Source organism: Ranitomeya imitator, chromosome 2 (genome assembly GCF_032444005.1).
Source record: "Ranitomeya imitator isolate aRanImi1 chromosome 2, aRanImi1.pri, whole genome shotgun sequence".
In the NCBI taxonomy this organism is placed as follows: Eukaryota; Metazoa; Chordata; class Amphibia; order Anura; family Dendrobatidae; genus Ranitomeya; species Ranitomeya imitator.
Genome location: NC_091283.1, coordinates 22,019,659 through 22,091,747, shown reverse-complemented (window position 1 = coordinate 22,091,747; position 72,089 = coordinate 22,019,659). Strand labels below are relative to the sequence as shown.

Sequence of the window (72,089 nt, the reverse complement as noted above, 5' to 3'; positions counted from 1 at the left end):
AACTTTGCAGCCAGGGCGCACTCATTCCACTGAGTAAGCACTGACCATTTCCGAAATTTTTGACAATATATTTCTGCTTCATCTTGCCCCTGAGAGAGAGTTAATAAAGCTTTTTCAGCCTGAATCTCCTGGTTAGGTTCCTCATAGAGCAAACCCAATGCCAGAAAAAACGCATCCACATTAAGCAACGCAGGATCCCCTGGTGCCAATGCAAATGCCCAATTTTGAGGGTCACCCCGCAGGAAAGATATAATAATCTTAACCTGCTGAGCAGGGTCTCCAGAAGAGCGAAAGTTCAAAGAAAGGAACAGCTTGCAATTGTTCCTAAAATTCAGAAAACGAGATCTATCTCCAGCAAAGAACTCTGGAATAGGAATTCTAGGTTCAGACATAGGAGCATGTACAACAAAATCTTGTATATTTTGAACCTTAGCAGCAAGATTATTCAAGCTGGAAGCTAAACTCTGGACGTCCATGATAAACAGCTAAGCCATTCAAAGATTAAGAGGAGGAAAAAAAAAAATCAGCCAGGCTGCAATTAAGGCTAGGCAGCAACCTCAGAGGAGAGAAAAAAAAAAAAAAAAAACTTCCTCAGACTACTTTTCCTCCTACTTCAGCCCAAACATTTTGGGCCGGCTATACTGTCATGATTCCAATGGCAGGGAATCACAAAAGGACAAGCACCAACGAGCTCTAGGGTGATGGAACCTGAGCTGACCGCGACCCTAAACCTGAACACACAAATAACAATAGCCGGGGAACGTGCCTACGTTGATCCTAGACGTCTCGCACCAGCCGAAGATCTAACTTCCCCTATAAGAAGAAACACAGACCTCTCTTGCCTCCAGAGAAATACCCCACAGAAATAGCAGCCCCCCACATATAATGACGGTGAAATGAGAGGAAGGCACATACACAGTATGAAAACAGATTCAGCAAAATGAGGCCCGCTAAAACTAGATAGCAGAGGATACAAAAGTAAACTGCGCGGTCAGCAAAAAACCCTTCAAAAAACCATCCTGTAATTACTTGAACTCATGTTCCAACTCATGGAACATGAGGAGCAATTACAGCCCACTAGAGCAACCAGCAGCAAAGAAACAATTACATGCAAGCTGGAAAAGACAAAAATAAAGCAAAACGTGAAACAAGAAAATCAAAAACTTAGCTTGTCCTGAAGATTACTGAAGCCAGAAGCTGAGGTAACAAAACACTCTGATAACCTTGATAGCCGGCGGGGAAATGACAAGAAAGCCCGGTTAAATAGGAAACTCCCAAATCCTAATAGAACAGGTGGACACCAGAGACAGCAGAACACAAATCACCCAGTACCATCAGTAACCACCAGAGGGAGCCCAAAAACAGAACTCACAACAGGCCCCACACAGTGCTCTACACAATATAATGGCCCCACATAGTCCTCCATAGAGTATGATGGCCCCTCAGTGCTCAATACACTATTAGTGATGAGCGAGTGTACTCGTTGCTCAGGTTTTCCCGAACACGCTCGGGTGGTCTCCAAGTATTTGTGACTGCTCGGAGATTAAGTTTTTATCGCCTCAGCAGCATGATTTGCGGCTACTAGACAGCTTGAACACATGTAGGGATTCCCTAGCAACCCCCACATGTACTCAGGCTGGGTAGTAGCTGTAAATCATTCAGCTGCTGCAATGAAAACTAAATCTCTGAACACTAACAAATACTCGGAGACCACACGCTTACCCGCTCATCACTATACACTATAATGCTCCCCACATAGTGCTATATACAGTATAATTTGCACCAAATAGTGCTTCATACAGTATAATGGCCCACATAGTGCTCCATACAGTATAATGGGCCCACATAGTGCTCCATACAGAATAATGGATACACATAGTCCTCCACAGAGCATAAGTGCCCGACATAGTGCTCCATACAGTAAAATGGACCCAAATAGTGCTCCATACAGAATAATGGCCTCACACAGTGCTCTATACAGTATAATGGCCCCACATAGTCCACCATACAGTATAATGGCCTCACATAGTCCTCCATACAGTATAATGACCCCACAGAGTGCTTCATGAAGTATAATGCCCCCACATAGTGCCCCATACAATATAATGGACCCACATAGTCCCCCATAATGTATAATGGCCCGATATAGTGCTCCATACAGTAAAATGGACCCAAATAATGCTCCATACAGAATAATGGCCTCACACAGTGCTCTATACAGTATAATGGCCCCACATAGTCCACCATACAGTATAATGGCCTCACATAGTCCTCCATACAGTATAATGGCCCCACATAGTGCTTCATACAGTATAATGCCCCCACATAGTGCTTCATACAATATAATGGACCCACATAGTTCCCCATAAAATATAATGGCCCCATGTAGTACTTCATACAGTATAATGCACCCCACATAGTCCTTCATACAACATTATGGCCCCCCATAGTGCTCCATACAGTATAATTGGCCCAAATAGTGCTCCATACAGTATAATGGCCCCACATAGTGCTCCATACGGTATAATGGGCCCAAATAGTGCTTCACACAGAATAATGGCCCCACATAGTGCTTTATACAGTATAATGACCCAATATAGTGCTCCATACAGTATATTGAGCCCCACATTAAAGAAAAAAAAACTACTTACCTCTTCCGGTTCCTGCGCTGCTCCAGTCTCTATATGGTGTTTTCAGATCCTCTGCACATCTCGGTTCAGAAAGCGCATTGTAATACCGTCATTGTACCGGCTGCACTGAGACAACAGGCGCAGAGGGGAATGATGGGAGAGGAGCTCCCTTCTCCATCATTGCTTTCAACTGTATTGGCATTCAGAATGCAGATGTAGTTGAAATGTAGGATCAAAGTGTGATGCCAGGCAGAGGACCTGCCCATCGTCGAGGTCTAAATATTCTCAGGGGACCCAAATGGCTCAGTGAGCCAAACATACTTACCCTGTGGGCCAGATTTTGACATATGAACATTAGAGTGTAGTTCACTTCTGGAAATAATTTTTTTTAACTATTTTTTTTCCCCCCAAAGATGGGGATTGGAGAACCCTTAAATAGTTGTTTCACCTGGAAAAACCCACAGCCAGTCGTGATGGCTCTGCAGCTTTTCCAGGTTAAATAGTTATTTTTCGTCTAGAGAGTCTTAATTACCGTACAAAAGGTCCGATAATTGAACGAGCTCAGTTACCATCTGCAGCCTGAATGTGCCCATGCCTCTTGATGAATCCCTGATGACATTTCCTGACTGTCCATTCATGACTAGAGTTGAGCGACCTTGACCTTTTTAGAGTCGAGCCGGGTTTCGCGAAACCCGACTATCTCAAAAGTCGGGTCGAGTGAAATCGGCCGATTATGGCGAAAAGTCGGGATCGACCGAAACATGAAACCCAATGCAAGTCAATGGGGCAGCATAGTCGGCAGTGAGTGGGGGCCAGGAAAACACCTAGAGTGCCCATTTTAATGTCAAAACCATCCATTCTTCTTAATGAAGCTTGTCAAGCGTAATTTACCTTATAATAATTGGAAGGCATTTGAAATTGGGGGTCATTTGGCTAAAGTTGTGTGGGGTAGGGCTGGTTCAAGTAATTAGTGGGCCCAGGAAATCTGGACCACGTCACGGCAGTGGAGCAGGGAGAGGTAAGTATTTCAACTTTGCAAGTGCTGTGATCCTGAGCAAGCAGGGGGGGCCCACTTGTTGGCATTGGCACTGGCACAGGGCCCCTCAAAGTACAGCGGTGTGTTTGCACGGCGGGGGCGCCTCCCACCGGCAGCAACACTTTTGCGTACTATGAGAGGCCCTGTGCCAGTGACGTCGCCAACTAGTATTCCTCCCCCCACCTGATGAAGGAACCTGCACTTTCATCTGCACCTTCCTCTTTGTCCCCGTGTAAGGTGGTATGGTATGCGGGAAGAGCAACCTGACTTTCAGCAGGGTCACAATGTTGCTGTGTAGCGTGCACGGGGAATGTTGCGTTATGGGTCAATGTACCAGCAGACTCATCTATCACTGGCTGGGCAATGGGCAGGATGAGGAGGAAACACAGATATAGGCCCAAAGAATAAAGTGGGCTAAATGCAGTTCAAAATTGGTAACACAGGAATAACCAGGGGGCATTGCAGTGGAGGACAACTGGAATGAGAGGCTGACACAGAGAGTAGGGCCAAATCAGTAAGTAGTCGAAATGCAGTTCAAAATTGGCAACCGTAGTAAACAGGCGGCACAGCTTTGTTCAGTGGAGGAGAACAGCAAGGAGTGGCAGACACCGATAGTAGGCCCCAACCCAACTAGTAGGCCAAATGCAGTCTAACATTAACAACTACTTAACGAGAGCCTGAAAATGGAATTTCAGGACAGGAAACCAGGAGAACAGCAAGGAGTGGCAGACACCGATAGTAGGCCCCAAACCAACTAGTACGCCAAATGCAGTTGTTCCATTTAACCACAATTTAATGAGAGCCTGAAGATAGAAGCTCAGGAAAGGCAACCTGGGGAACACCTTGGAGTGTAACACACCATCTCTCTCCACCCCATACCCATTTTGTAGGCCTAATGCAGTGTACTTTTCTACAACTACTAAACGAGAGTCGGAAGACCGAAGCAATGGCAAGGAAACCTGGGGAACACCTTGGAGTGTAACACACCATCTCTCTCCACCCCATACCCAATTTGTAGGCCTAATGCAGTGTAGTTTCCAAGAACTACTAAACGAGAGCCGGAAGATCGAATCTCAGGAAAGGCAACCTGGGGAACACCTTGGAGTGTAACACACCCTCTCTCTACACCCCATACCCAATTTGAAGGCCTAATGCAGTGTAGTTTCCAAGAACTACTAAACGAGAGCCGGAAGATCGAAGCTCAGGAAAGGCATGACATAGGGTATACGTGAGTTCCGTGACCTGGAAAAAAATTACCCCAACCCCCTTAAACAGATCTCTTAACAATCTAAAGAATAAACTACTAACGTACTCAAAACAGCAGACGGAGACATATGTTGGATTTAATTGGCCACAGCAGCCATTTTATTAAATAAAAGATAACAGAACTTTTATGACAACCCAGAATAGGAGGGGCGGTCCTCGAAGCCCCAAAGTTATTAAAAACTCAGTATCCCAAAAACTCCACAATGTTCAGCCCAGGATGAGTCTTACCCCCAGCCGTAAAGCACCAGCTCAGGGATAGATAACAACCAATCCTGGTCCACCGAACCCACCCCCATGCCAGGGGTCCATAAATCCACCTCACGCGGAATAACCGTACCGCGCCTTGTTAAATTCTCTCATGGGGTGTCCAGGACCTCTCAAGATCCCCACCCCATTGAACCACGATTTACCATTTCCACCGACTTCGAGGACCTCCACCCCCGCCAACTGCCGTGACAATACCCTGACAGCATTCACATAACAAAATAAATACATTTAGACGCCTCTTAAAACAATACTCCAAAAGCCCACATATGCCGACTTCACCCCCCCCATTACCCTAACCAAAAAAGGGAGGGTGGGCGGGAGATTCCTCACTTGTCACGCAGGCACCTAAAATGGATGCCTGCGTGAGGAGCGTGCCCCTTTTTATGTGCCCCCTCCCCACAGTCCCCTAGTTCCACCCCTTATTTTCAAAAAATGCCCCTAAAGCCACCCCTCAAGTTCCCAGTTAACCCCTTACCACCGTATCCCTTCTAACTGCTCCAGCTCCCCAGGTCCCACGTAACCCCGTCATGGCGGCCTCCCTTTACGTGCCGTGGGCCCCCAGTACGGCCTTTCTACCTGGGGAACACCTTGGAGTGTAAAACACCCTCTCTCTACACCCCATACCCAATTTGAAGGCCTAATGCAGCGTAGTTTCCAACAACTACTAAACGAGAGCCGGAAGATCGAAGCTCAGGAAAGGCAACCTGGGGAACACCTTGGAGTGTAACAAACCCTCTCTCTACACCCCATACCCAATTTGTAGGCCTAATGCAGCGTAGTTTCCGACAACTACTAAACGAGAGCATGAAGATCGAAGCTCAGGAAAGGCAACCTGGGGAACACCTTGGAGTGTAACACACCCTCTCTCTACACCCCATACCCAATTTGAAGGCCTAATGCAGTGTAGTTTCCAAGAACTACTAAACGAGAGCCGGAAGATCGAAGCTCAGGAAAGGCAACCTAGGGAACACCTTGGAGTGTAACAAACCCTCTCTCTACACCCCATACCCAATTTGTAGGCCTAATGCAGCGTAGTTTCCGACAACTACTAAACGAGAGCATGAAGATCGAAGCTCAGGAAAGGCAACCTGGGGAACACCTTGGAGTGTAACACACCCTCTCTCTACACCCCATACCCAATTTGAAGGCCTAATGCAGTGTAGTTTCCAAGAACTACTAAACGAGAGCCGGAAGATCGAAGCTCAGGAAAGGCAACCTGGGGAACACCTTGGAGTGGAACACACCATCTCTCTACACCCCATACCCAATTTGAAGGCCTAATGCAGCGTAGTTTCCAACAACTACTAAACGAGAGCCGGAAGATCGAAGCTCAGGAAAGGCAACCTGTGGAACACCTTGAAGTGTAACACAACGTCTCTCTACACCACGGAAGGGCTGATTCTTAGGAAGGAAGGCTGTTGGAAATAAGCATTGCGCGTCCGAGGGTGATTATATTCTTATTAGGTATATACTCACCCTCGGACGCGCCCTGCTTCTTTATTTGGAATGAATGTTTATTTGCAATGTGGTGTTGACTTTCTCTATTATTTTGGTAATTAATGATTTTATTATTTTCATTGTTTTGCATCTTCTCGGCAATAATATAAAGAAGACGTGACAGGACAACACTCGGTGGATGCCATATCTGTGTTTTCAATTTAAAAAACCTTTCAGTTAAATACTTGCAGGATAAAGTAATTGTAGCTGGTGGCCATTTTTAGTACTGTACCAGATTTTAGTTGTGTGTTTGTTTTTAATGTTAAAATGTCTGCATTTGATATCTCACCAGTATTTTCTTTTTTATAAGCAAAATACTTTTTTTTTTATTTTATGATGTTGGTTCAAGGGGTACACGGGCAGCAGTAGACAGGTCAGTGGAGGCCTAGTGGAAGGAGGGACCGCAGACAGGCTTCGAAGCCCTAACATAATAAATTGGGCTGCCTGTAGGCAGATTAAAATTGGTTCCAGGGGAACACGGGCAGCAGTAGACAGGTCAGTGGAGGCCTAGTGGAAGGAGGGACCGCAGACAGGCTTCGAAGCCCTAACATAATAAATTGGGCTGCCTGTAGGCAATTTAAAATTGGTTCCAGGGGAACACGGGCAGCAGTAGACAGGTAAGTGGAGGCCTAGTGGAAGGAGGGACCGCAGACAGGCTTCGAAGGCCTAACATAATAAAATGGGCTGGCTGTAGGCAATTTAAAATTGGTTCCAGGGGAACACGGGCAGCAGTAGACAGGTCAGTGGAGGCCTAGTGGAAGGAGGGACCGCAGACAGGCTTCGAAGGCCTAACATAATAAAATGGGCTGGCTGTAGGCAATTTAAAATTGGTTCCAGGGGAACACGGGCAGCAGTAGACAGGTAAGTGGAGGCCTAGTGGAAGGAGGGACCGCAGACAGGCTTCGAAGGCCTAACATAATAAATTGGGCTGCCTGTAGGCAATTTAAAATTGGTTCCAGGGGAACACGGGCAGCAGTAGACAGGTAAGTGGAGGCCTAGTGGAAGGAGGGACCGCAGACAGGCTTCGAAGGCCTAACGTAATAAAATGGGCTGGCTGTAGGCAATTTACAATTGGTTCCATGGGAACACGGGCAGCAGTAGACAGGTCAGTGGAGGCCTAGTGGAAGGAGTGACGGCAGACAGGCATCAAAGGCCTAACATCATAACATTGGGCTGTTGGCAATTTAAAATTGGTTCCAGGGGTACACGGGCAACAGTGGTCTGGTCAGTGGAAGTCTAGTGGAAGGAGTGACGGCAGACAGGCATCAAAGGCCTAACATAATAACATTTGGCTGTTGGCAATTTAAAATTGGTTCCAGGGGTACACGGGCAACAGTGGTCTGGTCATTGGAAGTCTAGTGGAAGGAGTGACGGCAGACAGGCTAAGAAGGCCTAACATAACAAAATTGGGCTGGCTGTAGGCAAGTTTAAATTGGTTCCAGGGGAACACGGCCAGCAGTGGCCTGGTCAGTGTAGTAGTTGTAGAAAGAACGGACCGCAGACAGGCTTCGAAGGCCTAACATAACAAAAATGTCAAAACAATGGTATTGTCAGTGCCAGGCATTGAAGGATGTCAGCGCATAGACTAAACATTGGTGAAGCTGTGAGAGATAATTTTGCTAGTGGTAGAGCAGTGTTTGAGCTGGGGGGGGAACTGTCTTGTGGCCGGCGGTACAGGCCCAGGGCCCCTCATATTACAATGGTGTGTCTGACGTTGGGTGCGCACCACCACCGCCAGAGACACTTTATTGTACTATGAGGGACCCAGTGGCAGTGCCGTCGACCAAAAGCGGGCACACCCACCTCTTCAGACAAACAGCACTCTCACGGGTGCTGGCGCAAAGTGGCGATACCACGGCCCCGTGTGGGGAGTTTGGCCATTTTGTTAGGAGTAAACATGTCGTATGCTGGACAATCAGGTGCAGAAAATTACGAGATTGGAAAAGTCATTCAGAAGAGTCCACAGGCAAGACCTTTTCATAGGAAAGTTAGGTGTCAGCCGGGCAAGGTGGGGCAAAAGATTTCGAAATCCAGTTGTGGTTCATTTTAATGAAGGTTAGATCATCTACATTTTGGGTAGCCAGACGAGTCCTTTTTTCAGTTAGTATTGAACCTGCAGCACTGAATACTCTTTCTGATAGGACACTAGCTGCCGGGCAAGCAAGCTTCTGCAATGCATATTCTGCCAATTCTGGCCAGGTGTCTAATTTGGATGCCCAGTAATCAAATGGGAATGACGGTTGAGGGAGAACGTCGATAAGGGATGAAAAATAGTTTGTAACCATACTGGACAAATGTTGTCTCCTGTCACTTTGAATTGATGCTGCAGTACCTGTCCTGTCTGCGGTCATAGCAAAATCACTCCACAACCTGGTCAGAAAACCCCTCTGGCCAACGCCACTTCTGATTTCTGCCCCTCTAACACCTCTGGTCTGCTGGTCCCTGGAGCTCGTGTGAGAACGATCACGGGCGCTGTGTGCAGGGAATGCCAGAAGCAAACAGTCAACAAGAGTTGATTGTTTGGTTGCTAATATTAGTTCCAAGTTCTCATGTGGCATAATATTTTGCAATTTGCCTTTATAGCGAGGATCAAGGAGGCAGGCCAACCAGTAATCGTCATCGTTCATCATTTTTGTAATGCGTGTGTCCCTTTTGAGGATACGCAAGGCATAATCCGCCATGTGGGCCAAAGTTCCAGTTGTCAAATCTGCGGTTGTGCTTGGTTGAGGGGCAGTTGCAGGCAAATCTACGTCACTTGTGTCCCTCAAAAAACCAGAACCCGCCCTTGCCACGCCACCAATTTCCAATGACCCCGGGAAAGCTTCCTCGTTAAAAATATACTCATCCCCATCATCCTCCTCATCCTCCACCTCCTCTTCGCCCGCTACCTCGTCCTGTACACTGCCCTGACCAGACAATGGCTGACTGTCATCAAGGCTTTCCTCTTCCTCTGGTGCAGACGCCTGATCCTTTATGTGCGTCAAACTTTGCATCAGCAGACACATTAGGGGGATGCTCATGCTTATTATGGCGTTGTCTGCACTAATCAGCCGTGTGCATTCCTCAAAACACTGAAGGACTTGACACATGTCTTGAATCTTCGACCACTGCACACCTGACAACTCCATGTCTGCCATCCTACTGCCTGCCCGTGTATGTGTATCCTCCCACAAAAACATAACAGCCTGCCTCTGTTCGCACAGTCTCTGAAGCATGTGCAGTGTTGAGTTCCACCTTGTTGCAACGTCTATGATTAGGCGATGCTGGGGAAGGTTCAAAGACCGCTGATAGGTCTGCATACGGCTGGAGTGTACGGGCGAACGGCGGATATGTGAGCAAAGTCCACGCACTTTGAGGAGCAGGTCGGATAACCCCGGATAACTTTTCAGGAAGCACTGCACCACCAGGTTTAAGGTGTGAGCCAGGCAAGGAATGTGTTTCAGTTGGGAAAGGGAGATGGCAGCCATGAAATTCCTTCCGTTATCACTCACTACCTTGCCTGCCTCAAGATCTACAGTGCCCAGCCACGACTGCGTTTCTTGCTGCAAGAACTCGGACAGAACTTCCGCGGTGTGTCTGTTGTCGCCCAAACACTTCATAGCCAATACAGCCTGCTGACGTTTGCCAGTAGCTGCCCCATAATGGGAGACCTGGTGTGCAACAGTGGCAGCTGCGGATGGAGTGGTTGTGCGACTGCGGTCTGTGGACGAGCTCTCGCTTCTGCAGGAGGACGAGGAGGAGGAGGAGGAGGGGGTGCGAACGGCTACAGCCAACTGTTTCCTAGACCGTGGGCTAGGCAGAACTGTCCCAAACTTGCTGTCCCCTGTGGACCCTGAATCCACCACATTTACCCAGTGTGCCGTGATGGACACGTAACGTCCCTGGCCATGCCTACTGGTCCATGCATCTGTTGTCAGGTGCACCTTTGTGCTCACAGATTGCCTGAGTGCATGGACGATGCGCTCTTTAACATGCTGGTGGAGGGCTGGGATGGCTTTTCTGGAAAAAAAGTGTCGACTGGGTAGCTCGTAGCGTGGTACAGCGTAGTCCATCAGGTCTTTGAAAGCTTCGCTTTCAACTAACCGGTAGGGCATCATCTCTAACGAGATTAGTCTAGCTATGTGGGCGTTCAAACCCTGTGTACGCGGATGCGAGGCTAAGTACTTCCTTTTTCTAACCATAGTCTCATGTAGGGTGAGCTGGACTGGAGAGCTGGAGATCGTGGAACTAGCGGGGGTGCCGGTGGACATGGCAGACTGAGAGACGGTGGGAGATGGTATTGTTGCCGCCGGTGCCCTAGATGCAGTGTTTCCTACTACGAAACTGGAGATTCCCTGACCCTGACTGCTTTGGCCTGGCAAAGAAACCTGCACAGATACTGCAGGTGGTGCAGAAAATGGTGGCCCTACACTGCCGGAAGGGATGTTGCGTTGATGAGTAGCTTCATTGGCCGAGGGTGCTACAACCTTAAGGGACGTTTGGTAGTTAGTCCAAGCTTGCAAATGCATGGTGGTTAAATGTCTATGCATGCAACTTGTATTGAGACTTTTCAGATTCTGCCCTCTGCTTAAGGTAGTTGAACATTTTTGACAGATTACTTTGTGCTGATCAATTGGATGTTGTTTAAAAAAATGCCAGACTGCACTCTTTCTAGCATCGGATACCTTTTCAGGCATTGCAGACTGAGCTTTAACCGGATGGCCACGCTGTCCTCCAACAGGTTTTGGCTTTGCCACGCGTTTTGGGCAAGATACGGGCCCGGCAGATGGAACCTGTTGCGATGTTGATGCCTGCTGCGGCCCCTCCTCCTCCGCTTCAGAACTGCTGCCGCCTGCACCCTGTTCCCCCAATGGCTGCCAATCGGGGTCAAGAACTGGGTCATCTATTACCTCTTCTTGTAGCTCGTGTGCAACTTCGTCTGTGTCACCGTGTCGGTCGGTGGTATAGCGTTCATGATGGGGCAACATAGTCTCATCAGGGTCTGATTCTTGATCAGCACCCTGCGAGGGCAATGTTGTGGTCTGAGTCAAAGGACCAGCATAGTAGTCTGGCTGTGGCTGTGCATCAGTGCACTCCATGTCAGATTCAACTTGTAATGGGCATGGACTGTTAACTGCTTCACTTTCTAAGCCAGGGACGGTATGTGTAAAGAGCTCCATGGAGTAACCCGTTGTGTCGCCTGCTGCATTCTTCTCTGTTGTTGTTTTTGCTGAAGAGGACAAGGAAGCGACTTGTCCCTGACCGTGAACATCCACTAACGACGCGCTGCTTTTACTTTTACCAGTTTCACGAGAGGAGGCAAAAGAGCTAGAGGCTGAGTCAGCAAGATAAGCCAAAACTTGCTCTTGATGCTCCGGCTTTAAAAGCGGTTTTCCTACTCCCAGAAAAGGGAGCGTTCGAGGCCTTGTGTAGCCAGACGACGAACCTGGCTCCACAGCTCCAGACTTAGGTGCAATATTTTTTTTCCCACGACCAGCTGATGCTCCACCACTACCACTACCCTCATTACCAGCTGACAATGAACGCCCTCGGCCACGACCTCTTCCACCAGACTTCCTCATTGTTTTAAAAACGTTACCAAACGAACGGTATTTGTTGCTGTCACACAACTTACACGGTGAGCTATAACTTCAGTATGATTTAGCTACCCCTTTACAGGTGGGTGAGACCACAACGAAAATCAGCCACAATGTTACACACTCTGTTGTTGTTGGCAACAAATGAGATGGCACACACGCAGGACTGTCACTGAAGCGCAAATGTAAATATTTATCTCCCACTGATTTGTGTTTGTTTTTTTTAAAAGGGAGACTTCAGAAAAAAAAAATTAAAAAAAAATTATTTTTTACAGAAGAATTTATAAAACAAATAAAATGAAATGATTGTTTCAGGGAGAATTTAGGAAAAAAAAAAAAAAAAAAGGCTTTGTAGGGCCCACTGAGTGAGAGAGGACGCACACAGGAGTCAGGAGTGGCACACAAGCCCAGAGGCCAATATTAATCTCCCACTGATTGATTTAGTGATTTTTTTTGGTAGATTTTGGAACCCAAATCAAGCAAAAAAATTAATAGGCTTTCTATGGCCCACAATTGGGGAGAGAGAGAGAGATGGCACACCCAGGAGTCAAGACTGGCACACAAGCAGAAGGGGCAATATGAATCTCCCACAGATTTTTTTTTTTTTTTTTTTTCAGGGAGATTTGAGAGAAAAAAAAAATACAAAAAAAATGATTTTTTTCAGGAATAATTTAGAAACCAAAGAAAATAAAATGATTGTTTCAGGGAGAATTTAGAAAACAAATAAAACAAAAAATAGGCTTTCTAGGGCCCACTGAGTGACAGATGACGCACACAGGAGTCAGGAGTGGCACACAAGCCCAGAGGCCAATATTAATCTCCCACTGATTGATTTAGTTATTTTTTTTGGTAGATTTTGGAACCCAAATCAAGCAAAAAAATTAATAGGCTTTCTATGGCCCACAATTGGGGAGAGAGAGAGAGATGGCACACCCAGGAGTCAAGACTGGCACACAAGCAGAAGGGGCAATATGAATCTCCCACAGATTTTTTTTTTTTTTTCAGGGAGACTTTAGAGAAAAAAAAATACAAAAAAAATGATTTTTTTCAGGAATAATTTAGAAACCAAAGAAAATAAAATGATTTTTTCAGGGAGAATTTAGAAAACAAATAAAACAAAAAATAGGCTTTCTATGGCCCACTGAGTGACAGATGACGCACACAGGAGTCAGGAGTGGCAGACAAGCCCAGAGGCCAATATTAATCTCCCACTGATTGATTTAGTGATTATTTTTGGTAGATTTTGGAACCCAAATCAAGCAAAAAAATTAATAGGCTTTCTATGGCCCACAATTGGGGAGAGAGAGAGAGAGATGGCACACCCAGGAGTCAAGACTGGCACACAAGCAGAAGGGGCAATATGAATCTCCCACAGATTTTTTTTTTTTTTTTTCAGGGAGACTTTAGAGAAAAAAAAATACAAAAAAAATCATTTTTTTCAGGAATAATTTAGAAACCAAAGAAAATAAAATGATTTTTTCAGGGAGAATTTAGAAAACAAATAAAACAAAAAATAGGCTTTCTAGGGCCCACTGAGTGACAGATGACGCTCACAGGAGTCAGGAGTGGCACACAAGCCCAGAGGCCAATATTAATCTCCCACTGATTGATTTAGTGATTTTTTTTGGTAGATTTTGGAACCCAAATCAAGCAAAAAAATTAATAGGCTTTCTATGGCCCACTATTTGTGAGAGAGATGGCACGCTCAGGACTGGCACACAAGCCCAGAGGCCAATATTAATCTCCCACTTTTTTTTTTTCCAGGGAAAATTTATAAACCCAATAAAATAATAAAAAAATAGGCTTTCTATGGCCCACTATCTGAGAGAGAGAGAGATGGCACGCTTAGGACTGGCACACAAGCCCTAAGGCCAATATTAATCTCCCACTGATTGATTTATTGATTTTTTCAGGTAGAATTTAGAACCCAAATCAAGCAAAAAAATTAATAGGCTTTCTATGGCCCACTGAGTGAGAGATGGCACACACAGGAGTAAGGAGTGGCACACAAGCCCTGAGGCCAATATTTTTCTCCCACTGATTGATGTTGTGATTTTTTTCTGGTAGATTTTGGAACCCAAATCAAGCAAAAAAATAAATAGGCTTTCTATGGCCCACTGAGTGAGAGATGACACAGACAGGGATGGCACTCTAGCAGAAATGTCAATCTTAATCTCCCACAAAAAAAAAAAAAAAAGGAACTGTCCTTCAATTACTATCTCCCTGCAGTAATCTCAGCCAGGTATGGCAGGCAGCAATAAGGAGTGGACTGATGCACAAATTAAATAAAAAGTGTGGACAAACAAATAAGATAGCTGTGCAGAAAGGAAGGAACAAGAGGATTTGTGCTTTGAAAAAAGCAGTTGGTTTGCACAGCGGCGTACACACAGCAATGCAGCTATCAGGGAGCCTTCTAGGGCAGCCCAATGAGCTACAGCGCTGAGGAAAAAAAAAAAAAATGTAGCTTCCACTGTCCCTGCACACCGAAGGTGGTGTTGGACAGTGGAAATCGCTACAGCACAAGCGGTTTGGTGGTTAATGGACCCTGCCTAACGCTATCCCTGCTTCTGACGAAGCGGCAGCAACCTCTCCCTAAGCTCAGATCAGCAGCAGTAACATGGCGGTCGGCGGGAACTCCCCTTTATAGCCCCTGTGACGCCGCAGACAGCAAGCCAATCACTGCAATGCCCTTCTCTAAGATGGTGGGGACCAGGACCTATGTCATCACGCTGCCCACACTCTGCGTTTACCTTCATTGGCTGAGAAATGGCGCTTTTCGCGTCATTGAAACGCGACTTTGGCGCGAAAGTCGCGTACCGCATGGCCGACCACGCACAGGGGTCGGATCGGGTTTCATGAAACTCGACTTCGCCAAAAGTCGGCGACTTTTGAAAATGTTCGACCCGTTTCGCTCAACCCTATTCATGACCCCTCTGCTCTCAAAATGCCGCAAATCACCCCCTGTAGTGCCTTGATCTCTAAAGGTACCGTTACACTAAACGATTTACCAACGATCACGACCTGGCCGTGATCGTTGGTAAGTCGTTGTGTGGTCGCTGGGGAGCTGTCACACAGACAGCTCTCTCCAGCGACCAACTATCAGGGGAACGACTTCGGCATCGTTGAAACTGTCTTCAACGATGCCGAAGTCCCCGGGTAACCAGGGTAAACATCGGGTTACTAAGTGCAGGGCCGCGCTTAGTAACCCGATATTTACCCTGGTTACCATTGTAAAAGTAAAAAAAACAAAACACTACATACTCACATTCCGATGTCTGTCGCGTCCCCCGGCGTCAGCTTCCCTGCACTGTGTAAGCGTTGGTCGTAAAGCAGAGCCGTGACGTCACCTCTGTGCTCTGCTTTACGGCCGGCGCTGACAGTCAGTGCAGGGAAGCTGACGGCGGGGGACGTGACAGACATCAGAATTTGAGTATGTAGTGTTTTTCTTTTTTTACTTTTACAATGGTAACCAGGGTAAATATCGGGTTACTAAGTGCGGCCCTGCGCTTAGTAACCCGATGTTTACCCTGGTTACAGGTGAACACATCGCTAGATCGGCGTCACACACGCCGATCCAGCGATGACAGCAGGTGATCAGCGACCAAAAAAAGGTCCTGATCCTTCCCCAGCGACCAACGATCTCCCAGCAGGGGCCTGATCGTTGGTCGCTGTCACACATAACGAGATCGTTAGCGGGATCGTTGCTACATCATAAAAAATGTGACGTTGCAACGATATCGTTAACGAAATCGTTATGTGTGAAGGTACCTTAAGGCACCGTCCCCAGGTCTGGGGAACCTGAAAACCATCCCACCTGTCTGCCTACCCCTGGGTATAAGGAGGGGGCCTGAGAAGGGCAGAGAGAGGAGTCAAATTGATCCTTTTTGGGATGTTGATGCTAAGGTCAGCACCACAGAGAGACTTGGTGAAACCCTGACTACCCTGGAAGATGCTGCTAGAGGGGCCTATATGGAGAAGTATCTGGAGCCGCACTGCCACATCCATCTCTAAGCAGAGGATTGTGACTCTCATCTCCCGCATTTATCCCGTTACTGGACTGTATCCGTGATCCTGGACTATTTGATCCTCTGTGTGGTGGATTGTTTTATGGACCTTTCAGTTTGCATGTAATAGAGGTTATTGGGACTGTTCACTCATCTCTCGCTCTGTTGATTGTGTAATACAGGAGTAGGATCTCGTGACAACAGGTGTATACAGGACAGGTGTGTATTGGGAAGATTTGTATACAGGTGTGTACTGGGCAGATGTATACGGGGTGAGTTATACAGGGCAGATGTATAGAGATGGTGCACTTTTGCTGTCACTGCTGATCGCCCCCATGATGGATTTCTGTCTGTTTAGCTCTGATTATTGTGCAGCACTGAACGCTCTTCCTGATAATGACCCGTCATTTGATGCAGCTGCTACATTATCAGACCAGCAATGACGCACGAGGGGCCACTGCTCGCTGGGGGCCATCCTAACATGCTGTGCAGCACCCCTCCCCCACCTCGGATATAAAAGCTGGCGCCCCATGTGTGTCCTCGTCTCTAGAATCCTTTCATAGGTGAATTACTTGTATGAATAGTTAATCTCACAAAATTAGAATATCATCAAGTGAATTTATTTCAGTTCTTCAATACAAAAAGTGAGTCTTTACACACAGAGTGATCTATTTCATGTGTTTATTTCTGTTAATGTTGATGATTATGGTCCCAAAAAGAACAAATGTCACCTGTCCAGGGGATTGTTGACTAACCCCTTTCGGACCTCGGACGGGATAGTACGTCCGAGGTCAGATCCCCTGCTTTGATGCAGGGCTCCGGCGGTGAGCCCGCATCAAAGCCGGGACATGTCAGCTGTTTTGAACAGCTGACATGTGCCTGTAATAGGCGCGGGCAGAATCGCGATCTGCCCGCACCTATTAACTAGTTAAATGCCGCTGTCAAACGCAGACAGCGGCATTTAACTACCGCATCCGGCCGGGCGGCCGGAAATGACGTCATCGCCGACCCCCGTCACCATGCTTCTCCATGGTAACCATAGAGGTCCTTGAGACCTCTATGGTTACTGATCGCCGGTGGCTGTGAGCACCACCCTGTGGTCGGCGCTCACAGCACACCTGATTTTCTGCTACATAGCAGCGAACAGCAGATCGCTGCTATGTAGCAGAGCCGATGGTGCTATGCCTGCTTCTAGCCTCCCATGGAGGCTATTGAAGCATGGCAAAAGTAAAAAAAAAAAGTGAAAAAAAAGTGAAAAAAATAAAAAAAAATATAAAAGTTTAAATCACCCCCCTTTCGCCCCAATCAAAATAAATCAATAAAAAAAAAATCAAATCTACAAATATTTGGTATCGCTGCGTTCAGAATCGCCCGATCTATCAATTAAAAAAAACATTAACCTGATCGCTAAACGGCGTAGTGAGAAAAAAATTCAAAACGCCAGAATTACGTTTTTTTTGGTCGCCGCGACATTGCATTAAAATGCAATAACGGGCGATTAAAAGAACGTATCTGCACCAAAATGCTATCATTAAAAACGTAATCTCGGCACGCAAAAAATAAGCCCTCAACCGACACCCAGATCATGAAAAATGGAGACGTTCCTAGTATCGGAAAATGGCGCAATTTTTTATTTTTTTTTTTAGCAAAGTTTGGAATTTTTTTTCACAACTTAGTTAAAAAATAACCTAGTCATGTTAGGTGTCTATGAACTCGTACTGACCTGGAGAATCATAATGTCAGCTCAGTTTTAGCATTTAGTGAACCTAGCAAAAAAGCCAAACAAAAAAACAAGTGTGGGATTGCACTTTTTTTGCAATTTCACCGCACTTGGAATTTTTTCCCCGTTTTCTAGTACACGACATGCTAAAACCAATGATGTCGTTCAAAAGTACAACTCGTCCCGCAAAAAATAAGCCCTCACATGGCCAAATTGACGGAAAACTAAAAAAGTTATGGCTCTGGGAAGGAGGGGAGTGAAAAACGAACACGGAAAAACGGAAAAAAAAACCAAGGTCATGAAGGGGTTAATATATGATCATTGGGGGTCCAGTTGCTGTGACTTCCACTGATATTGGAAATGAGGGTCCACATTTCCCCCTGTGAGAATGTAGCGTGCACTGAGCATGTGCGACCACCACGACTCCTACTATAGACAGGGGCTGGAGCAGTGGTCGCACATGCTCAGTGCACGCTCCAGTCACACACAGGACCATGGGATTCCCATTCTTGTAATAGAAATATATGGGTGATGATGGTTTTTTTATGGCAGCCATGGGCATGATAAATGAGAAAATGGCTGCCACGATAATCCTCCTGTGTAGCTCAGCGTGTGCCAAGGGATTCATAGGTGAATGACATTTTCTCTCTCTATATATTTTGCAATGAGAAAGTAATGCAGTATATCGAACAAGAAATCAGAAAATTGCAAGTTTGAGCCCCATCCAGCTCCATTGATGGAAACATGAAAAGTTACCAGTCTCACAAACCAAATTTATTGTTAAAAATGTAAAAAAACTTTTTTTTCAGCACTTAAATATTAAAAAACTAGATAGAACTGACCTGGTGAATCATATTACTGCAATATTTTTACTGCACAGTTAAATGAACGAAGCTAGAATAATAATGGTGGAATTGCGCTTTTTCTCCTAATTTTATCGCACTTGGATTTTTTTCAAATTTTTCACGACTTTATATGATAATGTCAACGATGTCACAACTACAACTCGCCAAGCAAATACAATGGGCATTGTACGGTTCTGTAGGCGGAAAAATAAAAAAAGTTATGGCTCTTGGAAAATTGGGAGAAAAAATAGAAAAACGCAGGAAGAAAAATGTCTGCGGCTGGAAAGGGTTAAAGGTTGTGAGACTTCTGCCCGCCATCAGGCTGCATGGACTTTCCCTTTAAGAGATGGGACTGAACGGCGGGAGGATAATCCTCAGCATTTAGCGGGAACGTCTCCACTCTGTGTATAACGCGGATCTATATGTTGGTGTGATGTAGAACATGAGAAGTGACACGCTCTCAAGTCGATTTCCGCAAAGTGGAAAATAACAGAGCGATGATTGACACAACAAAGCGCCCATGAATAGAACCCACTTTTAGATCTAAGAAAAAATATTTGCCTAGAGGGAAAATATTAATTAGTTTGTCTACATGCAAAGAGATAAATCTGCACGACCCATCCATCAAACGCCCGGAATAAACAGCCGAATGGAAATGATCTGGAAATTGACAGTAAACTTGGCAATCGGCGGCGGGGTAAACACGTTCCTTGGCACCAGAAGCTCTGAGAAATCACAGCCTCTGTCAGGAGGCATCTGTGCACGCGCTCACTCATCTGACAGCAGCACCGTCCTGCGCAAATCTCCGCTACGTCCTGCTCGACCCTCATTAACTATTGGAATGGTGGATTACGTGGAAATGAATAGCGCCGGTGACGAACGTTCATTAATAATCACATCCGGTCGGTGGAATCAATAAGGTCCGATATGAACCAATCCATAGGATATATTGTCTGTGATGGGACAGCGCCGGCTGTAACGCACAGTGATCGCTGCACGGTGGCTGTAACGAACATTGATCCCTGCACAGCGGCTGTAATGAACAGTGATCTCTGCATGGCGGTTGTAACGCTCAGTGATCCCTGCACGGTGGTTGTAACGCTCAGTGATCCCTGCACGGCGGTTGTAACGCTCAGTGATCCCTGCACGGCGGCTGTAACGAACAGTAATCCCTGCACAGCGGCTGTAACGAACATTGATCACTGCACAGCGGCTGTAATGAACAGTGATCCCTGCACGGTGGTTGTAACGCTCAGTGATCCCTGCATGGCTGCTGTAATGCGAAGTGATCCCTGCATGGCGGCTGTAACGCTTAGTGATCCCTTCACGGCGGCTTTAACAAACATTGATCCCTGCACAGCGGCTGTAACGCTCAGTGATCCCTGCATGGCGGCTGTAATGGAAAGTGATCCCTGCATGGCGGCTGTAACGAACAGTGATCTCTGCACGGCGGCTGTAAAGAACATTGATCCCTGCACAGCGGCTGTAATGAACAATAACCCCTGCACAGCGGCTGTAACGAACATTGATCCCTGCACAGCGGCTGTAATGAACAGTGATCCCTGCACGGCGGTTGTAACGAACAGTAATCCCTGAACAGCGGCTGGAATGAACATTGATCCCTGCACAGCAGCTGTAATGAACAGTGATCCCTGCACGGCGGCTGTAACGCTCAGTGATCCCTGCATGGCGGTTGTAACGCTCAGTGATCCCTGCACAGCGGCTGTAATGAACAGTAATCCCTGCACAGCGGCTGTAACGAACAGTGATCACTGCACGGCAGCTGTAACGCTCAGTGATCCCTGCACAGCGGCTGTAACAAACAGTAATCCCTGCACAGCGGCTGTAACGAACAGTAATCACTGCACAGCGGCTGTAACGAACAGTGATCACTGCACGGCAGCTGTAACGCTCAGTGATCCCTGCACAGCGGCTGTAACAAACAGTAATCCCTGCACAGCGGCTGTAACGAACAGTAATCCCTGCACAGCGGCTGGAATGAACATTGATCCCTGCACAGCAGCTGTAATGAACAGTGATCCCTGCACGGCGGTTGTAACGCTCAGTGATCCCTGCACGGCGGCTGTAACGCTCAGTGATCCCTGCACAGCGGCTGGAATGAACATTGATCCCTGCACAGCAGCTGTAATGAACAGTGATCCCTACACGGCAGTTGTAACGCTCAGTGATCCCTGCACGACGGCTGTAACGCTCAGTGATCCCTGCACAGTGGCTGTAACAAACAGTAATCCCTGCACAGTGGCGGTAACGAACATTGATCCCTGCACAGCGGCTGTAACGAACAGTGATCCCTGCATGGCGGTTGTAACGCTCAGTGATCCCTGCACAGCGGCTGTAACGAACAGTGATCCCTGCACGGCGGTTGTAACGCTCAGTGATCCCTGCACGGCGGCTGTAAAGCTCAGTGATCCCTGCACGGCGGCTGTAACGAACAGTGATCCCTGCACAGCGGCTGTAACAAACAGTAATCCCTGCACAGCGGCTGGAATGAACATTGATCCCTGCACAGCAGCTGTAATGAACAGTGATCCCTGCACGGCGGTTGTAACGCTCAGTGATCCCTGCACGGCGGCTGTAACGCTCAGTGATCCCTGCACAGCGGCTGGAATGAACATTGATCCCTGCACAGCAGCTGTAATGAACAGTGATCCCAACACGGCAGTTGTAACGCTCAGTGATCCCTGCACGACGGCTGTAACGCTCAGTGATCCCTGCACAGTGGCTGTAACAAACAGTAATCCTTGCACAGTGGCGGTAACGAACATTGATCCCTGCACAGCGGCTGTAACGAACAGTGATCCCTGCATGGCGGTTGTAACGCTCAGTGATCCCTGCACAGCGGCTGTAACGAACAGTGATCCCTGCACGGCGGTTGTAACGCTCAGTGATCCCTGCACGGCGGCTGTAAAGCTCAGTGATCCCTGCACGGCGGCTGTAACGAACAGTGATCCCTGCACAGCGGCTGTAACAAACAGTAATCCCTGCACAGCGGCTGGAATGAACATTGATCCCTGCACAGCAGCTGTAATGAACAGTGATCCCTGCACGGCGTTTGTAACGCTCAGTGATCCCTGCATGGCGGCTGTAACGCTCAGTGATCCCTGCACAGTGGCTGTAACAAACAGTAATCCCTGCACAGCGGCTGTAACGAACAATGATCCCTGCACAGCGGCTGTAATGAACAATGATCCCTGCACAGTGGCTGTAATGAACAGTAATCTTTGCACAGCGGCTGTAATGAACAGTAATCTTTGCACAGCGGCTGTAACGCTCAGTGATCCCTGCACAGCGGCTGTAACAAACAGTAATCCCTGCACAGCGGCTGTAACAAACAATAATCCCTGCACAGCGGTTGTAACGCTCAGTGATCCCTGCACAGTGGCTGTAATGAACAGTTATCATTGCACAGTGGCTGTAACGAACAGTGATCCCTGCACGGCGGTTGTAACGCTCAGTGATCCCTGCACGGCAGCTGTAACGAACAGTGATCCCTGCATGGTGGCTGTAACGCTCAGTGATCCCTGCACAGTGGCTGTAACGAACAATGATCCCTGCACAGCGGCTGTAACGCGAAGTGATCCCTACATAGCAAAACCACACCGGTACATTAGTCTGATAGTCACTTTTCTACGGCTGCAACCCCAGTACCCTCCAGGTGTATAATATCCAGTCCCGTTGCCCCTGGTGTATAACATCCGGCCCCTCACCCCCTGTTGTATAACATCCAGCTCTGCTGACCTCGCCATGGTCTAACATCCAGCCCATTGCCCCATTATATAACATCTGGATGGAATGATGTAAAGCCGCCACCACTGCACTTTAAGTTTTATTTGAACAATATATGGCAGTTTTATTTGTACACTGCATGGCTGTATAGTGTGGGATATAAGCTGTATATGAGAGCATTATCTGAATGCTGTATGGCGGTATTATTTTGTACATGCAGCTTTCTAAATTACAAGAACAAACTGAGTAAGTTCGTGTTCACAAGATGCAGTTGTCTGCGTTCCTTTGTCGTGATTCCAGAAAACCACCATGATCTCATCCTGGAAGGGCAGCGAGGGTTGGGGCCATTTTGTCTGCTGCTCGCGGCTGTCATGATCCGTTCCAGGGTTTTATCCTGTCTGCCGTTTTTCCGGGCGGATCATGTCAAGGGTTAACTTTGCTCTGGCTCATTCTGGGCTCAGGTTTGCTATTTAGCTCCGATGCATCCTGCTGGCGGTGTCAGCTATAGTTCTGCCTTCGGCGTGTGAACCTGACTCTAGATTTGTCCTGTTGTGATACCTGTGTCCGTGCTAAGAGCTCCCATAACCGGCCGGCCAGGGAATTGGTGCCATTGCTGATTCCCGATAGACCATGGATTTTATCACTGATCTCCCTCCGTCTAATGTCAAAACTGTGGTCTGGGTGGTGGTTGCCAGAGTCAGTAAACAGGCGCATTTTGTACCTCTAGCGGGACTGCCTAACGCTGAAACACTATCTCAGTTGTTTGTGGAGCACGTGGTACGGCTGCATGGCGTGCCTTTGAATGTGGTTTCTGATAGAGGGGTACAATTTGTGTCCAAATTTTGGAGGGCATTTTGTAAAAGGTTGGGTATTTGCTTGACCTTCTCCTCTGCTTGCTATCCTGAGACCAATGGTAAGACGGAGAGGACCAACCAGTCACTTGAACAGATTTTGCGGTGTCTTGCTACGTCTCGGCAGGACGATTGGTGTTCTTCATTGCCTGTGACTGAGTTTGCATTAAACAATCGGATTAATCAATCCACGGGCACCTCTCCGTTTTTCTGTAACTATGGTTTTGACCCCCATTTTGGTGAATTTTCTAGGCTGGATTCAGGATTTCCAGGGGCTGATACGGCAGTGCAACGATTGGGGGAGGTGTGGAGACAGGTCCAGAAGAACATTGGGAAGGCTCAGGGCAAACATAAACTTTTTGCAGATAAGCGACGGTCTGTAGGACCTATATTACTAATGTGTTTCATAAATCCCTTCTTAAGTCATTTGTACCATCCTCTTCTGGGCCTCCATCCTCTCTGCCTCCTATCTCTGTGGAGGGTCAGGCCGAGTATGAAGTGGAACGGATTGTGGATTTTCGCATTGGTCTGTAGTTCACTTCAGTTTTTGGTCCATTGGAGGGGTTACGGTCCTGAGGATCGATCTTGGAACCCGACGCGATCTGTCCATGTTGATCGATTGGTTTGGGCATTTCACACACGTTATCCTGGGAGGCCCGGGGGTCCAGTGCCCCCCCTTGAGAGGAGGGTACTGTCATGATCCGTTCCACGGTTTTATTCTGTCTACCCTTTTCCCAGGTAGATCATGTCAAGGGTTAACTTTGCCTCATTCTGGATTCAGGATGGCTATTTAGCTCCGATGCATCCTGCTGGAGGTGTCAACTATTGTTCTGCCTTCTGTGAACCTGTCTCTGGTAGCTCTTGATTTGTCCTGCTGTGATCCCTGACTTGCCCCATGTCTGTTGACTCCCTCTATCTGCCATTTTCCCATTTTTTTCCCTGTTTGTTGGTTTGATTCTCTGTTTTTTTACTTGGCTCAAATTCGGACTCGCTTCTGCCTTCTTAGTCTTACCCGCTTTTGACCGTTGCTGAACCCCCTGGCTTGTTCCTGACCACGTATACTGATGCTACTTTTGGTACTTCTGCTTCTGTTTTTTGACTTGGCTTGTCTGACCACTCCTCGCCACTTGGTGGCGTCTGTGCTGCTGCTCTGTATGTGCAGTCTCACTTCCCTCCCAAACTCCCCCTGGTGGAGGTTGTGCTATACTGCACTTCAGCAGCATGACATTGGCCTTTTTTCCTATTATTTCAACTATTGGAGAAAGAAATACTCAAAATCCCCTCAGACATGTTTTTTTTTCTTAATTTCTTTCATTCAAAACAGTTATAAGTAAAGAAACCACAAAATACCAAAATCCCCGATCTCAATAGATGATAAACACAAAATATAACCAAGTCCATTTCATAGAGTAAATCTGACGCCATCCAGGTGTCCATTCCCATGATTGTGCCGTTCTCACAGACAGTATCGCACCATTATTATCACACCGTCAGTATCTCACAGTCAGTATCGTACCATCAGTATCACAGTCAGTATCGTACCGTCAGTATCTCACAGTCAGTATCGTACCATCAGTATCTCACAGTCAGTATCGTACCATCAGTATCTCACAGTCAGTATCGTACCATCAGTATCTCACAGTCAGTATCGTACCATCAGTATCTCACAGTCAGTATCGTACCGTCAGTATCACAGTCAGTATCATACCGTCAGTATCTCACAGTCAGTATCGTACCGTCAGTATCACAGTCAGTATCGTACCGTCAGTATCTCACAGTCAGTATCGTACCGTCAGTATCACAGTCAGTATCATACCGTCAGTATCTCACAGTCAGTATTGTACCGTCAGTATCACAGTCAGTATCGTACCGTCAGTATCTCACAGTCAGTATCGTACCGTCAGTATCACAGTCAGTATCATACCGTCAGTATCACAGTCAGTATCATACCGTCAGTATCTCACAGTCAGTGTCGTACCGTCAGTATCACAGTCAGTATCATACCGTCAGTATCTCACAGTCAGTATCGTACCGTCAGTATCACAGTCAATATCATACCGTCAGTATCTCACAGTCAGTATTGTACCGTCAGTATTTCACAATATTGTACCATCAGTATCTCACAGTCAGTATTGTACTGTCAATATCGCACTGTCAGTATCTGTCAGTATTGTGCCAACAATATCTCACAGTCAGTATCGTACAGTCAGTATTGTACCGTCAGTATCTCACAGTTAATATCGCACCGTCAGTATCTCAGTCAGTATTGTACCATCAGTATCTCACAGTCAGTATCGCACCGTCAGTATCTCACAGTCAGGATTGTACCGTCAGTATCTCACAGTCAGTATTGTACCGTCAGTATCTCACAGTCAGTATTGTACCGTCAGTATCTCACAGTCAGTATTGTACCATCAGTATCTCACAGTCAGTATCGCACCGTCAGTATCTCACAGTCAGCATTGTACCGTCAGTATCTCACAGTCAGTATCGTACCGTCAGTATCACAGTCAGTATCATACCGTCAGTATCACAGTCAGTATCATACCGTCAGTATCTCACAGTCAGTGTCGTACCGTCAGTATCACAGTCAGTATCATACCGTCAGTATCTCACAGTCAGTATCGTACCGTCAGTATCACAGTCAGTATCATACCGTCAGTATCTCACAGTCAGTATTGTACCGTCAGTATTTCACAATATTGTACCATCAGTATCTCACAGTCAGTATTGTACTGTCAATATCGCACTGTCAGTATCTGTCAGTATTGTGCCAACAATATCTCACAGTCAGTATCGTACAGTCAGTATTGTACCGTCAGTATCTCACAGTCAGTATCGCACCGTCAGTATCTCACAGTCAGTATCGTACCGTCAGTATCACAGTCAGTATCATACCGTCAGTATCACAGTCAGTATCATACCGTCAGTATCTCACAGTCAGTGTCGTACCGTCAGTATCACAGTCAGTATCATACCGTCAGTATCTCACAGTCAGTATCGTACCGTCAGTATCACAGTCAGTATCATACCGTCAGTATCTCACAGTCAGTATTGTACCGTCAGTATTTCACAATATTGTACCATCAGTATCTCACAGTCAGTATTGTACTGTCAATATCGCACTGTCAGTATCTGTCAGTATTGTGCCAACAATATCTCACAGTCAGTATCGTACAGTCAGTATTGTACCGTCAGTATCTCACAGTTAATATCGCACCGTCAGTATCTCAGTCAGTATTGTACCATCAGTATCTCACAGTCAGTATCGCACCGTCAGTATCTCACAGTCAGGATTGTACCGTCAGTATCTCACAGTCAGTATTGTACCGTCAGTATCTCACAGTCAGTATTGTACCGTCAGTATCTCACAGTCAGTATTGTACCATCAGTATCTCACAGTCAGTATCGCACCGTCAGTATCTCACAGTCAGCATTGTACCGTCAGTATCTCACAGTCAGTATCGTACCGTCAGTATCACAGTCAGTATCATACCGTCAGTATCACAGTCAGTATCATACCGTCAGTATCTCACAGTCAGTGTCGTACCGTCAGTATCACAGTCAGTATCATACCGTCAGTATCTCACAGTCAGTATCGTACCGTCAGTATCACAGTCAGTATCATACCGTCAGTATCTCACAGTCAGTATTGTACCGTCAGTATTTCACAATATTGTACCATCAGTATCTCACAGTCAGTATTGTACTGTCAATATCGCACTGTCAGTATCTGTCAGTATTGTGCCAACAATATCTCACAGTCAGTATCGTACAGTCAGTATTGTACCGTCAGTATCTCACAGTTAATATCGCACCGTCAGTATCTCAGTCAGTATTGTACCATCAGTATCTCACAGTCAGGATTGTACCGTCAGTATCTTACAGTCAGTATTGTACCGTCAGTATCTCACAGTCAGTATCGCACCGTCAGTATCTCACAGTCAGTATTGTACCGTCAGTATCTCACAGTCAGTATTGTACTGTTAGTATCTCACAGTCAGCATTGTACCATCAGTATCTCACAGTCAGCATTGTACCATCAGTATCTCACAGTCAGCATTGTACTGTCAGTATCTCACAGTCAGTATTGTACCGTCAGTATCTCACAGTCAGTATTGTACCGTCAGTATCTCACAGTCAGTATTGTACCGTCAGTATCTCACAGTCAGTATCGCACCGTCAGTATCTCACAGTCAGTATTGTACCGTCAGTATCTCACAGTCAGTATTGTACCGTCAGTATCTCACAGTCAGTATTGTACTGTTAGTATCTCACAGTCAGCATTGTACCATCAGTATCTCACAGTCAGCATTGTACCATCAGTATCTCACAGTCAGCATTGTACTGTCAGTATCTCACAGTCAGGATTGTACCGTCAGTATCTCACAGTCAGGATTGTACCGTCAGTATCTCACAGTCAGTATTGTACCGTCAGTATCTCACAGTCAGTATCGCACCGTCAGTATCTCACAGTCAGTATTGTACCGTCAGTATCTCACAGTCAGTATTGTACTGTTAGTATCTCACAGTCAGCATTGTACCATCAGTATCTCACAGTCAGCATTGTACTGTCAGTATCTCACAGTCAGTATTGTACTGTCAGTATCTCACAGCCAGCATTGTACCGTCAGTATCTCACAGTCAGTATTGTACCGTCAGTATCTCACAGTCAGTATTGTACCGTCAGTATCTCACAGTCAGGATTGTACCGTCAGTATCTCACAGTCAGGATTGTACCGTCAGTATCTCACAGTCAGGATTGTACCGTCAGTATCTCACAGTCAGGATTGTACTGTCAGTATCTCACAGTCAGGATTCTACTGTCAGTATCTCACAGTCAGGATTGTACCGTCAGTATCTCACAGTCAGGATTGTACCGTCAGTATCTCACAGTCAGGATTGTACCGTCAGTATCTCACAGTCAGTATTGTACCGTCAGTATCTCACAGTCAGGATTGTACCGTCAGTATCTCACAGTCAGGATTGTACCGTCAGTATCTCACAGTCAGGATTGTACCGTCAGTATCTCACAGTCAGGATTGTACCGTCAGTATCTCACAGTCAGGATTATACCGTCAGTATCTCTCAGTCAGGATTGTACCGTCAGTATCTCACAGCCAGCATTGTACCGTCAGTATCTCACAGTCAGCATTGTACCGTCAGTATCTCACAGTCAGCATTGTACAGTCAGTATCTCACAGCCAGCATTGTACCGTCAGTATCTCACAGTCAGCATTGTACCGTCAGTATCTCACAGTCAGCATTGTACCGTCAGTATCTCACAGTCAGGATTGTACCGTCAGTATCTCACAGTCAGGATTGTACCGTCAGTATCTCACAGTCAGGATTGTACCGTCAGTATCTCACAGTCAGGATTGTACCGTCAGTATCTCACAGTCAGTATTGTACCGTCAGTATCTCACAGTCAGGATTGTACCGTCAGTATCTCACAGTCAGGATTGTACCGTCAGTATCTCACAGTCAGGATTGTACCGTCAGTATCTCACAGTCAGGATTCTACTGTCAGTATCTCACAGTCAGGATTGTACCGTCAGTATCTCACAGTCAGGATTGTACCGTCAGTATCTCACAGTCAGGATTGTACCGTCAGTATCTCACAGTCAGGATTGTACCGTCAGTATCTCACAGTCAGTATTGTACCGTCAGTATCTTACAGTCAGGATTGTACCGTCAGTATCTCACAGTCAGGATTGTACCGTCAGTATCTCACAGTCAGGATTGTACCGTCAGTATCTCACAGTCAGGATTGTACCGTCAGTATCTCACAGTCAGGATTGTACCGTCAGTATCTCACAGTCAGGATTATACCGTCAGTATCTCTCAGTCAGGATTGTACCGTCAGTATCTCACAGTCAGCATTGTACCGTCAGTATCTCACAGTCAGCATTGTACCGTCAGTATCTCACAGCCAGCATTGTACCGTCAGTATCTCACAGTCAGCATTGTACCGTCAGTATCTCACAGTCAGCATTGTACCGTCAGTATCTCACAGTCAGCATTGTACCGTCAGTATCTCACAGTCAGGATTGTACCGTCAGTATCTCACAGTCAGGATTGTACCGTCAGTATCTCACAGTCAGGATTGTACCGTCAGTATCTCACAGTCAGTATTGTACCGTCAGTATCTCACAGTCAGGATTGTACCGTCAGTATCTCACAGTCAGGATTGTACCGTCAGTATCTCACAGTCAGGATTGTACCGTCAGTATCTCACAGTCAGGATTGTACCGTCAGTATCTCACAGTCAGGATTGTACCGTCAGTATCTCACAGTCAGGATTGTACCGTCAGTATCTCACAGTCAGGATTGTACCGTCAGTATCTCACAGTCAGGATTGTACCGTCAGTATCTCACAGCCAGCATTGTACCGTCAGTATCTCACAGTCAGTATTGTACCGTCAGTATCTCACAGCCAGCATTGTACCGTCAGTATCTCACAGTCAGCATTGTACCGTCAGTATCTCACAGTCAGCATTGTACCGTCAGTATCTCACAGTCAGGATTGTACCGTCAGTATCTCACAGTCACGATTGTACCGTCAGTATCTCACAGTCACGATTGTACCGTCAGTATCTCACAGTCAGGATTGTACCGTCAGTATCTCACAGTCAGGATTGTACCGTCAGTATCTCACAGTCAGGATTGTACCGTCAGTATCTCACAGTCAGTATTGTACCGTCAGTATCTCACAGTCAGGATTGTACCGTCAGTATCTCACAGCCAGCATTGTACCGTCAGTATCTCACAGCCAGCATTGTACCGTCAGTATCTCACAGTCAGTATTGTACCGTCAGTATCTCACAGTCAGTATCGCACCGTCAGTATCTCACAGTCAGTATCGTACCGTCAGTATCTCACAGTCAGGATTGTACCGTCAGTATCTCACAGTCAGTATTGTACCGTCAGTATCTCACAGTCAGTATCGCACCGTCAGTATCTCACAGTCAGTATTGTACCATCAGTATCTCACAGTCAGTATCTCACAGTCAGTATTGTACCATCAGTATCTCACAGTCAGTATCTCACAGTCAGTATTGTACCATCAGTATCTCACAGTCAGTATCTCACAGTCAGTATTGTACCATCAGTGTCTCACAGTCAGTATCTCACAGTCAGGATTGTACCGTCAGTATCTCACAGTCAGTATCGTACCGTCAGTATCTCACAGTCAGTATCTCACAGTCAGGATTGTACCGTCAGTATCTCACAGTCAGCATTGTACCGTCAGTATCTCACAGTCAGTATCTCACAGTCAGTATCTCACAGTCAGTATTGTAGTGTCAGTATCTCACAGTTAATATTGTACCATCAGTATCGTACCGTCTATCACTGCTTTCACTTTCCAGCTCTCTGACGCTCTCCTCTTGCTGTTACATTGTGTTCATCTTTGTTTTTCACTTTGTTTAGTGTTTTTTTCTTGGCAATTGTTTTCAATAAAATGTATTTTGTGTTTTTCATTTTTTAACAGCAGGGTATTTCAGTTTGTATCCTCAGTTTTCTTAGCTCTAGGTGGTGTTTGCTCCATGTTTCTCAGGTCTCATCCAGGCGCACGTCACTGTAAGAATTCTCCTAAGTATGGCGAGTGGATGACTACACCGGGCACGGACAGGCACCACGTAAAACAGGTATTGATGGGTGCCACATGACGGGCATGGACAGGCACCACGTGATGGCTGACAGCCCTTAAACAATATCACTGCTTAAAAAACATACAGCTCTGGCAAAAATTAAGAGACCACCACATCAAATCCCTGTCATGGGCCGCCCAATCTCCAGACCTGAACCCCATTGAAAACCTCTGGAATGTAATCAAGAGGATGATGGATCATCACAAGCCATCAAACAAAGAAGAACTGCTGACATTATTGTACCAGGAGTGGTAGAAGGTCACCCAGGAGCAGAGTGAGAGACTGGTGGAAAGCTGCCAAGACGCAGGAAAGCTGTGATTAAACATCATGGTTATTCCACACAATATTGATTCCTGAACTCTTCCTGAGTTAATACATTTGTATTGTTGCTTCTAAATGATTATGAACTTGCTTTCTTTGCATTTTTTGAGGTCTGAAAGCAATGTTTGTTTGTTTTTTTTAATTTTGACCATTTTTCCTTTTTAGAAAAAACATACAAAATTTATTGCTTGGAACTTCTGAGACATGTTGTCAGTAGTTTATAGAATAAAAGAACAATTTACATTTTACTCAAAAATATAACTATAAAGAGAAAAAAAAAATCAGACAAACTGAACATTTTGCAGTGGTCTCTTAATTTGTGCCAGAGCTGTGTACTTTTTAAAATGTTTGGATAGTACAGGCGACTATAATAAGCTTTCTAATATTTCTTTCAGCACTTATGAGCCACCTCTTCCCCTCCCCCATCTCCTTAACTTGTCATCCAAACTTGACAAAACTGCTTAAGGCTACTTTCACACTGGCGTTTTTTTCAATACTTCGCAATGTGTCGTTTATGGGAAAAAAATGCATCCTGCAAAGTTGTTTGCAGGATGCGCTTTTGCCCCATAGATTAACATTAGCGACGCATTGCGACGCATTGCCACACGTCGCAACATGTAACTTTTTTGCTGCCGACGGACCGCTTTTTCCGACCACGCATGCGCGGCCGGAACTCCGCCCCCACCTCTTCGCACCTTACAATGGGGCAGCGGATGCGCAGGAAAAATGCATCCGCTGCCTCCGTTGTGCGGCACATTTCACTGCTAGCGTCAGAACCTCGGCCCGACGCACTGCGACGGGCCGAGTCAGACGCTAGTGTGAAAGTAGCCTAACTTCATACTGCTCAGGACAGAATGAACTCCCAGCACAATGAGGTGTTGGGATACAGCTGACAATCATATTCTATGTAGAGGGGTGGAGTAAGGTAGAGTGAGGAAAAAAAAGACAGAGGGAGAGACAGATCGTGCAACATTCACTAATACTAGAAAGCATCAGCATAGAAAATATTATACAACAGTACTGAGCAGTGTAAAAGTTTATCACCCCAGTGCTGGATTCACACCTACGCTGCTCAGTTTTCATGTTTAATGTCCTTCCCATTTCTGAAGATCTATTACATAAAGACAGGAGAACAGGAATCCCTGTTGTGTGTGTGTTGTGTTCGGGAGTCAATATAACAGATTGTCTCCTCCACCAGCTCAGAGACAACTGATATTTAATGATGGAGCTTGCAGAGGGGAAAACGGGTGAAAATGCAGAATACACGTTGCATAATGGCCAGAGATAGTGTTATTCCTCATGCACACACAGAAGAGATTGTTCTGAAATTGTTTCTAAAGTTACTTGAAAGTGTGGCTTTGATGAATGAATATCGTCCGCAACTACTTTATTTTATTCTTTTTTATTCTTATTATTTTGGGAAGACGGAGAACCTGGGATCCACCAACTCATGCCAGGCACTGTGACCCCTCTAGGGCAGGGGTCTATAATGCATCATATAAGCACAGGAGGTCCAGGAAGCCGAAAAATCCAAACCAGACGCAGTCAGGTGGTAACGCCCTATGCGGAGCCTTGTTGAAAAAAAATAAAAGAGCAAAAGTTGCAATATTTAACCCAAATTCCAATTGTGACGAACGTTGCAACTTTTTGACACCGGTTTTCTGATGCATGGGACATAGGATGATACATTAACACTTTGAGCCTTAATTAGTTTCTGCTCGAGACATCAATATAGAAATCGGCGATGGTGGGCTGCCACCTATACATTAAGTCTGGGGCTGGGGAACTAGAGGACCCTCATGCTCTTGTATTTTTTGGGTACTAGGTATCAGATATTGATGGCAACTTGTGGCAAAACCCTGGAAAATCCCTTTGAATACGAACAGTATCTCCGTACATTATATGTATCAATGTAAAAGGAAAATGTATCACTGAGCCGAACAGCGTCACACGTCCGGAGCAGCAGTATATGATCCCATTATCAGTGTGATTATTATTAATCCATCATTTCTCCTTATTATTGGTATTATTATCCTGCTCATTATTTGTGATACTTTTATTATAACCGTTACAGATTTATTATTACAATATTAGGAGAATGTCACTCTTCCTCTTTAATTTGCTCGATGATCCAAGTCGTCATCTAATTTTGCTGCTTTTATCTGTAAAGTAACGTGATTTCAGGCGCCTCCGTTCCCAGCCGGGAAGGTTTTTTTTGTCATTTATATCCTCCCTTTATCTGTATTTGTTTGGAACATTTTACCGAGATATTCACCTAATTTCAAAAGAACAAACAAATCAGAAAGGGCAGGCTATTCTCATGCAAATGGCGCCAGCTGTTTGGATCGGGATGGACGCCGCTGCCGTCCTAATGTGAGGATCTGCATAAAAATGACACAGTGAAGATATGATAAAAATATAAAAGGACAGACAATAGAATGCAAATCGTAATCAGCCACTGGAAAGAAACTGCCATGAAGCGGATCAGGTGAGCGAGCAGAAACAATGGGGGAGCGCGAGATAAAAGTAACGAGGCGCTGATGGGCTGCAGCGCTGATCATTTCACCACCACAACTCAGCACTGGTTGGAAACGGCTAAATGTTTCACTCCTAATGCTATTTACCTATCACATGTGCAGCAGATAATGACCGGATCTAAACACGGTAACAACGCTCCATAATGTGTGAGGCAACATTACTGAGAAGTCTGAGGCTCATCATCCTGCTCCATCTCCTTCCATATCCAGGACCTCAGCCAGCGCCGAATGATGGAATGGGTTCTACAATGCTGGCTCCACTACTGGATTCCAGAGCCAAGGATCTGCCACCTAAGATACCCTACATGGAGAAAAGTATGAGCCCCCTCCACATCCAACCTCCTCTTCAAGCATCCCATTCTACAACACAAATTCCCATCTAGTTCGATTGTTGTAAAATGTTACGAAAACAAAAATGCAACGATCTGGAAATCTCTTATCTCCATATTTTATTCACAGCAGAACATACCGTAAAACAGATCGGAAATTAGACGTTGGACATTTTTTCATTTAATGTAAAACAATGAGCTCACTTGGAAATTAATGGAAGCTACACATCTCAGAACTGTTGTGTCCGGGCCATGTCCACCATTGTGCTCAGGTCTTGTCCTCCATTGTGCTCTAGCTATGTCCACCATTGTGCTCAGGTCTTGTCCACCGTTGTGCTTGTGCCGTTTACAACATTGTGTTCTAGCTGTGTCCACTATTGTGCTCGGGCCGTGTCCACTATTGTGCTCGGGCCATGTCCACTATTGTGCTCGGGCCGTGTACGCCATTGTTCTCTAGTCGTGTCAACCATTGTGCCTGAGCCATGTCCACCATTGTGCTTCGGCCGTGTCCACTATTGTGCTCGGGCCGTGTACACCATTGTTCTCTAGTCGTGTCAACCATTGTGCCTGAGCCATGTCCACCATTGTGCTTGGGCCGTGTCCACTATTGTGCTCGGGCCATGTCCACCATTGTGCTCGGGCCGTGTACACCATTGTGCTCGAGCCATGTCCACTATTGTGCTTGGGCCGTGTCCACCATTGTGCTCAGGCCATTTCCACCATTGTTCTCTAGTCGTGTCAACCATTGTGCTCGAGCCATGTCCACCATTGTGCTTGGGCCATGTCCACTATTGTGCTCGGGCCATGTCCACCATTGTTCTCTAGTCGTGTCAACCATTGTGCCCGAGCCATGTCCACCATTGTGCTTGGGCCATGTCCACCATTGTGCTTGGGCCATGTCCACCATTGTGCTCGAGCCATGTCCACCATTGTGCTTGGGCCGTGTCCACAATTGTGCTCAGGCCATGTCCACCATTGTGCTCGGGCCGTGTCCACTGTTGTGCTATGGACGTGTCAGCCATTGTGATCTGGCCATGTCCACCATTGTGCTTGGGCTGTGTCCACAATTGTGCTTGGGCCATGTCCACTATTGTGCTCGAGCCATGCCCACCATTGTGCTCAGGCTGTGTCCACCATTGTGATCTAACCGTATCCTACCATTGTACCTGGGCCGTGTCCACAATTGTGCTTGGGCCGTGTCCACCATTGTGCCCGCGCTGTGTTCCCCATTGTGCAGCGTCCCCTCTTCTACTTATAACAGTCTCTAAACGTTGGGGAAGTGAGGAGACAATTGCTAGAGTTTTGTGATTTTGAGAGAGGAACGTTGACCCCTTCTTGTCTGATGTCAGATTCTCACTGCTCATCAGTTCGGGGTCTTTGCTGAACTTTTCGCCTCATAATGCACCAAATATTTTCTATTGGTGGAAGGTCCAGACTGCAGGCATCTGGTTCATCTCTTGGACTCTTTGTCTGCATAGGTGTTCTGCTGTGATGGAGGCAGTATTATTATTATTTATTGTTATAGCACCATTTATTCCATGGCGCTTTACATGTGAGGAGGGGTAGATATAATAAAAGCAGGTACAATAATCTTAAACAATACAAGTCATAACTGGTACAGGAGGAGACAGGACCCTGCCCGCGAGGGCTCACAATCTACAAGGGATGGGTGAGGATACAGTAGGTGAGGGTAGAGCTGGTCATGCAGCGGTTTGGTCGATCGGTGGTTACTGCAGGTTGTAGGCTTGTCGGAAGAGGTGGGTCTTCAGGTTCAGTATGGGGTTTTCCATTGTCCTGCGGAAATGTACAAGGTCTCTCCTGAAATAGATGATTTCATAATACTTTGTGCTGTAGATGGACGATATTCAAAGTCTAAGTAAATTTCTATCAAGGACCATTTTTCAGAAATTATTGCAGATTTAGATACAGTTGTTCTCAGATTGGTAAACTCCGACCATCTTTGCTTCTGGGAGACTCTGCCTCTCTCATGTGCTTTTTATGCACAGTCATGTGACTTTCTTGAATATTGGCCCTTCGGCTGGTTTTCGTTAGTACCAATTAATTTTTCAGCTTTTCGTTAAAAATGTCTAAGTTTTACCTTCTGAATTACCGTATGTTCCGCTGTGAATAAAACATGGCAATAAGAAATTTCCAAATCATTGTATTCTTTTTTCTTTACATCTTACACAGCAGCCTAACATTTTTGGAATTGGGGCTGTATATCCATAAATATTAACCTCTTCACCCCGAATCCTGTTTTCACCTTCCTGATCAGGCCAATTTTTTACAATTCTGACCACTGTCAATTTATGAGGTCATAACTCTGGAACGCTTCAATGTCTCCCACTTATTCTGAGAATATTTTCTTGTGACATATTGTACGTCATTATATTGGTAACATTTCTTTGATATGACTTGTGTTTATTTGTGGAAAAAAAAGGAAATTTGGCAAAAAAATTTAAAATTCGCAATTTTAAAACTTTTAATGTTTATGCTCTTAAATCAGAGAGTCATATCGTACAATATAGTTAATATGTAACATTTTTCACATGTCAACTTTACATCAGCATAATTTTGGAAACAGAATTTTTTTGTTAGGAAGTTATAAGGGTTAAACGTTAATCAGCAATTTCTAATTTTTACGACAAAATTTGCAAAACCATTTTTTTAAGGACCATCTTACATTCGAAGTCACTTTGAGGGGCATATATGACAGAAGACACCTAAAAATGACACTGTTCTAAAAACTGCACCCCTCAAGGTGCTCAAAACCACATTCAAGAAGTTTATTAACCCTTCGAGGGGCTTCACAGGAATTTTTGAAATGTGGAAAAAAAATAAACAATTAAATTTCTTTCACAAAAAATTTCCTTTGGACCTGTTTTTTTTTTTAACTTTCGCAAGGGTAACTGGAGAAAATGGACCATACAGTTTGTTGTGCAATTTCTCTTGAGTACACCGATACTCTATATGTGGGGGAAATCTACTGTTTGGGCGCACAGCAGGGCTCAGAAAGGAAGGAGCGCCGTTTCACTTTTTGAATGTAAAATTTGCTTACATAATTAGTGGTTGCCTTGTCACGTTTGGAGAGCCCCTGATGTGCCTAAACAGTGGAAACCCCCCAAAAATGACACCAATTGGAAACTAGATCCCTTACGGAACTTATCTAGATGTGTATTGAGCTCCTTGAACCCCCAGGTGCTTTACAGACAATTATACAGTAAAGCTGTGAAAATAAAAAAAATCTAATTTTTCCCACAAAAATCTTTTTAGCAACAAATTTTGTACTTTCACAAGGGCAAAAAGAGAAAATGGACCTCAAAGTTTGTTGTGCAAATTCTGCTGAGTTCACTGATATTCCATCGAAAACTACTTTTGATGCACAATGCAAAGCTCAGAAGGAAAGTAGCGCCACATTACAGTGCAGATTTTGCTGCACTTGTTTGAGAGTGCCATGTAGCAGCAGAACCCCCCATAAGTGCCCCCATTTTACCAATTAAACCTCTCAATGAATTCATCTAGGGGGGCAGTGATTATATTGACACCACGGATGTGTCACAGACTTTTATACCATTGAGCAGTGAAGAAAATATAATTTACTTTTTTACCATCAAGATTGTGTAGTAGCCCCAAAATTTACATTTTCATACTAGGAAATGGGTAAAAATGGCACCAGAATTTGTCCCACAATTTCTGCTGAATGTAGAAATACCCCATATGCGGCTGTACAGTACTGCTTAGCCACATGGCAAGACTCAGGAGGGGCGGAGCGCTATTTGCCTCCTGGAAAGCAGATTTTCCTAGACTAGTTTGCAGACTCCATATACAGAGCCTCTAAGTTATAGTAAAGCAGAAATTCCCCTCAAGTGACCCCATTTTGAAAATTATAACCCTCTGGGGATTTATCTACAGGTGTAGTGATGATTTTGACTCCATGGATGTTTCCCAGAAATAAGCAGCAGTGGATGTTGCTGAGAAAAAATTGCACTGGTAGTGCCCAGTACGTTGCAGTCACCAGTACGTTGCAGTCACCAGTACCTTATGCCCAGCCTGTGCTTCTGGAAACACGCACATGTTAATTAGATGGGCTCTAATCTACTATATAATTGTCTAAGGGTCACTTCAGTCTGTCTGTCTGTCTGTCACGGATATTCATTGGTCGCGGCCTCTGTCTGTCATGGAAATCCAAGTCGCTGATTGGTCGTGGCAGGACTCCCACGACCAATCAGCGATGGCCATAGTCTGGCAGCGAAATGGCCACTGCTTTAGTGCCCTGCAGTCAGCGCTGAGCGCTCACACAGGGTTAATGTCAGCATTAACTGACCGCGGTGTAACGGACTCCGTTAACGCAGCTATTAACCCTGTGTGACCAACTTTTCACTATTGATGCTGCGTATGCAGCATGAATAGTAAAAAGATCTACTGTTACAAATTATAATAGTAAAAAAAAAGGTTATTCTCACCTTCCGACGTCGCCCTCTCCTCGGCAGTGCAAGCGGCAGGTTCCGGTGCCAAGGATGCTATGTGAGAAGGACCTGCCATGACGTCACGGTCATGTGACCGCAACATCATCAAAGGTCCTGCGCTCATACCAACCCTGGGCCTGGAAGCTGCCGCGTGCACCGCACACAGGCGCCAGGACTTCAGGACTTTTAAGTATTTTTTAACCACGCATATAGTGCCCACATTGCTATATACTACATGGGCTGTGTTACATACTGCGTGGGCTCTGTTATATACATCTCTGTGCTATATACTATGTTCTACAATATACTACGTGGCTATGTTATATACTACGTGGCTCTGCTATATACTACGTGACTGACCAATATACTACATACCTGTGCTATACACTACATGGCTATGTTATATACTACGTAGCTCTGCTATATACTACGTACGCTGTGTTATATACTATGTAGCTATGTTATATACTACGTTGGTTGTGTTATATACTACGTCACTGTGCAAAATAGTATGTAGCCTGTGCTATATGCTACCTACATATTCTAGAATACCTGATACGTTCGAATCGGGCCACCATCTAGTCACTACAGAAATGCCAAACATGTGGACGCTATATGTGGTATAGGCACACTGGGGCTCAGGAGGGAGGGGGACATTTGGATTTGGGAGTGGAGAATTTGCTGAATTTGAGGTGCCCTTTTGCTTTTGCAGAGCCTTTTTGCTACCAGCAACATAGAAGCCCCCTGTATTTCTGTTAACAGATGATGGTCCTGAGTGGGGACTTGTTTTTTTGTGGATTGAGTTGAAGCTTTTATTGGGAACATTTTACATAACGTTTTGGATCACAGTTGTCCGGCGCTGTACGCTGAGCACTTACTTTGGGGTTTCCATCTAAGTCTCTTAGTGATGTGACAGATTAAACCCCCGAGGGATCCATTCACTATAATGAGGCAGCAGAGTTACTGTAGACTCCATCTGGCGTCTGTTCAGCCATGTCATTCTTTTCAGAAGTGCAGAAAACTGTGGCCTACAGTACTTTTATGCAATCCTAAAAAGTTGGACACCACCGGATCACGGGTCCTATGGCGCCCACAGTGCCTCCATCTGCCTCATCATAGGGAATCTTCCACCGGTGGTTCTGTCTGAATCACATATTTCAGAGATTTTGGGGCTTTTACGCAGTAAAAACTATTTTATAGAAAAAATAATTATTTTTGCATCGCTTTAGGCTGCCGTCACACTATCAGTATTTGGTGAGTATTTTACATCAGTATTTGTAAGTCAAAACCCGGAGTGGAACAAATAGAGGAAAAGTATAATAGAAACATATGCACCACTTCTGCATTTATCACCCACTCCTGGTTTTGGCTACAAATACTGATGTAAAATACTGACCAAATACTGATAGCGTGACGGCAGCCTTATTCTGAGAGCTATAACTTTTTTATTTTTCTGCTGATGGAGCTGTACGGCAGCTTTTTTTTGCGGGACAAGATGAAGTTTTCAGCGGTACCATTTTTATTTATATTTGTATTTTTGATCGCGCTTTATTGCATTTCTTGTTCAGCAGTATAATGATAAATCATTGTTTTTTGCCTCGTTTTTTATTTATTATCTTTACGGTGTTCCCTGAAGGGGTTAACTAGTGGGACAATTTGATAGAACGGGTCGTTATGGACTCGGCGATGCCGAATATGTGTACTTTTATTGGTTTTTTTATGTACATAAATAAATGTATTTATTGGAAAAATATTTTTCTTTTTTTCTTCTTTATTTAGGGATTTTTAAAAAAAAATATATATATATATTTTTACACTTTTGAATATTTTTTACTTTTTTATATTTTCCCATCCTGGGACATCACTGTATTGTGTCAGATTGCAGATCTGATACTCTACACTGCAGAGTATTACATCAGGATCTGACAGGCAGGGAAGGAGGCGTCTCAGGTCCTGCTCTTAGCAGGCGCTCACAAGCCACCTTCCCTGCAGGACCCGCATCGCGTTGTCCTGATGGAAGCGCGCAGGGAGTCCACTCCCTGCGCGATGCTCCTCTATGTCGCTGTCACTACTGACATCGGCATCAGAAGGGTTAAATGCTCACGATCGGTGCTAGTCACATACAAGCTGACACCTGCACCCAATCGCTGCGGCGCTCAGCGTGAGGCTACACGATCGTTGTGCCGTACATATACTGCGATTTGCAGGAACGCAGCTACCGCAGAGCAGTATATGTACGTCGCATGTTGGGAAGGGGTTAATATGGAGTTTCTCCTCAGCAGATATAACAGCTCAGCTCTTCTTGGGAGGATTTCTACAAGATTTTGGAGCCGTCTGTGTGAATTTTTGTCCCTTCATCCAGAAGATCATTGTGGCGTTGTAAGGAGGTGGAACACAAGAAGAGTCCGGGGGCAGTTACCTTCTCTGCTCCATGCCTGGAACCATTGAGCTGTGCTATAGGTTCCCCGGGGGGCAGACTTGGAGACTGGGACAGGAAGGAAGCCGGGCAGAGAGCGGGAAAGGCGCACGTGCAAGTGGCAGAGCAGCATGTGCAGCGGTCAGGGCAGGACGCACCTGCGCTTCGGGAGAGAGAGAGGGCTCCCGGTCAGAGGACAAATGCAGGGAGATTGCCCAGAAAGACTGCATCTTGTGAGTACATGAAAGCGGACTCTGCTGTGACTGGAGAGGGGCGCTTTGACACCCGTGCAGAGACATTAGCCTGTGCAGAGACCCCCTGGTACCCACAGTATCAGTACAGAGACTGTGACCCTTGGTACCCACGGTATCAGTGCAGAGCCCCTGATTCCTAGTGAGAGAGTTAACATTGCAGAGCCCCTGATTCCTGGTAAGAGACTTAATAATAGACTGAGCATCGTTTTCCCGGGATAGGCTGTGCTGCAAAAGCTACAGACTCAGAGCCTGTCCATATCACATTAACTCCCGAAACCCCAGGCAGCGGGTTCCTAGAGACTACTCAGCCCACCGACAACAGAGGGACGACAAGTGCCGCTGTTTCTCGGCATCTACGTTGGAGAAGACGACCCTTCAAGCAAGTCCTCATCAGACTGATAAGTGTTTTTTTCTCAAGAAATCCTGCTTAATTCTGTTACACTGTTTGACTCCCATATTTTGCACCGTTATCTTTTCAGTTCATTTTCTACTGTTTTCTCCCTTCGAGGAGAATATTGTCCATGTTAATAAATTCCCCCCAACAGTTGGTCTGTCTGTTCCGTAATGACATACTCAACCCTGCACTCTATTACAGCGTCAGACCCTGATGTTGGGGGGAGGCCGGGATCACAATCTCAGGTGTTGGATGGGTCGGTGGTCCGGGCTCTGTGCCATGCCTATATGGCTCTTGTGCCATGGACGCACAGTCATGGGGGACAGATAAGGGTCTTCCCCAAACTGTTTCCACAAAGCTGAAGCATTAAAGGGGTTGTCCACTACTCGGACAAACCAATCTCAATCACTATGTTTCCCCCTGCCAAAATAAAAGAAAAAGTGGAAGAAAAAATAAACTGGAATTCAGCGATTACCGTAATACAGTACATTACAATTATACTTCATTACTTTCCTGTTTTCCGGTTTCTGTATTTGGGTGACTCCTATGAATTCTCTTTCTGGCAGCTCCGCTCATCTATATACAGTATTATATACATTGTTGCTTATTACTTCTCTTATTCTCATTTAACAGGTTGTACTCGGCGCTGCCCTGATTCTGTGAAGATGGGCACAGACAAGGAGGGCACAGACAAGGAGGGCACATCCCAGCTCTCACTATATTTTGCACTTCTCCTGGTATTTTGGGAACTGTCTTTCCATAACTTCTCCAATGCACTACATGAAACATACTATCATTCCCCAGCAGGGGGCAGTAGTGAGACTTGAGGTCTTGCAAATTCAAATCCTGCAAAAAATCAACAAAATCACAAACTCTGCTCTGGATGTGACTAGAATAAAACATAAAGCAGTAACAGAATTTTGAGCGCAGCTCTGGATGTGACTGGAGGCATGATGCAGCACCAGATCACTACAGTATTACAACACTTGGCTTTTTCCCCTAAGTTTATAGTTCATTAATGCTGTATCATGTAAAGATGTTGTAAGGTGGTGAGATGAAGGAGCAGTGTAAGAAAAAGTAATGGCCTCCAGTGACGGCCTTCAGTGATGGCCTCCAATAATGGCCTCCAGTGATGGCCTCCAGTGATGGCCTCCAGTGATGGCCTCTAGTGATGGCCTCCAATAATGGCCTCCAGTGATGGCCTTCAGTGATGGCCTCTAGTAATGGCCTCCAGTGATGGCCTCCTCCAGTGACGGCCTCCAGTGATGGCCTCCAGTAATGGCCTCCAGTGACGGCCTCCAGTGATGGCCTCCAGTAATGGCCTCCAGTGCCGGCCTCCAGTAATGGCCTCCAGTGATGGCCTCCAATAATGGCCTCCAGTGATGGCCTCCAGTGCCGGCCTCCAGTAATGGCCTCCAGTAATGGCCTCCAGTGACGGCCTCCAGTGATGGCCTCCAGTAATGGCCTCCAGTGATGGCCTCCAGTAATGGCCTCCAGTGATGGCCTCCAGTGATGGCCTCCAGTAATGGCCTCCAGTGATGGCCTCCAGTAATGGCCTCCAGTGATGGCCTCCAGTGATGGCCTCCAGTGATGGCCTCCAGTAATGGCCTCCAGTGATGGCCTTCAGTGATGGCCTCCAGTAATGGCCTCCAGTGATGGCCTCCAGTGATGGCCTCCAGTAATGGCCTCCAGTGATGGCCTTCAGTGATGGCCTCCAGTAATGGCCTCCAGTGATGGCCTCCAGTGATGGCCTTCAGTGATGGCCTCCAGTAACGGCCTCCAGTGATGGCCTTCAGTGATGGCCTCCAGTAATGGCCTCCAGTGATGGCCTCCAGTAACGGCCTCCAGTGATGGCCTCCAATGATGGCCTCCAGTAATGGCCTCCAGTGATGGCCTCCAGTAATGGCCTCCAGTGATGGCCTCCAGTAATGGCCTCCAGTGATGGCCTCCAGTAATGGCCTCCAGTGCTCCTGTAATTACACGTCTGAGGCCGGGGTCACACTAGACCGTAATACGGACGCTCGCCCAATGTTAATCAATGGGGCAGCTCCCATCATCCGATATTTTCTCGGCCGTATTCAGGATCCGAGTGAAATCGCAGCATGCTGCGATTGTCAGCGTATCTCGGCCGAGAATCGCCAATGAAAGTCTATGGGGGCGAGAAAAAAATCGCACAGCACACGGACCATCAGTGTGACCTGCGAGAAATTCTCAGGCATTGGGCAGGTGACAGGAATGGCTCATTTTGCAAGTGTGTGAGAAAATCTCGCCATACGGATGTCACACGGATCACTGTTTTGGTAACATTTGTGCGATTCTCGTCCGTCAAAAACGGACCTTTTTTTATACGTTGTGTGTGTCCCCGGCCTTATAGTTAGAAATGTATCAGATCTGAGGGTTGTGGACGGACGAACCTGGAATCGCACTAATTGTATCATTCCCGATCGGCTGATGTGTAAATATTCCATCATTCCAGATCAGTCCCTCTCAGTGCGGAGGAGGAGGAGGCGGCGTTGTACTGGCAGCCGCGGAGCTGCGGGCAGCGATGCCCTTGACTGGAGGGCACGTCAGCTGGCAGCGGTGACAGCGCGCCATTCCTTCCTCGCCTTCAATCCGAAGCGTCTGTGTTCTCCCCGGCAAGATATCAATGTCCTTCTCCTCCGCCCTCCGCACCCCGACTTATAAATCAAGTTCAGCAAGGAGCGAGCAGACATCAATCTTCCCACCGGCGGTGCCCCCCGGAGCTCACCGAGCCCCCCACTGTCACCAACCAAAACAGCAAAGCAAAGAAGTCACACAAAAAACATTAAACACTAAGAAAAAGGGAAACAGACCACAGGCTGGAGTGTTACATGGGACTGCAGGTGTCATCTACTACATTATCTGTACTCGGAGAGTGATCACTGTGTTATCTGTGGTGTTACATAGGACTGCAGGTGACAACTACTACATTATCTGTACTCAGAGAGTTATCACTGTGTTATCTGTGGTGTTACATGGGACTGCAGGTGTCATCTACTACATTATCTGTACTCGGAGAGTGATCACTGTGTTATCTGTGGTGTTACATAGGACTGCAGGTGACAACTACTACATTATCTGTACTCAGAGAGTTATCACTGTGTTATCTGTGGTGTTACATGGGACTGCAGGTGTCATATACTACATTATCTGTACTCGGAGAGTGATCACTGTGTTATCTGTGGTGTTACATGGGACTGCAGGTGACATCTACTACATTATCTGTACTCGGAGAGTGATCACTGTGTTATCTGTGGTGTTACATAGGACTGCAGGTGACATCTACTGCATTATCTGTACTCGGAGAGTGATCACTGTGTTATCTGTGGTGTTACATAGGACTGCAGGTGACATCTACTACATCTGTACTCAGAGTTATCACTGCTATATGTGGTGTTACATAGGACTGCAGGTGGCATCTACTACATTATCTGTACTCAGAGAGTTATCACTGTGTTATCTGTGGTGTTACATAGGACTGCAGGTGACATCTACTACATTATCTGTACTCAGAGAGATATCACTGTTATCTGTGGTGTTACATAGGACTGCAGGTGACATCTCCTACATTATCTGTACTCAGAGAGTGATCACTGTTGTCTGTAGTGTTACATAGGACTGCAGGTGACATCTACTACATTATCTGTACTCAGAGAGATATCACTGTTATCTGTGGTGTTACATAGGACTGCAGGTGACATCTACTACATTATCTGTACTCAGAGAGTGATCACTGTTGTCTGTAGTGTTACATAGGACTGCAGGTGACATCTACTACATTATCTGTACTCAGAGAGATATCACTGTGTTATCTGTGGTGTTACATAGGACTGCAGGTGACATCTACTACATTATCTGTACTCAGAGAGTTATCACTGTGTTATCTGTGGTGTTACATAGGACTGCAGGTGACATCTACTACACTATCTGTTCTCAGAGAGTTATCACTGTGTTATCTGTGGTGTTACATAGGACTGCAGGTGACATCTAGTACATTATCTGTACTCAGAGAGTTATCACTGTGTTATCTGTGGTGTTACATAGGACTGCAGGTGACATCTACTACATTATCTGTACTCAGAGAGATATCACTGTGTTATCTGTGGTGTTACATAGGACTGCAGGTGACATCTACTACATTATCTGTACTCAGAGAGTTATCACTGTGTTATCTGTGGTGTTACATAGGACTGCAGGTGACATCTACTACACTATCTGTTCTCAGAGAGATATCACTGTGTTATATGTGGTGTTACATAGGACTGCAGGTGACATCTACTACATTATCTGTACTCAGAGAGATATCACTGTGTTATCTGTGGTGTTACATAGGACTGCAGGTGACATCTACTACATTTTTTTTACTCAGAGAGTTATCACTGTTATCTGTGGTGTTACATAGGACTGCGGGTGACATCTACTACATTATCTGTACTCAGAGAGATATCACTGTGTTATCTGTGGTGTTACATAGGACTGCGGGTGACATCTACTACATTATCTGTACTCAGAGAGATATCACTGTGTTATATGTGGTGTTACATAGGACTGCAGGTGACATCTACTACATTATCTGTACTCAGAGAGATATCACTGTGTTATCTGTGGTGTTACATAGGACTGCAGGTGACATCTACTACATTTTTTTTACTCAGAGAGTTATCACTGTTATCTGTGGTGTTACATAGGACTGCGGGTGACATCTACTACATTATCTGTACTCAGAGAGTTATCACTGTGTTATCTGTGGTGTTACATAGGACTGCAGGTGACATCTACTACATTATCTGTACTCAGAGAGTTATCACTGTGTTATCTCTGGTATTACATAGGACTGCAGGTGACATTTACTACATTATCTGTACTCAGAGAGTTATCACTGTGTTATCTGTGGTGTTACATAGGACTGCGGGTGACATCTACTACATTATCTGTACTCAGAGAGATATCACTGTGTTATCTGTGGTGTTACATAGGACTGCAGGTGACATCTACTACATTATCTGTACTCAGAGAGTTATCACTGTGTTATCTGTGGTGTTACATAGGACTGCAGGTGACATCTACTACACTATCTGTTCTCAGAGAGTTATCACTGTGTTATCTGTGGTGTTACATAGGACTGCAGGTGACATCTAGTACATTATCTGTACTCAGAGAGTTATCACTGTGTTATCTGTGGTGTTACATAGGACTGCAGGTGACATCTACTACATTATCTGTACTCAGAAAGATATCACTGTGTTATCTGTGGTGTTACATAGGACTGCAGGTGACATCTACTACATTATCTGTACTCAGAGAGTTATCACTGTGTTAGCTGTGGTGTTACATAGGACTGCAGGTGACATCTACTACACTATCTGTTCTCAGAGAGATATCACTGTGTTATATGTGGTGTTACATAGGACTGCAGGTGACATCTAGTACATTATCTGTACTCAGAGAGTTATCACTGTGTTATCTGTGGTGTTACATAGGACTGCAGGTGACATCTACTACATTATCTGTACTCAGAGAGATATCACTGTGTTATCTGTGGTGTTACATAGGACTGCAGGTGACATCTACTACATTATCTGTACTCAGAGAGTTATCACTGTTATCTGTGGTGTTACATAGGACTGCGGGTGACATCTAATACATTATCTGTACTCAGAGAGTTATCACTGTGTTATCTGTGGTGTTACATAGGACTGTAGGTGACATCTACTACATTATCTGTACTCAGAGAGATATCACTGTGTTATCTGTGGTGTTACATAGGACTGCAGGCGACATCTACTACATTATCTGTACTCAGAGAGTTATCACTGTGTTATCTGTGGTGTTACATAGGACTGCAGGTGACATCTACTACACTATCTGTACTCAGAGAGATATCACTGTGTTATCTGTGGTGTTACATAGGACTGCAGGTGACATCTACTACATTATCTGTACTCAGAGAGATATCACTGTGTTATCTGTGGTGTTACATAGGACTGCAGGTGACATTACTACATTATCTGTACTCAGAGAGTTATCACTGTGTTGTCTGTGGTGTTACATAGGACTGCAGGTGACATCTACTACATTATCTGCACTCAGAGCGTTATCACTGTGTTATCTGTGGTGTTACATAGGACTGCAGGTGACATCTACTACATTATCTGTACTCAGAGAGTGATCACTGTGTTATCTGTGGTGTTACATAGGACTGCAGGTGACATCTACTACATTATCTGTGGTGTTACATAGGACTGCAGGTGACATCTACTACATTATCTGTGGTGTTACATAGGACTGCAGGTGTTGGGGCTATCTTCTACCTAATCCTTTACATCACCCTTAGTGCTGCCCTCTGCTGTCTGTTTGCCAGTATAACATGTAGTAATGATAAGTGCAGGGGTCTTGCAGATGATGTCACCTGGGGGCTCTGCGTTGAGGGCCTCACAATGAATATTTACGGAGGTGACGGACAGTGTCTTCGCCTTTGGGGTCCGGTATCTGGGGATTGGGGGCACACATCCGCCACTTCTTCCCCCAATACCTCCCCTTCTGCACCATCACCATTTGGGGTCACCATATCTTTACAGACTTCAGGGTGACGCTGTGCCCCTCCGCCATCCTGCGGCCATGTCCAGGGACGGCGTCTTGGGGTGCGGAGATTTCCATTTCTCGGCTTCTCCCCTTGCAGAGCTGCCGGCTTCTCTCATAAATTACAGCTGATGACAAAAGTGGAAGGAAACGGCGGAGAAATGAGGCCCAAAGGCAAAATAATGGCAGATAGAGGCTGGAGGAGAGCGGAGGAGCCATCAATCAGCCCCAATTATTCGGCAGTTAATCAGCGCTGCCCTTTCTTTATTGGAGGGTTACGCTGTAATTACGCTGGCAGCGTCCTCTTAATTCATCAAGCCTACAACACATGGCGCTGTGTGCTGCAATCAGGGACGTCACCTTTGTGTCTCTGACCCGGAGCTTCCAGAAGAGTCTGCGAGAGGCGGAAACTGCGCGGCGAAGGGCGCACGTTACTGCGGAGGCGCCATCCCGGCCCTGTGCACCCACACATTGCAGACCTGGTGCTATGGGTCCCATTGCTACAATGTAACCAAACTGGGGGTCACATGACACGCGAGACGCCGCAGGGTCACAGCCCGCTGCCCTGGACTCCGAGGCTTCACTGGGGAAAGGGTTAATGAAGGATACTTTGTGTTTTATTGGTGGATCATCTGATGACAAATAGTCGTCCTTCAGGTTCAGGAAGGGCGGAGGATCCGGTCCGGGATCCCGACGAAACGGACGAAAGTCAGAGATTCAATGTTTCGCACCATCATTTATCTCCTAATTGTAAGATCACTGGGGGTCCGACTGCTGAGATCCCCACCAATCACAAGAATGGGGGTCCTGAGACCCTGTGTAGCCTACAGTGCACATGTGTGACCACTACTCTACTCACTGTCTATACACTCATAGGAATGGATGGAGCGGTGGTCACACGAGGGCCGCGAGACCCCATCGATAGGATTACTAGGGATCTATTCAGAGAGCCTTGATACATTGACATCCTTTGTGTGGTCATGTGACTGTGGTGGCGGAAGGGGTCATGTGACCTCCTTGGAATGTCGCTGTCCAATCAGAACGCAGAGTCCAATGATACAATGTGATCACAGGAGATAAGAGGAGTCTGTGAGGAAGGACCTGACCCAACAGACGCTCCATCAACCTGCAGACTCACACCGATGAGTAGTGACCAACCAGAGAATAGGGAAATAGACAAAGGGGAAGGGCTTGTAATAAAACTAGACTCCAAGCCCCTCCCTCTACATGTCTGGGAAGGAGGCCCGGTGCCCAGTCAGTATCACCATACTGGTCCAAAATAATTCCCGCTATGAAGGGAGAAAACCCGCCGTCCCCTGCCGACGTGACATTATATCCGTTATAAGGCGACATGATCCTGTCATTTCCTGGCCGGTCAGTCGCAAAAAGATTTATTAATGCAGTGAAGAGAAGAAAATAGAATTCTCAATGCCGGCGCCGCTTATCTCTAGTGTGGGGTCTCCCATAAATATCTACGTAGACGTCTAGTGAAGGAGAGATGAAGACGATCCTCCATCTCGGAAGGATCAGGGTTACGTATGTGGCGTTCGCCTCGTCTACGCGGGTTATTTCCTCGCTACAATACACACAGCGCATCTCCTGGTTTTCTGTGGCCCCCCCGATGTGTCCTGAGCTGGGACTGATTGACGGCTCCCGATGACCGCTGCCGGGGGGCTCCGCGAGATTACTATGACCAAGGTTAAGCGCAACGAGGCGGTCGCAGGGCGCGGGCCTGTCACACGGCGACGCCTCAGCAGGAGCTCCGGCTCCAGGACAGTAATGCACAATTACCCCCATCCTCTCACACTCCCTGGTTTAATTGTTTTGCCGTCTCGTTTATTCAGATTTTTTATTGTTAATGTCTCTTTAAGGCGTAAAGTTCACGCACCGGTGAACGCCAGAAAATAATGGCGAGATGAAGGAACTGAAGTGTGAGGAGTGGGGGGGACGCTGCATCCATAAACAGGGGGCACAGACGGCCAGCGGCAAAGAACGTGAACACGAGGGGGGACGGGAAGTAAAATGATCCACAAATAAGGCATCATTGTATCACAACATATACAATATATAGAAACGAAGTCTGAGAATCCAACAGATCACTGACAGATTCTGCCAGGTCAGCAGCCGGATTTATCATCTGAGACTTTTTAGAAAGTTCTACAAAGAGAAGAATTCATCAGAAGCGGAATGTTTGGAGTCAGTTTTGCTTTTGGTTACATTGTTGTTATTTGCACCAAAGATATGAAATGTTTGATACATTGGAGCACCTTTAGATATATAACACCTCTGCCAAGCATGGATTTCCTCTTTTTATATCCCCCACTTTAACTTTGTGACTTTTTTTTATAACTTTTAAGAATATTACAATTCTTGAATCTGTTTTACATCTTATTCCCATAACTGACCTCCCCGAGATAACATCCGTTTTTCAAAAGGGGGAAGCAGAGTTAAGTAGGAAAATGTCACTTTTTTTTTTTTTTTTTTTAGCAAAAATGGCGTGCAACAACACTGGCAACATTAAAGAAAAAATGTCTCAAAAGCCATTAGAAATTACTCTACAAAAAGTAACAAACACACTCCAGTAATAGAGGCGTAAAAAGTGGTGAAACGGCGATAGACGAAAGTGTCACATGTCAAGAGACATCAAATAATCAAAACTAATCAAAATAAGCAAAACTGAAACTTGATCCATTCTCTACTCCATTATTTTTAGTGTAAGAAAGTAGCAAATTATAGCACAGTCTGTATTTTCCCAATATTTGGAACTTTTTTCTTTTCTGATGCTTGCAACAATTCTTTAAAAAAAAAGGTGCAGAATAGTTAGGGGGTCCGCAGACCAACAAGTCTACTATGATATGTGCAAAAAATTGGTGTCAATATCGCACCAGCATTGGTCTGATTTTCTGGGGCATGGAGTGAGGGATCGACCCAATTTATGAAAAGGTGAGCGCCTCCTAAAAAGTTCAAGTGCAACTTACGCTAATGGGTTTATGACTTGTGTATAAAATGCTGGCGGTGACACATTCCCCTCAGAGATTTCAACTTCTGCTGTAGAAAAAGGAAAGTTTTTAATACTTAAAATATTTGGCGCATTTTACTGGATAAGTTTTCGGACCGGTGTTTGACATGATGGAGCTTCTAAAGTTCCCCAATGTTTAATTCTGTGCGATAAGTTATCGGGGGAATATTTCGTGTCACTTTTATGGATTCTGCTTTTTCTTATGTGAACAGAATTTTGTTTATAAAATTTCGTATTTTGGATTTGGTGCAAACAACTCGAAAACTTATAAGAAACCAGGTCAGTGACCCAGAGAAGACAGTTTTATTGTGGCTAAGGAGTAGTGATGAGCGGAACCAGTGGACGTCCGGGTTCTGGAACCCGGCCCAAACTTTATGGCAAAGGTTAGTTCAGGTACCAGAGGTGCACTGGAACGTGAAGCAGAACCCAAACCCCATTGAAAACAATGGGCACCTTAACTTTTGAGCTGAAAAATTCTCTCTCTCCTTGGAAAAGACTTACCCCAGAACTCAGAACTTTGCAACAGGCGTCCGTAAGAAGTCCGTGTTTGGTGTTTAGCACTGGGCACTAATTGTCTGGTACGAACCCCAAACTTTTAAGTTCGGGTTCGCTCAAAGGAGAAATACAGTCAGTTTCAAGAGTTGTTATCATCAGTTTATCCCTCGCATCCGTAATGGTACAAACTAATAAAGTTCTGCATTATTTTAGACAAATGATGAATACCATAAAGTTAAAAAAAAAACCTTATGTATACTGTATATATATTTGTACACACCACAAAATTCAATTAAAATAAAAGAAAAAAGAAGCTGCAAATAAAAAAAACTTCGTACATCAATTTAAAAAAAAATAAAAGTAAATCAAAAGGGGAAAAATAAAGTTAAAAAAAAAACAAAAAAACCTCTGATTGTAAAACTCCGCCTGATACAATGTTTTAATATTAATTTCATAGTAGTAGTAAAGAATGAACCTTTTTAACCTTGGAATTTTCTCTATCCTAATCATCTACATTTCCCCTTCAGGTACGTTAAAATGTTGCGATCTTTCAAAAAAGTCACAAAGTTCATTTTCTAAACTCATTTTGTAAAAATAAACGCTCACCGACTTTGGTCGATAAAAACCTGAACTGTCTCTTTAGTCTCAAATTAGATAAAAATTAGTGTAAATGAACGTTAAATTTGGCGCTCACCAGAAAAGGCAAAAGAAAAAGATGCAACTTTCACTAGTAAAATGGAGCAAAAGGAATATTCACCAGGCCCGGTATTGTTTATGGAGGTACCAAATATATATATTGGTGAAATTTTTGGTAAATTCTTTTTTTTTTTTAATCAGAAACTTGTTTTTTCTTTTCTTTGTTGATTTTTATTTAACAACTTTATTACGATATTTACAAATAATACTCTGGAATGTCTCTTTATTGCGATACATTAGAGTTCCGTGAACATTTAGCACCTATGAAGCTTTTCCTTAGGCTTCTTTCACACTTCAGTTGTTTGGCGTCAGTCACTTCCGACATAGTGACGGATCCGTCACAATTGTTGAGAAAACGGTTCTAACGGATCCGTTTTTTCGACGGATCCGTTACTTGGGGGTTGTCTGGGAAAAGTATCTACTTCTTGAGCATGCGCAATTGAAAAAGCGGATTGGGGCGACGGATCCGCCGAAATGACGGTCGCGAAGGATCCGTCGCCCATAGGTCGGCCATTCTATGGAATGGCGGACGCGACGGATCCGTCGCGATCCGCCATTTCGGCGTTGACAAAAAACGTTATAATGTCCGCCAAATTTCGACGCATGGCGGATGGAACGGACGACCATCCGTCACAATCCGTCGCTAATGCAAGTCTATGGGAAAATAACGGATCCGTCAAAAAAAAAAACGGATCTGTTATTTGAGGAAAATGGCGGTTTTAGACTGACGCCAAACAACTGAAGTGTGAAAGAGGCCTTAGGTGCATCCTAATACATAAAAGCTTATGGCTGCCGCCGGGATCTTTCTCGTGTCCGTAGCTGCCATATTTTATGTCTGGACCCTCCATTGCATCGGTTGGTGATGTGACGATTCCCTCTTTGATTTAATCATCTAGATGGTTAGTCACGATCGACTGCAGCACCTAAGGACGGAGACTGAAGTACGGTATTAATAAGCCTTCCGCCATCGTTTTCGCCAGTCGTCCCATTAGTCCTACTGTTCTAGGCCACAGTTACAAAAGATCGGGCTCTGATGTTCCAGGAAATGTCCGGTCTGCGATCAGTGCTGATATCCTGAGAAGGTAACATTGTAACGAGAGAGGATGGAGGACGTGGATTACACCGTGTAGGGTGGACGCAATGGACGTAACGCTGGCGTGGATGGTAGATCTGCAGAACAGACGGATCGGGGCCACTTTGAACTTTAAGATCTTATAAATGGCTCCTTTGAACGGACGGCGGGCGAGGAAGTTGCAGGAAGAGGAGTCTGAGAAGTTTGTGCTTACTTCGAGCTTTGGACACCGATCCTCGCTGTGCGTACAGGTGGCCGCGGCACAAACGGTTCCTGCCAATTTCTAAAGTTACACATTTATCCAGTAAAACAAGCATCCTGCTCCGGGTGCGCAGGCAGGGCGCGCACCAGGGTGCCCCCCGAGCATGCAGATTAAATATCACTGATTCCGCAGCCTGGGCCGGGCAGAGGCCTCGCAAGCACAAACCCTCAGTCTCTTCCTGTCCTCAGAAGAGCAGGATAATAGGACCCGTCCCCGGAGAGGCGGCAGGAACTTCTCCAGCGCAGGACACGTGTTCAGCACATTTACTGGAATGTTCCCTTCAGACAAAAGAACTTGTGTCAAATCCAAAAAGTTTTATCCCCCGGTCCTGAGATAGTGATGGAGATATTCTAATGGACTGGGGGGGGGGGAAGGGTTAATTGTCAATCGTCAGCTATGTTTCATTATTATTTACTTTTATCCAACAGGAAACATTTGATATTTTGTACGATGGCGGTGGAAGAGATGAGGATGTCACGTCGCTCGTGGGAGTGATTGGCTGCAGATGAATCTTGTACAATTATTATTATACAACTATTATACCTGCAATTCTATCTGCTCAGGGCTTCCAATTTTTATAATCTGCAAGTAGATAGAATCTGATACATTAATGCACTAATGTAAATACAATGTAACCAAAATATAAATAGATGAGATGAAAATCCACCAACATTCTAATTGGCCGAGAAACTCGACTTCTATAGAATTTATTTAATGTGTCCTGTCTGCAGTTATAAAAAAAAAAGCCTTATATTAAATTCCAAAGTCTCCTGACCCCAGAGCATAATAAACGGATGGTCACAAAGGGGTTAAAAAAAACCATTCAGTGGTCCAAAAGGAGATGTTCTCCAGCATCAAAGGAAAGTAGTCAGAACTTTACGCTCATGTTAAAAAAAAACAATGTTTACACATTTTGGGTTAAAAAAACCATTAATCATAGCTAAGACCATTGAGAGCGATTTGTGCTCACCCCGGACCACAGACCCCCGGGACATGTTCTGGGATCCTTGTCTCTGACTCGGGAGCTGAATTGACACCTTTTCTAATTGTTTTTGCTATAAGAAGATTATCAGACTCCTCGCCTCTCACCTGTTCCTCTCTGGTTCTCAGCCGATATCCTCAGGCACCCGCTCCGGCGCCATCTCCTATCCACTGGGGTTTTGGATGGCAGAATTGAGGCTTAGCTGGTGCCGATGAAGAGGAGAGCGGCGTCGGGGAAGAGCGGCTGCCTTATGAGGTCAATGGAGGACCGGCATGTGCTGCAGCGGCAGGGATCGCTGGAGGGGAATGATAACTCACTGACTATTAACACATCTCTGCCCCATATGAATCCAGCAAATGGTGGCAGTGACCAGAATTTACTTCATTGGTGCAAATCAAATTCCCGAAAATTGATATTCGCTAGAATCCGCAAATGTGGGCAAATCCGATACAATTTAGAATAATTTAAAATCAATTCTCTCATAATAAATAATAATAATAATAATAAATCCAGTTATTTTCACATTTCCTGCAGTCAGACATTGTGAGATCGGCAAAAACTGTAATAACATGAAGAAAAGTGACGTGCGGCAGCGAGGAGGACAGAGCGATGGTCATATCTGGGGTCACACAAGAGGAGAACGTGTCCAGGTAAAGGGGTCTCGCATGGAGAATCAGACTCGGCCCCTGTGTAACATCACTGGTCGTACAGGGGCATGTGTTTCAGGAAAGCCCCTCTCTTATTACTAATACACGGACAAGGCAGCAAGTTAGAAACAAATCTTATTTAAAAGTAAGGAATCACCTATTGTTTTCTAAATAAAAGCAGTTTTTTAAATTATGTTTTATGTGCATTATTATAAGGGGCGCCATCTTGAGCTTTGCAGCAGCTAAACGGAACCTATAGACTGAAGATGATGTCTATGGTGGGCTGTTGTGGGTATGAAAGTGAGTTGTGACATAACCAATTGGGAATGATGGATCCTGTCCCAGTGTTGTCTTATCAATCATGTATCTCTGTGTACAGGGAGCTCCCCCTAGTGGTGGCTGCAGACAGGATCTTATCATGTATCTCTGTATACAGGGAGCTCCCCCTAGTGGTGGCTGCAGACAGGATCTTATCATGTATCTCTGTATACAGGGAGCTCCCCCTAGTGGTGGCTGCAGACAGGATCTTATCATGTATCTCTGTATACAGGGAGCTCCCCCTAGTGGTGGCTGCAGACAGGATCTTATCATGTATCTCTGTGTACAGGGAGCTCCCCCTAGTGGAGGCTGCAGACAGGATCTTATCATGTATCTCTGTTTACGGGGAGCTCCCCCTAGTGGTGGCTGCAGACAGGATCTTATCATGTATCTCTGTATACAAGGAGCTCCCCCTAGTGGTGGCTGCAGACAGGATCTTATCATGTATCTCTGTATACAGGGAGCTCCCCCTAGTGGTGGCTGCAGACAGGATCTTATCATGTATCTCTGTATACAGGGAGCTCCCCCTAGTGGTGACTGCAGACAGAATCTTATCATGTATCTCTATATACAGGGAGCTCCCCCTAGTGGTGGCTGCAGACAGGATCTTATCATGTATCTCTGTATACAGGGAGCTCCCCCTAGTGGTGGCTGCAGACAGGATCTTATCATGTATCTCTGTATACAGGGAGCTCCCCCTAGTGGTGGCTGCAGACAGGATCTTATCATGCATTTCTGTATACAGGGAGCTCCCCCTAGTGGTGGCTGCAGACAGGATCTTATCATGCATCTCTGTATACAGGGAGCTCCCCCTAGTGGTGGCTGCAGACAGGATCTTATCATGTATCTCTGTTTACGGGGAGCTCCCCCTAGTGGTGGCTGCAGACAGGATCTTATCATGCATCTCTGTATACAGGGAGCTCCCCCTAGTGGTGACTGCAGACAGGATCTTATCATGTATCTCTGTATACAGGGAGCTCCCCCTAGTGGTGGCTGCAGACAGGATCTTATCATGTATCTCTGTATACAGGGAGCTCCCCCTAGTGGTGTCTGCAGACAGGATCTTATGTATCTCTGTATACAGGGAGCTCCCCTAGTGGTGGCTGCAGACAGGATCTTATCATGTATCTCTGTATACAGGGAGCTCCCTCTAGTGGAGGCTGCAGACAGGATCTTATCATGTATCTCTGTTTACGGGGAGCTCCCCCTAGTGGTGGCTGCAGACAGGATCTTATCATGTATCTCTGTATACAGGGAGCTCCCCCTAGTGGTGTCTGCAGACAGGATCTTATGTATCTCTGTATACAGGGAGCTCCCCCTAGTGGTGGCTGCAGACAGGATCTTATCATGTATCTCTGTATACAGGGAGCTCCCCCTAGTGGTGACTGCAGACAGAATCTTATCATGTATCTCTATATACAGGGAGCTCCCCCTAGTGGTGGCTGCAGACAGGATCTTATCATGTATCTCTGTATACAGGGAGCTCCCCCTAGTGGTGGCTGCAGACAGGATCTTATCATGTATCTCTGTATACAGGGAGCTCCCCCTAGTGGTGACTGCAGACAGGATCTTATCATGTATCTCTGTATACAGGGAGCTCCCCCTAGTGGTGGCTGCAGACAGGATCTTATCATGTATCTCTGTATACAGGGAGCTCCCCCTAGTGGTGTCTGCAGACAGGATCTTATGTATCTCTGTATACAGGGAGCTCCCCTAGTGGTGGCTGCAGACAGGATCTTATCATGTATCTCTGTATACAGGGAGCTCCCTCTAGTGGAGGCTGCAGACAGGATCTTATCATGTATCTCTGTTTACGGGGAGCTCCCCCTAGTGGTGGCTGCAGACAGGATCTTATCATGTATCTCTGTATACAGGGAGCTCCCCCTAGTGGTGTCTGCAGACAGGATCTTATGTATCTCTGTATACAGGGAGCTCCCCCTAGTGGTGGCTGCAGACAGGATCTCTTCATGTATCTCTGTATACAGGGAGCTCCCCCTAGTGGTGGCTGCAGACAGGATCTTATCATGTATCTCTGTATACAGGGAGCTCCCCCTAGTGGTGGCTGCAGACAGGATCTTATCATGTATCTCTGTATACAGGGAGCTCCCCCTAGTGGTGGCTGCAGACAGGATCTTATCATGTATCTCTGTATACAGGGAGCTCCCCCTAGTGGTGGCTGCAGACAGGATCTTATCATGTATCTCTGAATACAGGGAGCTCCCCCTAGTGGTGGCTGCAGACAGGATCTTATCATGCATCTCTGTATACAGGGAGCTCCCCCTAGTGGTGGCTGCAGACAGGATCTTATCATGCATTTCTGTATACAGGGAGCTTCCCCTAGTGGTGGCTGCAGACAGGATCTTATCATGCATCTCTGTATACAGGGAGCTCCCCCTAGTGGTGGCTGCAGACAGGATCTTATCATGTATCTCTGTTTACGGGGAGCTCCCCCTAGTGGTGGCTGCAGACAGGATCTTATCATGTATCTCTGTATACAGGGAGCTCCCCCTAGTGGTGACTGCAGACAGGATCTTATCATGTATCTCTGTATACAGGGAGCTCCCCCTAGTGGTGGCTGCAGACAGGATCTTATCATGTATCTCTGTATACAGGGAGCTCCCCCTAGTGGTGTCTGCAGACAGGATCTTATGTATCTCTGTATACAGGGAGCTCCCCTAGTGGTGGCTGCAGACAGGATCTTATCATGTATCTCTGTATACAGGGAGCTCCCTCTAGTGGAGGCTGCAGACAGGATCTTATCATGTATCTCTGTTTACGGGGAGCTCCCCCTAGTGGTGGCTGCAGACAGGATCTTATCATGTATCTCTGTATACAGGGAGCTCCCCCTAGTGGTGTCTGCAGACAGGATCTTATGTATCTCTGTATACAGGGAGCTCCCCCTAGTGGTGGCTGCAGACAGGATCTCTTCATGTATCTCTGTATACAGGGAGCTCCCCCTAGTGGTGGCTGCAGACAGGATCTTATCATGTATTTTCTACATGAAGGATCTCTTCATGTATCTCTGTATACAGGGAGCTCCCCCTAGTGGTGGCTGCAGACAGGATCTTATCATGCATTTCTGTATACAGGGAGCTTCCCCTAGTGGTGGCTGCAGACAGGATCTTATCATGCATCTCTGTATACAGGGAGCTCCCCCTAGTGGTGGCTGCAGACAGGATCTTATCATGTATCTCTGTTTACGGGGAGCTCCCCCTAGTGGTGGCTGCAGACAGGATCTTATCATGTATCTCTGTATACAGGGAGCTCCCCCTAGTGGTGACTGCAGACAGGATCTTATCATGTATCTCTGTATACAGGGAGCTCCCCCTAGTGGTGGCTGCAGACAGGATCTTATCATGTATCTCTGTATACAGGGAGCTCCCCCTAGTGGTGTCTGCAGACAGGATCTTATGTATCTCTGTATACAGGGAGCTCCCCTAGTGGTGGCTGCAGACAGGATCTTATCATGTATCTCTGTATACAGGGAGCTCCCTCTAGTGGAGGCTGCAGACAGGATCTTATCATGTATCTCTGTTTACGGGGAGCTCCCCCTAGTGGTGGCTGCAGACAGGATCTTATCATGTATCTCTGTATACAGGGAGCTCCCCCTAGTGGTGTCTGCAGACAGGATCTTATGTATCTCTGTATACAGGGAGCTCCCCCTAGTGGTGGCTGCAGACAGGATCTCTTCATGTATCTCTGTATACAGGGAGCTCCCCCTAGTGGTGGCTGCAGACAGGATCTTATCATGCATCTCTGTATACAGGGAGCTCCCCCTAGTGGTGGCTGCAGACAGGATCTTATCATGTATCTCTGTATACAGGGGGCTCCCCCTAGTGGTGGCTGCAGACAGGATCTTATCATGTATCTCTGTTTACGGGGAGCTCCCCCTAGTGGTGGCTGCAGACAGGATCTTATCATGTATCTCTGTATACAGGGAGCTCCCTCTAGTGGAGGCTGCAGACAGGATCTTATCATGTATCTCTGTTTACGGGGAGCTCCCCCTAGTGGTGGCTGCAGACAGGATCTTATCATGTATCTCTGTATACAGGGAGCTCCCCCTAGTGGTGGCTGCAGACAGGATCTTATCATGTATCTCTGTATACAGGGAGCTCCCCCTAGTGGTGGCTGCAGACAGGATCTCATCATGTATCTCTGTATACAGGGAGCTCCCCCTAGTGGTGGCTGCAGACAGGATCTTATCATGTATCTCTGTATACAGGGAGCTCCCCCTAGTGGTGGCTGCAGACAGGATCTTATCATGTATCTCTGTATACAGGGAGCTCCCTCTAGTGTTGACTGCAGACAGGATCTTATCATGTATCTCTGTATACAGGGAGCTCCCCCTAGTGGTGGCTGCAGACAGGATCTTATCATGTATCTCTGTATACAGGGAGCTCCCCCTAGTGGTGGCTGCAGACAGGATCTTATCATGTATCTCTGTATACAGGGAGCTCCCCCTAGTGGTGACTGCAGACAGGATCTTATCATGTATCTCTGTATACAGGGAGCTCCCCCTAGTGGTGACTGCAGACAGGATCTTATCATGTATCTCTGTATACAGGGAGTTCCCCGTAGTGGTGGCTGCAGACAGGATCTTATCATGTATCTCTGTATACAGGGAGCTCCCCCTAGTGGTGGCTGCAGACAGGATCTTATCATGTATCTCTGTATACAGGGAGCTTCCCCTAGTGGTGACTGCAGACAGGATCTTATCATGTATCTCTGTATACAGGGAGCTCCCCCTAGTGGTGGCTGCAGACAGGATCTTATCATGTATCTCTGTATATAGGGAGCTTCCCCTAGTGGCAGCAAATAATGAAAATAATTCTTAGTGCAAGTAATATCCATGTTACCCGTATCCATTGTGCTAATGTTGACTGTGTACTGTACGTCCTAATAGTGATTGGATGACCCCTAATTACTGCCATTCATATACATAACATTTCAATACATTCCTGCTTTGTATAAGGACACAGTTTTTTTTTAATGAAGGGAATCTGGCAGCTCCTTTCCGCTGTAATATTTAATATGTGGATGGACAATAACATAACCTGACTACAAGGATGGGCTGTGGGTGGCGACATTTATTTTGGAGAGTTGCTCCCCAGTTTGTTTGCAGCACTCTTTGTGGCCTGCAGGGGTCAGTGTGACTCCAATCTCTATGCAGGCGATCAACCACATATAATCTTTTAATCTTTTTCCTTTTAGTTATTCTGCTGGTTCTGCCAATGATCACACGGAGAAAAGATTGTGATTTTCTGGTTAAGGGAAACATTCCCTGAAACTACTGGATGATTTTGTAAGTTTTGGATATTTTGGGATTTTAGAAGGTCATGTCCTCATGTCACTCACCACTAGGGGCGCTGCTCCTTCTTGCACATGTATCTTTTCATTTCTGTGGATATACTGTATATACATTTGCGCTGTTTACTTTCATTGAATGGAAACATTACATGAACGAAGTCTGATTGTTGTCACCTTCCTTTGATGCTCGGTTTGCCGCCATGGTGCAGTCGAGGTTCGCGCCTCCGTAGATTCTCCGTCTTTAAATCGCCATCGCCTCCATTTATAAGTTCTTTCAGATACATTTCTCCGCTCTGTTCTTGTGTCATACGGAATATTGTGCAGCAGAGAATCGCGCGCCGTCCTTTATCTCTGTCCATGTGAAAGTCCAGATTAATTTACGACGCCTGCGGACGGGACGCCAGCGCGCCCGTAATAAATCACCGCTATTTATTTGTTTTAAATGCAAAGTAATCACAGCGTCTATCTGCGATCTGCATAGTGGAAGGCGCTGACCCCCCGACTAATTCTTATAAATTAGCTGCTTCTGTAGCGGAACGGCGACATAATACCGCAATCTATCATTATTGAATGCATTACTTATCGGTGCTCACCGTTGATATGGCGGGTGTAACATACAAATCATCACATGGACCCCTGACTGTGCCAAGATCCAAATATTAAAAACTATTATGGACGGAGGTTATAAAAATCTGATTTTGGCCAAATCGATTAATTTTGGATGTGGGGAGTAGAATTGATCCTTATGATAGAAGTTTAGTGCAGTTGAAGAGGTGAAAAAATAGTACTCACCTCTCCTTGGTCCTCCCCACACTTTCCGCGCTGCCGCCGGTCCCTGCACAGTCCTCCAATCAGATCTCTTCGGTCTACTTTTTCCTCTGGGTCTATTGCGGCAGCTAGTGCTAACAGTCACGTGGGGCACGACATCCATCTTTTAATGACGTGAGTCGCACCCAAAGCCGGGGTCCCGGCTGTAAGTCCTGGAGAGAGAAGACCAAGGGGAACCCATCAGAGGACCGGGCAGAGAGCGACAGTGGCAGGACGCAGGGGCGGATTACAAGAGGGTCAATATGGGTGGTAGCCCAGGGCCCAGTGGTGTGGGGTGGCCCTGGGCTACCACACAGATTGCCCGCCGGCATTTATGGGCCCCCGGACCCGGTGGGCAGAGAAAGGGGGCCCGCATCGGGCCCCGTCTCATCTGCTCACCTGGCCCCTTTCGGCGCTGCAGCAGTTTCACCTATTGATGTGCGGGCGCGCGCCCGCACGTCAATAGTTGACAACAGCCGCCAGCCAATTGGAGGCTGGCAGCTGAAGTCGGCCGCAGGAGCAGTACACATGTCACCGGCGTCTGACGTCATTGTCAGTCACTGGCGAGTGCACGCTGCTGGAGGGAGCTCGCCGCTGGAGCGCAGGTCAGGTGAGGAGAACTCGGTTTGTTTGTTTTTTTGTTTTGTTTTTTGATAACCTAACGGTGGACACACTGGGGGCAATGCTGGAGGACACACTGGGGCAGATGATTGCTGAAGACACTGGGGCAATGCTGAAGACACTGGGGCAATGCTGGAGACACTGGGGCAATGCTGGAGACACTGGGGCAGATTGCTGGACACCCTGACGGCAATGCTGGATATACTGGGGCAGATTGCTGGACACACTGGGGGTAATATGCTGGACACACTGAGGCAGATTGCTGGACACACTGTCTGGGGGCAATGCTGGAGACATTGGGGCAATGCTGGACACTGGGGCAGATTGCTGGACACACTGTGGGCAATGCTGGACAATTGGACATACTGGGGAAGATTGCTGGACACACTGGGGGTAATATGCTGGACACACTGGGGCAGATTGCAGGACACAATGGGGCAGATTGCTGGACACACTGGGGGCAATGCTGGACACACTGGGGCAATATGTTGGACACACTGGGGCAGATTGTTGAACACACTGGGGGCAAATCTGGACAAACTGGGGCAATATGCTGGACATACTGGGGCAGATTGCTGGACACATTGTCTGGGGGAAATGCTGGACAAACTGGGGCAATATGCTTGACATACTGGGGCAGATTGCTGGACACATTGTCTGGGGGAAATGCTGGACAAACTGGGGCAATATGTTGGACACACTGGGGCAGATTGCTGGACATACTGGGGCAGATTGCTGGACACACCGTATGGGGGCAATGCTGGACACATTGGGGCAGATTGCTGGACACTGGGGCAGATTGCTGGACATACTGGGGCAGATTGCTGGACACACTGGGGGTAATATGCTGGACACACTGGGGTAGATTGCTGGACACACTGGGGGCAGTACTGGAGGCATGGGCAGAATGTAAATACGGGGCATGATTGGAGACACGGGGCAGAATGAAAGACATGGGGCAGGATTGGAGACAGATCGTGCAGGATCATGGGGCAGGATGGATACGATGGAAACTGATGGGGCAGGATGGGCAGATCATATGGGGCAGAATGGATACTCATGAGGGCAGGATGCAAGAACATATGGCTGGAGATAAACGGGGCCAGGATGGGGAATATTATTACCATAGGGGCTAATTAAGGGATATTATTACTGCAGTGATGTATTTATTTTATTTTTTGAGTATACTGTTTTAAATGGGGGGGGCGGTCCTGTTACTGTGCAGAGTGACACTATGTCGCCTTTTTTTCTTCATGTGGTGTAATGTAGAAGTTGTGAAAAATTAAGTAATGTGTTCTGCAAGCGGAGCTCGAGATAACTGTGTTATTTCCTGCAGAGACGAGTCCTGGCTGGATGAAGTGATGGCGGTCTGTGCTGGATGAAAGATGAAGGAGTTCACCTAGAGACGTCACTGGTGAGTCAGTGTTACCTATACACTGACACTATACCCCGTATACTATATACAGAGCTCCTGTGTACAATGTCACCAGTGATCACTGTATTACCTATACATTATATACAGAGCTCCTGTGTATAATACCACCAGTGATCTCTGTATTACCTCTACACAGACACTGCATACTAAGTACAGCTCTCCTGTGAATACTGGCACTTATGGTGATAGTATTTTGTTGTTTTTTTTTTTATTACTGATCAGTATTGTAGTATTCAGTCACTATGTGGTGGTAATATGTGGTCTGGAAATGGTGTTGTGGTATTTGTCCCTTGTATGTGGTATTTGGTCACCAAGTGGTGGTAATATGTGGTCTTGACATGGTTCGGTGGTATTTGTTCCTTGTATGTGATATTATTGGTCAAAATATACCTAAATTGTATTGCAGATTTTAACAAATATTTAATAGGTTACAGTAGAGTAGGGCCCGGCCATTTTTCTGGAATAATCTGGTATGGGGATATCATGACCCCCGTTACATGACCCCCGTCACATGATCCCCGTCACATGACCCCCGTCACATGACCCCCGTCACAGGGGCCCTGGCTACCCTTAATCCACCCCTGGCAGGACGGGTACGGGGAGGACCATGGAGAGGGGAGTATGAAAGTTTATTCATCTTTTTACTCCTTCCTGGCCCTAAAAATCCAGACTGGCTAACCTTTTGCTGGATTTGCGCAAATCAAATCCCCAAAACTCCTTCACAAGGATTCACAAGACTCGAAATTTTGTAGTGAATTTATTTCTAATTGATTCTCTCTTCATTACTTAGAACTTACAAGAAACCTGTACCCAAAATAGACTTCTGCTCCTGTTTCCCCACTACGAGCTCCTCGGTCTATGTGACCTAACATCCATAGAGAGTAATGTCCTTCAGCCAGTGGATGAGGTAGGACGCTACGGTCACTGACCACGAGGAACAGGAGAACATCAATGTAGTAATTGTGCTTCTGCCCTCATTGATTTTAATGATCAGGATCTGCAGGGGCGTGGCCAGATTGGCAGGGGTGTGACATGGGACCAGGGCACCACCCTAGAGCAACACCTGGGAAAAGTTCCAACTCCACCCTGAGGACCGGGATCATGTTTAGGAATAAAAGAGATGACAATTCTTGTGTGTTTGCTATTACCACAGCTTCTTCTTAGCAACCTCCGATGTAAGGGACGAGCTACTGGGCCCCCTCAGGCTCCGGGCCCCTGTGTGATTGGAAAACTCTGTGCCCGTCATAATGGCGCCATTAATCAGAAGAATCTGCACTGACCCATTATAAATAAATGTATCTAGATGCACTGAAACCCCTAATACTTCCCACAGCTGATGTTTTGTTACCATTACATCCACTCTAGACAATTCACTTTGAGCTGAACAGCAGCAGAAACGTCTTTCCTATATATAACGGAGTAACAGAAAAAAGCGTTACAATGTATCAGTGCTGGTAAAATCAGTCTGAACTCCGGACGCAGAGGATTGTCTAGAATGGAATCAACTGTAACAAACCCTCAGCTGTGAGAAGTATCAGGTTTATAACATGTAAATGTGGAATGTTTTCCGTCTCTTACAGCAAACAGATGTTAAAAATGGGGCAAAATATATAGTAAAGTCAAGTTTCTTGAAGGCATGGCTTCTGGGGAGACTAACGGGCAATACAGCAGCACATGTAGGCGCCACATGGCGGCACACAGTGTACAGCGCCATATCATGGACCCGTTATAGTGCGTGCATGGGGTCTGATAGCGGAGCGTCTGAACACAGGGCCCCCCGTCTGCCGGTGCCCGTCACTGCCCTGAGGTCTTGGCGCCAGATCTTTCTCTGCAGTTTTATTTTTATCTTTTTGGGAAACTCTTGTGACTTTCTGTTTGGAGACATAATAAGCGTCTGCGGTTTTGCACGTTGTGGCCGGTCTGGGGTCACATGGGCCGTTCTTCTCCCCACAATCCTGGAGTCTGCGAGGGAGAATATGAGCATAAAGTGAATCTGCCGGACTCATATCATAATCTCTTTACAGGAGAACATGACTCAGAGAACAGAGGGTCCGGGGGTCCTGGGTCTCTGGTAACTGATCCAGTATGTCTCCTCCCTTGGGTGATGTACAGGTTTTATAACATGATGGAAGACATTTTTATGACCCAGACAGGGTCAGTGTTAGGGGCAGGCAAACTAGGCATTTGCCTAGGGCCTCCACACCTCCAGGGAGCCCCAGCCAGTGGCATGCTGCTAATAGCACTACACCACATGGCTGCTCTGACGCCTGTGAAACAGGGGGGCCCGGTGTCATCGCTATTTCCGGGCACTGCCCGCATCTGGCATTCAACTGGGTCAGCATCCTAGATGCCGATACAGGTGAAATCAGTGATGGAGGAGAGAGCGTCAGGTGATGCTGCCTCTGCCATCATTCTCCATCTGCTTCTGACTTAGCCGGTGTGATGACGTCACTTTATTGCGCTCCACGCTGTGCCAAACAGTGGAGCTGCTGAGTAGACGTGCTGCAGAGACCGGAGCAGAGGGGGAACGAGGTGAGATTTGTATTTATTTTTAAATCTGTGAGCACGTGGTGGCCATAACCCCGGAGTAATATGGGGTGTGCATTATACTATATGGGGCTGCATTATCCTCTATGGGGGCTGTGTTATATCCTATCAAGGACAATGGGGAATGCATTATACTATGTGTACTATATGGGGGCTGCATTATACTATTGGTAGTGCATTATACCATAGGGGGCTGCATTATACTGTATAGAGGACTATGGGGAGTGCATTATACTATGTGTACTCTATGGGGGCTGCATTATACTCTATTGAGGACTATTGGGAGTGCATTATACCATATGGGGCTGCATTATACTGTATAGAGGACTATTGGGAGTGCATTATACTATATGGAGGGCTATGGAGAGTGCATTATACTGTATGGAGGACTATGGGGAATGCATTATACTATATGGAGGACTATGGGGAGTGCATTATACTACACGGAGGACTATGGGGAGTGCATTATACTGTACGGAGGACTATGGGGAATGCATTATACTATATGGAGGACTATGGGGAGTGCATTATACTACACGGAGGACTATGGGGAGTGCATTATACTATATGGAGGACTATGGGAAGTGCATTATACTATATGGAGGTCTATGGGGAGTGCATTATACTATATGGAGGACTATGGAGAGTGCATTATACTGTATGGAGGAATATGGGGAATGCATTATACTATATGGAGGACTATGGGGAGTGCATTATACTATATAGAGGACTATGGGGAGTGCATTATACTATGTGTACTCTATGGGGGCTGCATTATACTCTATCGAGGACAATTGGGAGTGCATTATAACATATGGGGTTGCATTATACTGTATGGAGGCCTATGGGGAGTGCAGTATACTGTATGGAGGACTATGGGGAATGCATTATACTATATGAAGGACCATGAGGTGCATTAAACTATGGGGAGTGTATTGGACTATATGGTGGACTGTGGGGAATGCATTATACTATATGGAGGCCTATGGGGAGTGCATTATACTGTATGGAGGACTATGGGGAATGCATTATACTATATGGAGGACTATGGGGAGTGCATTATACTATATAGAGGACTATGGGGAGTGCATTATACTATGTGTACTCTATGGGGGCTGCATTATACTCTATCGAGGACAATTGGGAGTGCATTATACCATATGGGACTGCATTATACTGTATGGAGGACTATGGGGAGTGCATTATACTGTATAGAGGACTATGGGGAATGCATTATACTATATGGAGGCCTATGGGGAGTGCATTATACTGTATGGAGGACTATGGGGAATGCATTATACTATATGGAGGCCTATGGGGAGTGCATTATACTGTATGGAGGACTATGGGGAATGCATTATAATATATGAAGGACCATGAGGTGCATTAAACTATGGGGAGTGTATTGGACTATATGGTGGACTATGGGGTGTGCATTATACAGTATCATAGATGATCATAAAATGTTAGAGTTGGAAGGGACCTGAAGGGTCATCGTGTCCAACCCCTTGCTCCATGCTGTCCTGGCTGGAAGAAGTTATCATGTCGGTCTGGGCCAGATTGAAAAGACGGGAAAAGTGAACGATTCCATCAGAAAGATCGTCAGCGGTAAGACATTATCTGTAACTGTGCAGTGATCTCTTATTAGTGTTCTGCAGCACTGGTATCTAGCTCTATATGTCACCATATGGTGGTAATATCAGTGTTGGTTTTTGTATAGAGATTTTTTTTCTGTCATCTGCTGCGGTTCTCCTATATCCACTATTAGGCTATGCCACCTTATTTGTAATCAGGGTTATCAGATTAGGGGCCCACTCAGTAGTTTTGCTCCCCCTAAAACTAGGGGTAGCTACGCCTCCAAATCACAGAGACGCCACACACCAAAGATTCCTGACTACGTCACCATATAAGCCATATCAGTGTATGTGAAGCTACGTCTGGGGGAAACGGATCTCAGCTCTCAGAAGGGGGAGACAATGTATGGCTATAGGCTGATGAGAAACAAATGAAATCCATGAACGACAACCAAGGATGGAGGGCACTTTCACAGATAGAAAGAGTTAAGCCACGAGCCAAGCGTGCCATTATATGCATTACGGTGGAGCATGCGCCTATATTTTGCATGCACAATGGTATTTTTTTGCGGAATGGTGCATTCAGATCTACCTTTACTTTGTGTATCCAGTTGAATTATTACACTGATCATTTGGATTCATTGTATCTTGTTGCTTCTCGCGCTAATAAGACTGCAATATCGTCTTCTTCCTTTTGTGATTATATGTTACATTTTTTTGTTATTTTTCACTATTATCCTGTTGTTTCGATGGTCAACACAAAAGAAAACGGCGGCTCCCACGGAGAGCAATCACTGAAATCATCTCCGCAGGTTCTCTCTATAATCAACAATCAAATCTCCACGTAGATCCCGCGAGTCAGAAATCTCCAGCACAATAGGAACCTTATTAGTATCCAAAGGTTAATTTAATCACAAAGTATCATCTTTATAGTTAAAGTACGATAATGAGATGCGCGGGAGCGACCGCAGAGACGGCGGATTCGGCAGGATGAGCGTGTGTCAATGACCCGGGTCACGGAGAAAAGAGATTATTACTGGCTATAAAAAGCCAATAACACGACTGGCAAATAACCTGTGGCCTTAAAGGAACAGAACAAGGAATATATTTTAGTGTAAGATATATTCGTTAATGTTTAGTGCTTTGTGATATTTACTTTTAGCAAAGTGCACTACAAATATGAGTGTCATTGCAAATGTTTTTGCACATTGGTTTTTAAGTATCTTTTTTTAAAAAAACAACTAACATTTGCTGACACATATTGATAGAAGAGAATATACTACCTATAAAATACCATAATAAATGTATTTAGGCCAAGAAAATGCATCCTGTGGTTCACTGTTAGAGTTTCTGCCTTTCATACAGCAGGTCCTGAGCTAGGGAATTAGCAGAGACCTGTTAACAGTAGAAACTGGAAAAGAGCAAAATATGCGGTGAAATTTGTGAGTATCTACATAGTGCGGGGAGGGGAAACTATAAAGGACCCCTAAGCCTGAAGGAGCAGGGGATCGTGACACACAGATGTGTACAAATATATACAGTTAGGTCCAGAAATATCTGGACAGTTACACAAGTTTTGGCATTTTAGCTGTTTGCCAAAATACATAATTCGGTAATCAATCTGGGCTTAAAGTGCCGACTCTCAGCTTTAATATGAGAGTATTCACATCCTAATAGGAGGAAGGGCTTAGGAATTAAGCTCTTTAATATTTGGCAGACTTTTTCAAGCGGCCAAAAAGTAATCAAACCATTATCTCAGAATCTCTTTCATGGGCTTTTCCCTCATTAAACCATCATAAATTAAACACGTAAACAGTCTGGAGCTGATTACAGGTGCGGCATTTCCATTTGGAAGCTGTTGCTGCGAACCCACAACATGCGATGAAAGGAGCTCTCAATGGAAGAGAAAGAAACCATCATTAGGCTGAAAAAAAAGAGTAAATCCCTCAGAGATAAATCAGAAATGTTAGGAATTGCTAAATCAATAGTTTGGAACATTCTGCAACAAAAGGGGGACGCATTCACTGGTGAGCTTGGGAACTCAATAAGGCCTGGGCATCCACGGAAGACAACATCGGCGAATGATTGCAGAATACTTTATATGTTGAAGAAAAAAAAACATTCACAACATCCACCCAAGTGAAGATCACTCTCCAATCAGTTGGGGTCTCAGTACCTAAGTCCACCATAAAGTGAAGACTACATGAGAGGAAATACCGAGGGTCCGCCGCAAGGTGTAAAGCATTAATCAGCTTGAAACTAGAAAGGCCAGAATAGACTTTGCCAAAAAACATATAAAGATGCCGCCCAATTCTGGAAAAGCAAAATGAAGATCAACCTGTACCAGAATGATGGGAAGAAGAATGTCTGGAGAAGGCTTGGAGCGGCTCCTGATCCTCAGCACATCCTCTGTAACACATGGTGGAGGTGGTGTCATGGCGCGGGCATACATGGCTTCCAATGGCACTGAGTCACTAGTGGTCATTGATTATGTCACTAAGGACAGAAGCAGCCGGATGAGTCCTGTGTGTACAGGGCGAGACTTTCTGCTCAGAGTCCAAATCCAGCAAGGATGGATGTGGAGACACGGGGGGTGAGCGGGCGCCCTGGTCCGATAGCCAAAACTGCATTGACCAGGGTTTATCCCACAGAACGCCCGTTCACCTCTTAACAATGGGCATAACGCTACTCAGACAACACAGGGTGATGGTAAAACAGTGTGATAATGCTTTATTGAACCGCAAAACAGGCAGAAGCACATAGAACAGTCCCAGTCAAATACCCAAGATGGTGCATATTACAGAGTCTCATCCATCTGCTGACTCGTGCGGTATAAGAGCAGCTGTGACTTCAGAGCTTCCAGGGCTGACTACCCCAACTGTGGTATGCACAGAGAAAATGTAGAAACAAGCTTATGAAGATGACAGTTCACTGAGGGACAAGGCCCGTTAACTGGAGGGTCACAATCTGGCTTCTCCAAACATCTCCATGGAGCCAGGAAACCGCCAGGTCCCAATCCTGGCTTTCCTCAAAGGTATCCATAATCCTTAAATGGAAGAAGTTTGGGACCACCAGAAGTCTTCCTAGACCCGGCCGTCCAGCCAAACTGAGCAATCGTGGGTGAAGAGCCTTGGTGAGAGAAGTAAAGAAGATCCCCAAGATCACTGTGGCTGAGCTCCAGAGATGCAGTAGGGAGATGGGAGAAAGTTCCACAAAGTCACCTATCACTGCAGCCCTCCACCAGTCAGGCCTTTATGGCAGAGTGGCCCGATGGAAGCCTCTCCTCAGTGCAAGACATATGAAAGCCACATAGAGTTTGCTAAAAAACACATGAAGGACTCCCAGACTATGAGAAATAAGATCTCTGGTCTGATAAGATGAAGATAGACCTTTCTGGTGATAATTCTAGGCGGTATATATGGAGAAAACCAGTCACTGCTCATCACCTGCATGATACAATCCCAACAGTGAAGCATGGTGGAGGCAGCATCATGCTATGAGGGTGTTTTTTAGCTGCAGGGACAGGACGACTGGTTGTCATTGAACGAAACATGAATGCGGCCAAGTACAGAGATATCCTGGATGAAAACCTCTTCCAGAGTGCTCTGGACCTCAGACTTGGCTGAAGGTTCACCTTCCAACAAAACAATGACCCTAAGCACACAGCTAAAATAACAAAGTAGTGGCTTCAGAACAACTCTGTGACCATTCCTGACCGGCCCAGCCAGAGCCCTGACCTAAACCCAATGGAGCATCTCTGGAGAGACCTGAAAATGGCGTTCACCAACGTTCACCATCCAACCTGACGGAACTGGAGAGGATCTGCAAGGAAAAATGGCCGAGGATACCGAAATCCAGGAGTGAAAAACTTGTTGCATCATTCCCAAGAAGACCCATGG

The 72,089-nt window shown here is 45.9% G+C and overlaps 1 protein-coding gene across 1 annotated transcript; it reads left to right on the top strand.

The window, feature by feature from the left end:
- Positions 1 to 20,839: 20,839 nt before the first annotated feature.
- LOC138666173 (keratin-associated protein 10-6-like) lies at positions 20,840 to 42,635 on the top strand. Its single transcript, XM_069754412.1, has 2 exons — positions 20,840 to 21,986; positions 42,442 to 42,635. Exons 1-2 carry the CDS (start codon positions 20,840 to 20,842, stop codon positions 42,633 to 42,635), a joined length of 1,341 nt encoding a protein of 446 aa, XP_069610513.1.
- Positions 42,636 to 72,089: the final 29,454 nt, after the last annotated feature.

Coding starts and splice junctions, on each gene's coding strand:
- LOC138666173 (XM_069754412.1), top strand. CDS start 20,840: ATGAACATTGATCCCTGCACAGCAGCTGTAATGAACAGTGATCCCTGC. Junction 21,987..42,441: donor CACAGTGGCTGTAACAAACA/GTAATCCCTGCA, acceptor CTCATTTAACAG/GTTGTACTCGGCGCTGCCCT.